The sequence below is a fragment of the Lampris incognitus genome, chromosome 1 (genome assembly GCF_029633865.1).
Source record: "Lampris incognitus isolate fLamInc1 chromosome 1, fLamInc1.hap2, whole genome shotgun sequence".
Taxonomy (NCBI): Eukaryota; Metazoa; Chordata; class Actinopteri; order Lampriformes; family Lampridae; genus Lampris; species Lampris incognitus.
Genome location: NC_079211.1, coordinates 21,657,135 through 21,718,082, shown reverse-complemented (window position 1 = coordinate 21,718,082; position 60,948 = coordinate 21,657,135). Strand labels below are relative to the sequence as shown.

General features: G+C 43.7%; 3 protein-coding genes across 3 annotated transcripts; all 3 read left to right on the top strand.

Annotated features, from left to right (window-relative positions):
- Nucleotides 1-2,386: 2,386 nt before the first annotated feature.
- Nucleotides 2,387-18,595, top strand: zgc:66447 (SLAIN motif-containing protein-like). Its single transcript, XM_056282383.1, has 9 exons — nucleotides 2,387-2,866; nucleotides 3,076-3,746; nucleotides 8,212-8,348; nucleotides 9,428-9,553; nucleotides 10,389-10,529; nucleotides 12,555-12,884; nucleotides 13,570-13,713; nucleotides 14,251-14,548; nucleotides 17,611-18,595. Exons 2-9 carry the CDS (start codon nucleotides 3,088-3,090, stop codon nucleotides 17,663-17,665), a joined length of 1,890 nt encoding a protein of 629 aa, XP_056138358.1. The 5' UTR covers nucleotides 2,387-2,866; nucleotides 3,076-3,087; the 3' UTR covers nucleotides 17,666-18,595.
- Nucleotides 18,596-19,060: 465 nt separating this feature from the next.
- On the top strand, nucleotides 19,061-27,293 carry znf711 (zinc finger protein 711). The gene is made up of 8 exons (XM_056284978.1): nucleotides 19,061-19,194; nucleotides 20,526-20,596; nucleotides 20,735-20,832; nucleotides 21,014-21,892; nucleotides 22,032-22,178; nucleotides 22,323-22,511; nucleotides 23,804-23,938; nucleotides 24,183-27,293. The coding sequence occupies exons 3-8, from the start codon at nucleotides 20,754-20,756 to the stop codon at nucleotides 25,361-25,363; spliced, it is 2,610 nt and encodes an 869-aa protein (XP_056140953.1). The 5' UTR covers nucleotides 19,061-19,194; nucleotides 20,526-20,596; nucleotides 20,735-20,753; the 3' UTR covers nucleotides 25,364-27,293.
- A 3,173-nt stretch (nucleotides 27,294-30,466) lies between these two features.
- Nucleotides 30,467-34,181, top strand: kctd12b (potassium channel tetramerisation domain containing 12b). Its single transcript, XM_056284317.1, has one exon. It carries the CDS (start codon nucleotides 31,190-31,192, stop codon nucleotides 32,039-32,041), a length of 852 nt encoding a protein of 283 aa, XP_056140292.1. The 5' UTR covers nucleotides 30,467-31,189; the 3' UTR covers nucleotides 32,042-34,181.
- The last annotated feature ends 26,767 nt before the right edge of the window (nucleotides 34,182-60,948 follow it).

Sequence of the window (60,948 nt, the reverse complement as noted above, 5' to 3'; positions counted from 1 at the left end):
TTCAGTTACTGCTACACATTTTTATTTCAAACTTCATTTCAAGGGCAATGTTATTTACTTGGTTTAAACTGCATGGGCAACAATAAAAAAAAATACTTGCCTTGAAAGACTCTTACATAAGAGAGGTATGTTCATAGGTGGAGGTCAACTGTGCCTTGTCTGAACATGAGCTTGTAAGGGGTGTGTGTGTGGTTCATGTGTTGCAAGCCAGCATGGAGAGAAGTCCTCTCAGGTTTTATGGCAGGTTTGGACCTGTTCAAAAGCAGAGGCGAACCAGCCACAGGTGTTACACATACCAAGTTGAAGCAATCAACACGTTAGAGAGAAGAGTTAAAATGAAACCTATTTCAATGAAAGCCATGATTTTATTTTTTTCTATGAATCATATAATTTGCATAGGTATGTGGGCTTTTCAATCTCATGCCATTGCAGAATGCTTTTTATCTGAGAATCTTGCACAGATAAAAGTGAAAGGAATCTTTGAGGATTTTTTGTTTGTGTGAGTGTGTGTTTGTGTGTGTTTCCCCTTTACAATAAGTGTGCCAATTTATGAACACAACGTGAATGTGTTTTTCCACCAGGGGCCTGTTGGAACATGCTTGTATTGCAGTCGGGTCATATTTGACAAGGGTATAATTTTCCTCAAAACACAATCTGGAGTTTTGGTGCTTAGAGAGTGGTTTTGATTGTTAAGGTCTCTATACGATTAGATACCTTTCCAAATTTCCTTTATATTGATGTATTGCCATAAGGAATACAATTTGGTACTGTATATATGTGAAAAATGGTTTCGTGCAGCCTTAAGAAAGGCAGATGGGTTAGGACTGTATTCACAATGTGAATGCATGTCAGGGATTTCAGCTCAAGACAAAACCAAGTTCTGCAAGGGACAGAAAAGCCTCGTATCAGATTAAATGCCTCCATACCAGAGAGTCTCACCAGGCATGGGGTAATGTCACAAGAAAAAATAAAAAAATAAAAATTCAACTTTCCCCAAATGGTACAGCAGGATGTTGTTGTCAGTCTACAGCTCCAGTGGAAGTCCCAGTTGTTGTTCTAATTGCAATTTGCACGACATTGGATTGTCTTTGTGCATTTACTGTCTCTTTGCTGTCAGGTGTTGTTAATCCATGTGATGTGCCTCAGTAAATATTGGGTCAGGGCACAGCATTATCTCACTCAAAACTGGTTTTACTGGTACTTTTTTGTTTCATCACTGTTTTCTTGTGTGTTCCTTGCATGCTTGAGCAGAGATAGGAGGACATCTATGTATGTCAAACAGCAGTCTACATTGTGTGTTCTCCCAATCTCCATCCAGTCCACATGCTGCTCAGGATAAAGACCAATATGTCAAGGAAGACTTAAGACTTTATGTTAGCACTCTTTCCTGACTATCCTGATCACAGCTGCTGACTTGTACACATGACCGCAGTGAAAATGTGCTTCTAGAGATAGAGGGATCCTGTGTAAGACCCAACGCATGTATATATGTTCATGCTTCCATGTGGTCATGGGAGAATGCAAATTTCCACCATATCCCCGGCTAAGTTTAATATGCTCCCCGAGAGCAACACTGTGTAATTGATATTCCAGGTTGAATCTAAAAAAAAACTATAATGATCTACACTTTATGGCAGTCCAGAGAGGACTCATCACAATAGTGTTCGTTGTTGTAATATTTAAATAACAATAACTTGTTATTGTCATGTTTTCCTGTCACTCAAACTTAATTTCCCTGGTATCACACCAAAACAAACGTTTCCTTATCATAACGACATATTTTACCACACAAATTATCCTGCCTGTTAAGTTAGCTAAATATTATTATACCAGAAAGCTAAATATAGATATCAAATATCATGCTAGAACACTAGAAAGTAAAGGAATATGACTGGTGCAAATTTATTAACTGTATGCTTTCTCTGGGAAATTGTTTTTATGTTGAGAACGCTTATGATTAGACATGGCATTTATCGCAACATAAAGAAAGTGTGTGCTTGTGTTAAGTCTCTGGGCTGCTGTAATTAATACTTGCATTGGCATGAATTTCTGATTCTGTAGGAATGAGACTTTTGAGTATACTAGACAAATGTGTGTGTGTGTGTGTGTGTGTGTGTTTTATTTATATATATTTAGGTTTTTTGTTTTTTTTGGACGTTCACTCATCTGTGCGGAACCGCCGCCAGGAATAAGGCACTGAGCAGTGACACCAAATGCCTCAAATAAGAAGCGCAGCAGTCGTTCTATGCCGTGTTTAAGTGTATCCCAAGGGGGGCGCCAAACAACGAGGAAACCCTGAAAGGGGGCGGGGCTAGTACTACTGGGGGTCTGCTGATTGGGCTAACTAGTCTATCGCAAGCTAGTTAGCAAAATAGTGATGGGAAGGGTGTCTTGTGGCTATAATAATTAGGCGCCATGGGTTATTCCGTTGGCCATTCGGTTAATTAGCAATTCGGTTATTTCTTTCCACGAGCACCGGTTGTAACCGACTACTTGATTGATGCAATCGCTCGTGCACAGAGGACCCTGAGCGCTTACAAGCTCCATCACCTCTCGACGGTAACACGGCTCACTCGCCGGTAGGTTTGTTTGGCTGCTAACAAGCCCAGCTTGCCAGCTAAGCTAACAAAACTGCTGGAATATAAACAATTAAGGTGATATACTTTAATTGTAAACAGGTTCTGGCTGCACAGGTTGGTAGCCATATGCTGTGCGGTTGTTTCACTTGTGAGAACTGGATAAGAGTCGATCAGCCCAACGTGATGATTGACTGCTAGCCCGTGTTAGCTAGTTAGCGTATCGATGGCGGAAACATGGACGAGATCCAGCGGCACGTTGTGATACGAATTCAGCGATTTATTCTAAGGTAGAGGATTTTTGTTCTAAGCTTCTCCTATTTTAACGCCTATGATGCTCCCAATTGCACGGGGTTGAGTTGCTCCTTCATTGTTTACACTATCGATGTTCTGAGTAATAAATAAGAATTGTCCGTTCTTATTAAGTATACTTATTGGCTGGAATGTAAGCATCAATGTTGATGCCGTACTCATTCCGTGAGTCCTCTGTCCTTTCCAGCAGAGTGCCAGTATGGTAGTTCCAGACAGCACCACTGTGGTCCACCAGCCTGACAACGGCAGCTCCAGTGGCCTCATGGAGATCCCACAACCGGGGTATGAGGAGGAGGAGGAGCAGGACTTGACTGGGGTGGAGCTGGAGGAGGTGCGCAAGCTGCAGGAGCTTGTTCGTCGACTGGAAGTCCAGAACCAGACACTCCGTAACAGAGGAAGCAAGAACATTCTCCATGGAGGAGCCAGCAGCAACAGCAACCTTACAGCTGGCACCAATATCAATGAGAGGCTCTCTTGTGAAGGGGTGAGTCACTCCCACCACAGGTTGGAGCAACGTGTGGAGCCAGGCAGCAGAGACTTTGAGTTGTCTCCTCCACAGGACAGTAGCAGCAGTGGTGAAGATATGTCTCCTCTCCCTGTGGCCAACAGACTAGAGGAGGAAGAGGAGGAGGCAGCTGGAGATGGGGGGCCATGTGGGGGCTTTCTGACCTTGCCTTGCGGTAAAGGATCGGGACAGGCTCAGGGGCAAAGCCAGACACCAGAGAGCCCCTCTCAGGACAGTTATGAGTCAGAGACCCTTGCAGAGAGTGACTCGGGGGTGGACCAGACTGCGCTGGACGAGGTGGATGTCCTAGATCTTGAAGATGAGTGTGCAGAGGTGGATGACGAAGGCAGTTGGTATGTATCATCATTTGTGCAGGTCTCCAATCTCCAGCTGTTCTCTCATAGCCTTCCCTTATCCCCTTGCTTTATTTGTCTGTCAGGCCTGAGTAGATAATGTAAAATAGGTGGAACACATGACATTAGCTGCAATGGACAGAGATGCTGATCAATGGCCAAACATGCCACACTGATGTCACTCCCAGGGTTGCCTGTCACATTTTCATGTTCATACAAAGCTGATGCAGTTAGATGACTCACTTATGGATGCTCAGTTTAACCCCCATTTTTTAAAGTTAATAATTAGCCCCCCCCCCAAGAGATTGTGGATCTAAATTGTAATTTATAAGTAGTATGCTCGGTAATTAGAAAAAGCATGGGAATGTAGATACATATTATAAATATCACAAAGTGGAATCAGTTCATCTGGACACAATTTTTATTGAGAGAGAAACATTTCATCGCTCATCTAAGTGACCTCTTCAACTGACTGCAGGTATCCCCACGCTTATAAACAAAACAGTGGCGTAATGACCGAAGACAGTCAGTTTCATATGCAAATTGTGCTTAGCATTAACTAGAGTTAACTAGTTGAGCATTAATTAGACATTAACTGACTGATCTTTTTCAGTCATTATGCCACTGTATTGTTTATAAGGTTGGGGATACCTGCAGTCAGTTGAGACTGAAGAGGTCACTTAGATGAGTGATGAGACGTTTCTCTTTCAATGAAGATTGTGTCCAGATGAACTGATTAAACCTTCTGTGATTTTCTTGCCTGGATTATTGAACATGCATAAAGACACTTTATAAATACATTTTTAATTTTCTCATTTTGCTCCACATTCTCATTTTTGTGTGTTAAGCTCTGCCTGTCAGTGGCAAGTACTTTGATCACCGACTATGAATGTGTGACAACAGAAGTGGTTAGTGATGGAGAAGGGGAAAAGTGAGATGCTGAAGGGGGGTGCGCACAGCAAAGAAGAGCGTGTTTCTGTTGATGCTTAGAGTAACCAAATAGCTAGTGTGATTTGGTTAGAGAGCTTTGTACATCACTGCTGTGTTGACATGTAAAAACTAGAGTGGGAGTGGGAGGAGCCTCAGTGCCCCCTTCAAGCAAGGCTTGGCACCTACTGACTACAGTAGCTCTTACATTGTGTGATCAACAAACAAAACCTACTACTTGCCTTATAGATTTTAACCATACACACAGTGACAGTCTTATATTCCTGTTGAGCTAAATCTAAACGGAGAATGTGAAAAAGGCATTGGTTGCACTTCCACAGACCAGAAGAAAGAACGCAGTTTAGATTTCAAGCTTCCTTAATAGATTTCCATCAGATTGGTGTGAAATTTCTTTACCATGCCAAGACCTATGTTTTCAAATGTTTGTCCCGTAGCTTCTACAGTTACTGGTTAGCAGTCTGGTCATCTTGTTTTAGGATAAAAGGAGCTTGGCTCATTTGCTGGAATTGAATTAGCTGGATTAAATCTAGTATCTCTCAAAAGGGTCAGTAATAGAAGTTTGCTAATTACACATAATCCATCTTAATTTCATCCCGGCAGCGTCCCAGATCAGCCCGCACGTGTTTGAATTGGTGTATTGTTTACCCTGTTTTTTTTGCATTGCCTGAAACAGGTAGAATATTGTTTTCTTGGTAGCTGCTTTACAGCTTAGCCACTGGGCTTAACGGTCAAACTAGTCATGGTTTATACTCGGTTTCACATCATTAGCTATACCATATGCGCTTCGTCAGGTTATCATAACCGCAACATCGAGTAATCCGCACAGAGGCATAATCTGATCTGCTCAGGGCTGGATACTGCCACATGGCTAAACTGCTTCAGTTGGAATTTAACAGCATGTGATCAGGGGCCCCTCTGTGACCATGGCTGTGATGGTGACGGAAACATTGGCACTGAGAGGAACTTGAGGAAGATGCATGCCACTAGGGCTTAAGTTAAGCAGGACCCCATCTGTCCAAAAGAAGAATGAAACTCAAATGACACACCAAGAACTAGGGATGGGTACCGAAACCTGGTTTTAAACAGGCACAGGTGTTTAATTGTTAAAGACCGTAGTGTTGCTAAACTCCCGACAGTATTGCTGTCAGTATTGGAGAAATTAAGAAAATAAATTTCCTATTTATTTATGCTACATAAATGTTGTCTTGCACCTTTTATCTCACCAACTCCATTTCTAATTCGCAATAAGATTAGGACATTTCTCTATGATGCATTTTCGTTATTCTCAATCCAGAAGAGAGATCTCACTCTTGGAACCTGTTGTATGTGCGAGCCAAGGGGCAGGGCCAGCTCTCTCTGCCTCTCTCCCAGGTGTGTGTGTGTGTGTGTGTGTGTGTGTGTGTGTGTGTGTGTGTGTGTGTGTGTGTGTGTGTGTGTGTGTGTGTGTGTGTGTGTGTGTGTGTGTGTGTGTGTGCGCGTGCGCGCGCTGCTCTTAGTGACAATGGTGGAGAGAGAACTAAACAGTCAAAAGTGGTTATACTTCACTAGAATCAATGCTGACAATGCTCATTGCCATAAGTGCAACAAGCCTTTTGCATTTAAGGGAGGAAACGCAAGCAATCTTTTGAAACATCTAGCGAAACTGCATCAAATACAGGCGGAGAAATGCAGTTTTCGACTGCCTAGCTCATAGTTCATCTCTGGTTGCCCCATCCACCTCGGGTATGTTATATATGCTAGCAGCCTAGAGCCCACACAGAGTTAAGTAAATTATACAAACATGGATTGAAAGTAACACTCTGTCCAGACATGAGAAAATAAAGCAATGTTAATTCTGTTCTTAATTTTTGTTTTTCGCTTAAAAAAATAACAAAAAGAACCAATAAGAGTATCGTTAAAGTACTGGATCCATAAGCGGTCTCAGTAAGAGTAGTAGAAGCATTTAAATCTTAACGATACCCATCCCTACCAAGAACACCATGAGTGTTAATGAGTCGATGACTGATCTCTTAGGCTGCGATTTGTATTTTTTGTTTAGCTTCCTAGTTATCTGAGGTAAGTGATATACTTTCCTCTCTTTAATATATAACAACTTTGTGGAGCAAAAACTGTAAACTTCAAGTTGTCTTCAACCTATTCGATTCCACAAGTTTCCTCACAAGAAAAAACCTTTACTAAACTGACTTTATTTGACTTTTAAAAGTGTCTCTGACTCCCTCCATAGAGTCTGTGCTTGCCAACAGGCTGTGTGACCTGGATATTGCTGCCTCCATTGTTGCTTGTCCCAGTGGGAGATGAATCTTTTTGTGTTTGCCCAATGGGAAGATGAGCACAAGTTGATAAGTCCAAAACCAATCAATACAGATCTTTTTGTGTCCAACTCAAAAGATCAGCCCCTGTGACTATTGTGTGAAAGATTCAAATTAACCAATGTCTGTTTTCTTTCCTTTGGAGCCATATTCTAGCATGGGACAACACAAGACACATCTCCAGAGAAAGAGCTCTCAGATGCAAAGAAAAGCAGAAATCACAAAGATTTCTGCTTTTCACATAGCACTCTGCACCACAGTTATGCATATTGGTTTGATCATTGCATATGGAGGCTGCATAAAAGGCCACCTCAGTGGATGACCCTTAACAGATGTGCTGTCCCTGTTTTTTAAGTCCTGTTACGGCAGTCTGTCATGTTTAAGTGATAGTGGAGCCAAGTGAGAACACTTCTGACTCATGGACCATCCAGAAGATAGAACATAGCCTCACTGCTTCTCCCACTGAGTACATCCTAACCCAGCTCTTACCTGGCTTAGGATGTAATGGAAGCATGATAGAAAACGAAAAGACACGGTAAAGTGGGTCCCATCATAAGGTTAACCTAACTCTCCTTGACTTCCAGAGTCAAATGTGGGAAAATAGATGCTCTTTGGCTGTGATAGGAAGAAGAGCATGTAGGGCGGGATGAACAAAGGGTGGGGTGTTTACTCATCCATTGTTTACTCTATCATTCACGCACCCCAGACTAGACATTTATGAACCTCGGTGTTGGTTTGATGTATTAATTTTACTACTGCACATTTTGTGTTTTTTTTGTGATAATTTTACTGGTGATTCTGCAGTGGATTAAGTGGTGCCGAAGGATAAAGGGTTTCTAGTGTTTCTGACTGATTAGCCTGGTCCTGCTCAATCATTCCTAACTTCAGCAGACCTTCTCACACACTTCATGTTATCAAGCGCATACCTTCTGGGCCAATAAAAAAACAACAACGCCTAATCCTGTCTAGCTTGCTCTTATTTAAATGTTCAGCTCGACTCTTAGTAAAATGTAAATTAGGTTTAAGCTACTTTTCTCTCTCTGCCGCTAATTTCTGTGGCCTCATTCCTGTGCTCATTCATGCTCTTTTCTCTCTCCTCACTTTCAGCTCTTGCTATAACTCTATCTCAACATACAGATTTATTTGTTCTTTTTTCTTCCCTCTGTCCCTATCCTCTTCCTTTCCCTCCATCCCTCCCCTGTTTTCAGGTTGTATGTGTCTCCTAAAAAGCAAGTTGCAGAACCGGGTCCAGACTCTCCACTGAAGTGGTGCCGGAAGGTTCTTGACCATCCCAGCCCAGAGACAGAAGTGGCATGTCGGACATTGATCAGTCGTTTGGACCAGAGTATGCATCCTGACCACATTAACACTGCTCTGTTGTAATCTTTTAAATAAGAATAACCCTACTTTTCTTAACTTTTTACAACAAAAATGCACTCAACATTTGTTGTGCTCTTTATCTTTGCAGGCATAACGCCATTATTTATGCAAACCTTTAACGAACAGCTTTCCCAAAACCTTTCTACTGAGTTTAAAAGATTTCCATGTCTAAATGTCCTCGGTCCCATTTGTTAACACACTGAGAAATACCTAACCTATCTTAAATCACAATCAAGTTCGGATTCGGTGCATTCACTTCAGAGAAACTGTCCACCCTCCTCTGTGGATTTACTGTAGTGTTTATTTACTGCTCACCTCAACAGGGATTGTGTGCATTCATATGAGTCTGTGTTTGTCAATTAACAATGCCTCAGATGGCTTACAGTGAGTGTGTGCGTATCTCTTTGTGTCGACAGAAGTTGTGTTTGATCCAACACACCCTATTCATTATTTATCCTGCTCACGGCTCATACTTCCTGCATGCTGCACAACTGGAACAACAAAGCTATTCACACCAGGGCTGAATAACCAGATGAAGTCATGGGTTGGGTTGGATTACCCTCCCCTGGGTCAGCTCTCCTGTTAAAATGGCACAACACAGCGCAGGTGGAAGACCATGAAACTACCCTATGGCAAAGAGCAAGCTTTAGCCAGACTGAGCAAGCCCCATGTCTGGCCTTATTGCAGATCGAACAGAACAGATATAAATAACATAGGCGTTGATTAAAACTCTATATTTTGTGTTCACTTGTACAAGCAAAACAGAGATCGGGAGAGGCCCAAAATTCTGGTTGTCTGAAATGACTTACTTAAATGTGCAGCTAACCAAAGTTCATCCCCAACTTCTCACTAACACAAGATGAAGTACGGAAGAGCTTATCTACTTATCGCACTGTATGTCACACTGTTTTATTGGTGGTATTGAAGTTATTTGCCATGTTAAACTTTGTCTTTGCTCTTTCCAATTGTGTGTGACCTGTTGAGTTATATATTATTCCAGATGCAATATCTAAAATCTCTTGTCTCCCCTGCTCTCCTTTGCAGCCTCTCGATGGAGAAACATGTACAGCAGTCCCAGCTTGGCAGAGGCTGGCCCAGCAGGCTCTGGCCTGATCTCTCCTGGGTACCACAAATCGACTAACAAATCCCTACTAACCTGTGGCAGCTCAGGTATGGCATGACATTAACACAATGTGCTCTTCAGTTTCTGCTCAGCCCGACTCTTGTATTCGCTGGAGGTATTGTAATGTAGCAGGCAAAGTTCATATATCTGTAATGCAATATGCACTAATCTATCAATATGTCTTCTTAAAGGATCTGAAGAGTACCAATAACAGGTTGGAGGTGACAGTAAAGATACTACGTGACCTTATGTTGTGTGTGTATTACCTAGTTCCTTGAAATGTATTGCATTAATGACATTGGTGTCGTGGTGGTGTGGCGTTGGTTACCACAACTTTGCATCCTTATTACTCAATGCAGTGTGTGGCACTACACTGTGCAACCCAACAAGGCTCATGTTATTGTGCAAACACTGTAAATAACAAATCTTTGCATGAACTTGTAAATGCTTGGCTTGTGGGTGGGTGACCCTTTCTAATCCTGGACCTTTTACATAACCAAAGGCCTCTGGATGTTGCTGTCAGCACCACTTTGACTCAGTCTGAGTGTTGAGCTTGTGTGATAGGCAGACAGGCCTGGCAAGGGGGCTTTACATATAGCTTTTCCTCTGCATAATCAGCAGACAGGTCTTGTATGACTAACGCTGCCTAGACAAAGCTGGGGTGAAGTGAGGATGTCTGGTGTGGAGGAGCATGTCCATCTAAACACAAACTACATCTGAATGTCAGACACTGTCATAGCTAAATCACAGACTCTATTCACATTCATGATTCTCCCTACCTTAATGAGATGGATATAGCTTCTGTGACTAATTAAGTGTGGTCCACATTTGGTTGCTTTTGAGGTGTGTTGTTATTCAGATTTATGCTGTTGCATTTTTCAGGCCTTGCGAGCATGCAGTCGGCTCTGAGCTCCCAGTCTTCCATTGATAGTGAGCTCAGCACATCTGATGACTCCATCTCCATGGGTTACAAGTTGCAGGACCTTACAGATGTTCAAATCATGGCTCGTCTACAGGAAGAGAGTGAGTCAGGGGCCTTATATAGATGGGAGTTCTTTACAGCAGTCAAAATGTCTTTCTAGTGTTAACAGTACAGTAATGTACATGGTAACTAGCTGATAAAGACTCAAACATAATTGGCCTTTAAGTTAACATTTGCTTAAGCCCCAGATAGAATCTGAATAATTTTTACAATATTAAGTGTGACTTTTATCAGGTTCTCTATGTGCTTGCGCATGAATGTGTAAAAGTGTGCATGCAAACATTTACATGCCTCCCTGTGTGTGTCTGTGTGTGTGTGTGTGGGGGGGGTAGAGGGTTTTTTTTTAAAACATGTATGTGTGTAATATATATATATACACTACCGTTCAAAAGTTTGGGATCACCCAAACAATTTTGTGTTTTCCATGAAAGGTCACACTTATTCACCACCATATGTTGTGAAATGAATAGAAAATAGAGTCAAGACATTGACAAGGTTAGAAATAATGATTTGTATTTGAAATAAGATTTTTTTTACATCAAACTTTGCTTTCGTCAAAGAATCCTCCATTTGCAGCAATTACAGCATTGCAGACCTTTGGCATTCTAGCTGTTAATTTGTTGAGGTAATCTGGAGAAATTGCACCCCACGCTTCCAGAAGCAGCTCCCACAAGTTGGATTGGTTGGATGGGCACTTCTTGCGTACCATACGGTCAAGCTGCTCCCACAACAGCTCAATGGGGTTCAGATCTGGTGACTGCGCTGGCCACTCCATTACCGATAGAATACCAGCTGCCTGCTTCTGCTCTAAATAGTTCTTGCACAATTTGGAGGTGTGTTTAGGGTCATTGTCCTGTTGTAGGATGAAATTGGCTCCAATCAAGCGCTGTCCACTGGGTATGGCATGGCATTGCAAAATGGAGTGATAGCCTTCCTTATTCAGAATCCCTTTTACCCTGTACAAATCTCCCACCTTACCAGCACCAAAGCAACCCCAGACCATCACATTACCTCCACCATGCTTAACAGATGGCGTCAGGCATTCTTCCAGCATCTTTTCATTTGTTCTGCGTCTCACAAACGTTCTTCTTTGTGATCCAAACACCTCAAACTTGGATTCATCCGTCCACAACACTTTTTTCCAGTCTTCCTCTGTCCAATGTCTGTGTTCTTTTGCCCATCTTAATCTTTTTCTTTTATTGGTCAGTCTCAGATATGGCTTTTTCTTTGCCACTCTGCCCTGAAGCCCAGAATCCCGCAGCCGCCTCTTCACTGTAGATGTTGACACTGGTGTTTTGCGGGTACTATTTAATGAAGATGCCAGTTGGGGACCTGTGAGGCGTCTGTTTCTCAAACTAGAGACTCTAATGTACTTATCTTCTTGCTCAGTTGTGCAACGCGGCCTCCCACTTCTTTTTCTACTCTGGTTAGAGCCTGTTTGTGCTGTCCTCTGAAGGGAGTAGTACACACCGGTGTAGGAAATCTTCAATTTCTTAGCAATTTCTCGCATGGAATAGCCTTCATTTCTAAGAACAAGAATAGACCGTCGAGTTTCAGATGAAAGTTCTCTTTTTCTGGCAATTTTGAGCGTTTAATTGACCCCACAAATGTGATGCTCCAGAAACTCAATCTGCTCAAAGGAAGGTCAGTTTTGTAGCTTCTGTAACGAGCTAAACTGTTTTCAGATGTGTGAACATGATTGCACAAGGGTTTTCTAATCATCAATTAGCCTTCTGAGCCAATGAGCAAACACATTGTACCATTAGAACACTGGAGTGATAGTTGCTTGAAATGGGCCTCTATACACCTATGTAGATATTGCACCAAAAACCAGACATTTGCAGCTAGAATAGTCATTTACCACATTAGCAATGTATAGAGTGTATTTCTTTAAAGTTAAGACTAGTTTAAAGTTATCTTCATTGAACAGTACAGTGCTTTTCCTTCAAAAATATGGACATTTCAATGTGATCCCAAACTTTTGAACGGTAGTGTGTATATATATATATATATATATATATATAAAACACATGTAAATTTAACTCAATTTATGTGTTTGGTCTCAGGCCTGAGGCAGGACTATGCCTCTAGCTCAGCCTCTGTGTCACGGCGGAGCTCTACAGCCTCTTTACAGTCCCTGCGCAGGGGTGGCACTTACAGTGACCAGGAGTTTGACAGTTACAGTCTTGAGGATGAAGAAGATGAATGCTGCTCCCTGCCCTACCGCCGCCATCGCTTCACCCCCTCCCCTCTTGGTTCACCTCGATGCCTTTCTCCCTCCACCTCCAACCACGGGCAGGAATACAGCAGCCGACTAGGTGCCCCACGCACAAGAACGCCCCGGCGCTCTCTCCAGGGCCCTAGCCCAGAGCTGCTCAAGTTTGCCAAGAGTGAGGGTAAGCATTTAATATTATTCATATTGTGTTGGAACACAAGAGCCATCAGTTTCAACAACTGAGATTACCTTTGCACCAAAACCTTGAAGTTACAATCCTGAAGATTTGCATACAAAAGTATCCTTATTTAACCTTTCTATTGTCAGTATATCTAAACAGTAGCTCATCTAGGAATATCTACATGTTGAATACTTCTCATTTTAATGGTAACTGTTGGGTAAGACTTTCACAGGGATAATAGTATGACTTGTAGTGTTTTATGTGTTCACCTTAGCAGCAAATTGGAAAAAGCAGCAGCGAGTTTGAAGAAGAAACAAAGTTGTGGCTAGCAAGCCAGTATGGCGGTTCAAGCTTGTAGAGAACACTTACCACCAGATACTATAACATCAATATCTAAAACTCCGGTTCAGTGACAGCAGGGAGAGTGCTGACACAAGAGTGCTGGTGAATGTTTCATTTCGAATGGATCTCTGGAATTTGGAGTGGTCATAAACTAGTACTATTAGCAGTATCACTATACGTCAAGTTTATTTGTGTAGCCCAAAATCAGAAAGTTCTCCCAAAGGGCTTTACATCCAGTGCAATATATGAAAATATACATGTCAGTAAATGATTGCTCTTTTGGATTGTAGCTTTAATGATGTTTATTTTTGTACCTGGACTTGGGGTGTATGTGCGGTTCCAGAGGAGTTGAGGCACAGCATGCCTAATCTGGCCCCTCGCACCAGCCTGCGTTCCCTGGAGGCAGTCAGAAACAGCCGCAGCATGGAGGCTAACCTCCAGAGCTCTGGCAATCGCATGTCCCGCCTGACCCACTCCCTCTCCACAGGTAACTCCACCCTCCTCACCTGTCTTTCACCTCATCAGTGCCACGGGTATCATACCATGGTACCTTTACTTTCCTTCAGATAGCCCACGACTACTTCCCCACACCTACCTCACCCACCCATATTTTCTACTGCACTCACAAAAGTCACATCTTTGTGATGTAACCCTGTCATTGGCCCATCTTTTCTCCTGACTAATCATTCTCCCTGTCATACCCCAGACAATGTGAAGGTACACCTTACTGGTCAGATACCCATTTTTGCACCTGCCACATGGATCTCCTTTTACTCTGCTCTATACCTCCCCCTAGTAATCCAATACACCTTTCCCTACCATATATTGGTTTGCCTACAACTCCTTGGTGCCATGAAATAGGTTTTGACCATGAGTACATCAGTAATTCACGATGTTTTTCTAATGTATGTATGTATGTATGTATGTTGGACGTTTTTCATGCTATTATTTTCCCTCCAAATATTTAAAATTTTAAAAGCTTGCTAATATCTTATTCTACCACCATGCCTTTCATGGCTTCAAGGTATGGGTTGCAGTAGGTTGCGTAGCAATGGCCAGTCTCCTCTCTCCCTCCGGGCTCCAGTGAAAGCCACAAGCCCCGTGGGTTCAATGGCAGCAGCTCGACAGCCAACCAGAGGACTGCCTGTTGTCCAAGCAGCGCCATCTGGGGGGGTCCGCAGGGTCCAGTCCCCAGGACCTGGAAACGGGGGAGCGTACCTACCTGGAAGAGCTTCGACTGGGGCAGGGAGGCAGGCAGTGGGCCGAGGACAGGCTACACCAACAGCATCCACCAGGAGTAGGCTGTCACAACCCTCCAGAAGGTGAGTGCTTAAAATTGATGCCATTAAGAGATGTAGGGAAATTGTGCGACATATTGCATATATCCTGTTACCAACAGTTTGTGGCTGTATTGCTTCATGGATCACTTTATAGCAACATGATGGTGCTGTTGAGATAATATCAAATGAGTACGACCCAGAGATTGACTTTAATCGCCTTCATTGGTACGTCACAGAAGGTTGAATCAGTTCATCTGGACACAATGTTTATTGAGAGAAACCTCTTTATGTATGCTCAATAATCCAGGTAAGAAAATCAGAAGTTGGTTCACCCCAGGGGTCGGGTCCCCTAGCACAAACGGAGCAATATAGTGTTCACTGTTAAGTGCCAGGAGGATTGCCGTGACTTTTACATCGGGGAAAGTAAACAGACACTGGCCAAGAGAATGGCACAACACAGGAAAGCTAACATGTCAGGCCAGGACTACGCAGTCTATACCCATCTACAGGCCAGTGGCCACTCTTTCAAGGATGAGGATGTGCACATCCTTGATAGTGAGGAACACTGGTTTGAACAGGGAGTCATAGAGGCCGTCTATGTGAAGAGGGAACGACCATCCCTGAACCAAAGAGTACATCTGTCACCATCTTACAGTGCTGTGATTGCAACCATTCCCCAGTCCTCTGTGAATAGTACACATGGCCATTGTAACATTAGTTAATATCATCTTTGATGATATTGAAAGAAACTCAAAGAAAGTTGAATTGGTTCGTCTGGATACAATTTTTATTGACAGATAAATTTCATCACTCATCTAAGTGACCTCTTCAGTCTAAACTGACTGCAGGTATCCCCACCCTTATAAACAATACCGTTGCATAATGACCAAAACAAACGATAATTTTCATATGTAAATTGATCATTAACTAGAGTTTCAATGGCCATATGTACTATTCACAGAGGATTGGGAATAGTTGCAATCACAGCACTGTAAAATGGTGACAGGCGTACTCTTAGGCACCCCCCTCAGTTCAGGGATGGTTGTTCCCTCTTCACATAGAGGGGCTCTTTGACTTCCCGTTCAAACCAGCGTTCCTCCCTATCAAGGAGGTGCACATCCTCATCCTTGTAAGAGTGGCCGCTGGCCTGAAGATGGATGTAGACTGCAGAGTCCTGGCCAGGCACATTGGCTCTTCTGCGTTATGCCATCCTCTTGGCCAGCGTCTGTTTGGTTTCCCCAATGTACAAGTCACGGCAATCCACCCGGCACTTAACACCGTACACTATATTGCTCTGTTTGTGCCAGGGGACCTGATCTTTGCAGTGAACCAACTTCTTATTTTCTTACCTGGATTATTGAGCATGCATAAAGATGTTTCTCTCAAAAAACATTGTGTCAAGATGAACTGATTCAACCTTCTGTGACATACCAATGAAGGCGAAGCGTGTTTGGGGGTTTGAAAGCAGCTGAGATGCTTAACCAGGGCCTGTTTAATGTGGGCTTTCTCCCCTTCCCCGGCCGCTGTGTCAGTGGGAACATTGTCAGCTCGGTCATACAGTGCCTGATGACTCCTAGTTTGTGCTCCAGTAGAGGACGAGAGTCAAACTTTGAATACTGATCAGTATACATTGGTTTACGGTAAACATCAATACTCAAATGTCCCCCATCACCAATTATAATTGCAGTCTGAGAAGGCTAACCTGTAATTTTTCACATCCTCCCTGTTGAACTTGATGTGATTGTCCACAGAGTTAATGTGGTCGGTGAAATGTGGTGTGTCCTGGGATTTAAAATGTCTTTATGCATACTCAATAATCCAGGTAAGAAAATCAGAGAAATGTGAATCAGTTCATCTGGACACGAGAGAAATGTTTCATCACTCATCTAAGTGACCTCTTCAGTATCAATTGACTGCAGGTATCCCCACCCTTATACACAATACAGTGGCATAACGACCAAAAACAAAAGCAGTTTCATATGCAAATTGCCAAGACCATTAACTAGAGTTCCAATGGCAATGTGTACTATTCACAGAGAATTTGGGAATGGTTGCAATTTTACAACGCTGTGATTGCAACCATTCCCCAACCGTTTCCCTCTGAAACATTTCTCTTTCAATAAATGTTGTGTCCAGATGAACTGATTCAACTTTCTCCGAGGTCCTGAGATTTTTATTTTTTTTGGGGGGGGGGGGGGGGGGATTTTCTCCCCAATTGTACCCGGCCAATTACCCCTCTCTTCCGAGCTGTCCTGGGAGCTGCTCCACCCCCTCGGCCAATCCAGGGAGGGCTGCAGACTTCCACGTTTCTTCCGATACATGTGGAGTCGCCAGCCGCTTCTTTTCACCTGACAGCGAGGAGTTTCGCCAGGGGGACGTAGCGCGTGGGAGGATCACACTATTCCCCCCAGTTCCCCCTCCCTGAACAGACAGACCAGAGGAGGTGCTAGTGCAGCGTCCAGGACACATACCCACATCCAGCTTCCCACCTGCAGACATGGTCAATTATGTCTGTAGAGATGCCTGACCAAGCTGGAGGTAACACCGAACCCCGTGTTGGTTGGTTTTGCAATTTAATACGAACTACCCCACTGCTTCATCAACAGGAACGCATGTGACGAGAGACATATCATTGTAAGAGACCATTGTTTTCATCTGGTTTGAACGGAGAGTCAAAGAGGCCATCTGTGTGAAGAGGGAACGACCATCCCTGAACCGGCTAAGAGTACATCTGTCGCCATCTTACACTGCTGTGATTGCAACTATTCCCCAGTCATTTGTGAATAGTACACATGACCATTGTAACTCTAGGTGATGGTCATGGTAATGTGCATATGAAACCGATCGTTTTCGGTCATTATGCCACTGTATTGTTTATTAGGGTGGGGATACCTGCAGTCAGTTGAGAATGAAGAGGTCACTTAGATGATTGGTGAAACGTTTCTCTCAATAAACGTTGTGTCCAGATGAACTGATTCAACTTTCTGTGATTTCTTTACCTTGATTACTGAGCATGCATAAAGTCTTCGTTGGTACAGCTACTCGTAACTATATAAACAAACATCACCTTATTTTAATTCTTGCACCTTCTTATATATTGGCAGGTCACTGGGCATGACGAAAATTACAGATGAATCTTGGAAAGATGGCTGTTACTAAGTCTTGATGGTGCTGGAGGATATCAATGCTGAAACCATCACCTCTCTCCTTTTACCTCACATAGTACAAAGACCACAACCATGGTTCTCAAATTTACTGTACTGCCTCTCAATCTTTCCCTTGTGAGTGGAGCACTGGGCTGCGCTGAACCTGTAGATAAGAAGAATCGCTTACCCTAGCATGAAAACACTCTCATCTTACAGACACAAAAAGAGAGGGACTTGAGGACAGACAAAAAGGCACACGTACATGCCCCACTTGCTGTATGGACCAATTCAGAGCTTCCATATTTGTTTGTGTCAGTTTTTTTATTGTAATTACAAGAGACTGCTGATAGAATAAGGATTGCAATTGGTTGTCAATGTAGTTGAAATTAAGATTTGATTTGTTTGTTCTTTTTTTCTGTGAATTCCTACTAGATGGAGATATGAGTGTTGCATGCTTGGTTTCCTTCCTCTTCTCTATGCTCCTGTATAGTGTTTTAAATAAGATGTAATGCAATCTGTTGTATCTTCCAAACCTCCCACGTTGATCTATGGGTGAATTTATGAACATTTCAGTGGTTTGCTAATTTCTCTCAAAATTGGTGTTGTACTTGTCACGCTGTTTGCTGACACAGCAATGCAACTTCTTTAGACAACACTGCCCTTAAAAATACAAGAAACATGTTGGAGGGTGGGGGGATTATTTGTGCCAATGTGCATTTCAGCTGCAGCACTCTTTTTAATTCCAGGAGAATTTTACTGTAAGGTACTGAATTTTTACTTCATATCTATAACAGGATTTGAGTGTTTGCTTTTGGGTACCACTGTTATAAAGACAATGTTTATGCACGAAGGCCTTGTGCCTTACAGACTGCTATGCACACTCTTGCAGAGTGCCTCTGAGAATTAGGAGCCGTTTAAAAATTTAATAAAGTCTACCCATAACCAGTAATTATGTCTTAATTGCTTTTCATTCAGAGTATATAGGGCTAACCTTTATTTGCATCACAGATTAGTGACGCCATTCACTGGTGTAATCTATTCCAGGGTAATTTAAACGGCAAAGGGAGCAGTCTCATTGAAAATGTTTCCGGTTTGATAATCTAAACCCCATTTGCTCAAAGCTGTTTACAGTTACCATTTGTATCAAAATGGCCTGCAGGCCCCATTTGTGCATACCTGCTTTGGATGAATGGATAGTTACCAAATGAAAAGTTTTAAACAATCTAAGTAGCATTTTTGAACTGAAAGCATCCCTTGTATAAATTCTCATCAACAGAATGGCTGCATTAATGTAACTCTGCTCTCCTATGCATGACGCAAATACTAAGGGATCAGCGGTAAACGAGGCCACGCATTGTCTGCCCCCCGCCCTCCCTTTGGTTGTCAGGAAGCAACCTGATTGGCCGAGGCCTAGCAAAGAGTGCCCGGGGATCCAAAACTGCAGGCCGCACTTAGCTTACCGTCAAAAATAAACCAAAACAATAACAGACAAAACTGAGAACGGGAAGAAACGCCGATACACACGGAAGACTTCGTTATCAGGTAAAATATTTTGAATCGATCGGGAATGTCTATTGAACACAGCATAAGGGCCCAGTCGGCCGTAGCGGGCCTCTTTCAGCCCTCTGAAAACAACATGGTAGATAATGCGGCATAAGCTGCGGTGGCTAGGCTAGCCAGCTAGCTAGCCAGCCAGACGGTTATTGTCGCATAAAAGCAAATGCACTGAAAACCGATTGACGAGACATATTATGTATTGTTTCTTATTGCGTTTATTTTATGAGGCACTGCGTACAGTTGGTTGTTATCTGTAAATACTATTAAAGTGCTGATTATCGAATTTCACATATTAGCCATTAGGCTAAACAAAATGGCGATAAGGGGAACAGCCCTAGCCTGCTTGCTAGTTAGCAGTGGTGGGTGGAGGGCGGTAGCCGCCCTGTTATAACTACATTGCATAACGCAGTGCTGTCATTGGCGGCCATGAACTCGGAGCATGTGTGGTTTGTTGCAAAGAGTCCTGGGTACGGGAGTTGATCAATACTACATTATATTGGTAACAGCCTGGTAGACAGAATTGTTCGGGTGTTATTTGACAGAGGTTCGTTCTAACAAGTGGTGTCCATTGTAAAGAGAATAAAGACATACTTCTAAAAAAAATTTTAAAAAAACATCGCCAGCGAAACGCTGGACTGTCATGCGACAAACTATGCATTTTACCCAACAAACTCACACCGTCTATCCACTTTCTTAAGAGACCAACACCGACATTAGTCTAGTTGCCCTCCTGCTCCAGTCAGCCATACACTTGATTAAGACTAGGAGCCCCTCGGTTGCAGTGGTCTGCAGTTAACGAGCTCATCAATGTTCTGGTGTATGTGCACCGTTTGGAGCTTTCTGTTTGTGCCTTCAGTAGGCAATGGGCTGAACCAACGGGCATAAACATAATAACCTCACTTCTCGTTCTCCCTTTGCTGGCACTTAGTTTGGACCGAGGTTAATATTTGTTTTTGCACCAGTGAACCCCAGACCTAAAAGCGTTGTCATAATTACCCAGATTGCATATTCAATCAATGGTTCTCTGATAATTTGAAATGCTGTGGGACCACTATATCAAAATATTAGATGAAAAATAAAGAATACCAAATGTATGCTGGCACTTAATGTTGACATATGTTTGCATCTTTTAGAACAAGTGATAAATCATAGATATACCTAATGATCATACTAATCCACCATGTATTCATAACATGTCCCAGTTCAATGATCAGAGCTGCAGTGCATCTAGTCATCAATGTGACGTTGTGCCAACTTCACCTCCCTATGCCAACCTCACCTCCCTAATAATATTTGGTGTTTTCCCTTGTATGTAGGTCTCCTTCTACTGATGGAAGGAAGCACCAACCCATTAGTTTTATTCTAGAGTCTTGCATCAAATGTAAAGGTATGTGTGTTAGACTGACTGTATTGGCATTGTTGATTTATCAGCCTTCAAATTCAATTTCACCTTGAGAATTGCAAATGAGTGCATGTATAGTTCATGGCCACCAACACTTACTACACTAAATGCTGTATTTTCCAGGACTTAACTTAGTCAAGACATGGACCAAGGTGGAGGGGTGCTGGAATTACACACTCAGGAGCTGAAGATGCCCCATACTATGATCATGCAGGACTTCGGTAGGTTAACTAGTATTGTAGAGATGGCTGCAATTTTAATGTAAATAGCACTTTATGTTATAAATGCAATCATAATTTGGCTTGATAGAATAATTGTATTGTTTCAGTTTTCATTACCTTATCTAAAGCTTTTTGTCATGCATTTTCTTCTCCCTGCTCCCTTGATGTTTGGTATTTGCAGTGGCAGGAATGGGAGGCTTGGCTCATATTGATGGGGAGCACATTGTGGTGTCAGTGCCCGAGGGCATGCTTCTGTCTGATGTGATGACAGATGAGGGCATCCTGCTGGAGCACGGCCTTGAGGTGGAAGGCCTGGAGACGCAGGTTGTGGAAGGCCTGGAGACGGAGGTAGTAGAAGGCTTAGAGACAGAGGTAGTGGAGAGCCTAGAGACAGATGTGGAGGGCCTAGAGGCAGAAGTGGTGGATGGCCTACAGACCCAAGTGGTAGAGCTGGAGGCTCAGGTGGTTGAGGGCCTGGAGGGGGAAGTGGAAGTTGAGGGTCTAGAGGCACACGTGGTGGAGGGCCTTGAGACTGAAGTAGACGTTGAGGGTTTGGAAGCCCATGTTGTGCAGGGCTTGGAGGAGGAGGTGGAGGTGGAAGGCCTTGAATCCGAAGTTGTCGAAGGTCTCGAAGTAGATGTGGGAGACCTACAGCCTGAAACAGTGGAGAGTCATGAAATCAGAAATGAAGACATGGTTCCCTCAGAACATAATGTGATCTTGCCTGAGAACATTCTGGGGACAGAGGTTGCTATTGAAGAAGCTCTCGACCCTCACCACCACCACCACCACCACCACCACCACGTCCTGACTTCTGACCTCATCCAGGACTCGGACCATCAACATGATGACATGCCTGACCAGGTGTTTGTGGCAGAGCTTCTATCTGAGCATCAGGACAATACCCTGGACCAGCAGCTTGTGTCCGAAGGTGTGATGGTAGCAGAGGCCGATTCTGAAACCATTATCCATGAGCAGCTGCCAACAGAGGCTGTCACCCTGCAGACAGACGAGGATGATGATGGCAGAAGCAGCTCTGAGGATTACCTCATGATCTCCTGTGAGGGTGACAGTAGGATTGCCCTACAACAATAACACATTTTTGATTATCACTGCTCCTTTGAAATTTAATTTCATTAAATACTGACATACCATAAAAACAAGGCTATTAAAAGTAAACTGTTTTTGCATTTTTGCAGTGGATGAGGTTGGGGAGAAGCTGGACATCGGAGACACACCTCTGGAAATCAGCACAGAGGTGATGGAAGACAAGGAATCTAAAGAAGAGGATGGATCTGAGGTCATCAAAGTCTATATTTTCAAAGCTGAAGCAGATGATGATTTGGGCAAGTGGCATTTAAAAATTACAGTTTCACAATTTTCAGACAGAATATCACAGTACTTTTGATATCTGTAAATATCTTGAGCGCTGGTCTCTATAGAAGTGTCCAAGAAACACAGCTATGATAGATTCTCTATTTTGCTTGTAGGAGGGACAGAGGTGATAACGGAGGATGATTACCAAAATGGTCATCCTGATCTGGAAGCTGCATCTTCAGGCAGACTAGGAGTTGGCCGTGACAAGATGGTCTACATGGCAGTCAAGAATCATCCTAAAGAAGAAGAGGATGAGGATGAGGAGGAGGATGACGACAGCGACGATGATGATGATGACATCAGTAAGTACTCAATGTGAAATAGTCCACTGACAGTTGATACTCAGTCACTCAACACCTGTTCCTGTCAGGCATTAAAGAGAATGTCTCTATGAGAAAGACTTGAATGAACAGGTGTATCCAGAGGCGGTAGTAGATCTGGAAAAGGAATCAAAAGAAGGTTCAGTTCATCTGGACGCAACGTTTATTGACGGATATGTTTCATCGCTCAACTAAGTGACATCTTCAGTCAAACTGATTGCAGGTATCCCCACCCCTTATAAACAATACAGTTGCATAATGACTGAAATCAACAAACCATTTTCATATGCAAATATGAGTGTGACCATTAACTAGAGTTTCATTGGCCGTGTGTACTATTTACAGAGAATTTGGATTTTAGTTTAGTCACACCCATATTTGCATTGGTTTCGGTCGTTATGCAACTGTATTGTTTATAAGGGGCAGGGATACCTGCAGTCAGTTTAGACTGAAGATGTCACTTAGTTGAGTGACGAAACGTATCTGTCAAAAAGCGTTGCATCCAGATGAACTGATTCAACCTTGTTTGATTGTGTTACCTGGATTATTGAGCATGCACCAAGACATCTGGAAAAGGAGGCTACAGTGGAGCAAACCCTGCTTGATGACTCCCTAAAAAACAAGATGTTTGTGCCTGCGTTCTGGGCAAATTCTTACGGTAAAAGTTTTGGCTCAGATTTAAGTCCCTTTTGTGGTATGAAAAAATAAAAGAATAAGCTTTAATTTTCAGGATGAGAGAAGTCTTAAGGAACCACTCATCCTGCAACCTGCGCAGGATTAAATCTGCTATGCAGTTGATTGTGAACTAATGCGTACAAGGGATGGGTCAGAATAGTCGACTCGTTGACCAAAAGGTGAAGTTGACTAGTTGACTACTGTGTCAATTTTCTTAATCTTCTAGATTAAAGTAATTAGATCAGCCAAATATATGTAGATTAGTGTTACATCATTTTGACAACATCACTTTTTTTGAGATGGAAACGCATGTGGTTGTTAAGCGACATGTTACTTCCCATGACACATTATGGTGTAACTAGAATTATGATACAACAAATTTGATTAATGATATACCACTTTCTATACATGCATCTCTTTATTGTGAATGTGTGTAGGCCCAGATAACTATCATAGGTCTTAACTGAAGCAAATGGGTCCAGGAAAAGTGGAGCTTAATTAATAGGGCTCCCTTCAGACTTGTCAACTGTTCATTCAAACAACCTCTTGACTAGCTGACTTGGTAAAACTGACTTTTGCTATCCCTAATGTGTACAAAGGTAACAGCATTGACCCTGTAAAGAATGGAGCAGCCACATCTTTTCTGCAAATCAGAGAGGGACTGGGTACCAACCGTGCCCTCAAACCCAAGACGAAGAAAAAGAAGAAGGGGGAAACACGGCAGTGTCAGACTGGTATGTTGAACACATTGCTGAACACATTGAACCGGTATAACAACTAGCATTGTTAAAGGATGGCAGTTGCTTCAAAGACAGCATTTTTATGTTAAGAACAGAGAAAAACTGTACACACTAATTGATAGCATTTGCATTTTCTGTTGTATTTTGATAACTTAGTTGATTTCACAATCAAAAAATACAGTATTTAAAAATGTGACTTGTAATGCTCATGGAAGTAAAAACCCTCTCTCTTTCTCAGCTGTTATCATTGGCCCAGATGGCATGCCTCTGACCGTCTACCCTTGCCATATCTGTGGAAAGAAGTTCCGCACACGAGGCTTCCTTAAGTGCCATATGAAGAACCACCCAGACCACCTGCTAAAGAAAAAGTACCAGTGTACAGACTGCGACTTCACCACCAACAAGAAAGTGAATTTCCACAACCACCTGGAGAGCCACAAGCTGCTGAGCCACCACACTGAGCGGTCTCCAGAATACACAGAGTACACACGCCGCTACCACGAGTCCAGCCCCCTGGGCTCCGACAAGCTCATCGTCAAGGACCGGGAGCCCAAACTGCACCACTGCAAGTACTGTGATTATGAGACAGCCGAGCAGGGCCTGCTCAACCGCCACCTGCTGGCCGTGCACAGTAAGAACTTCGCTCATGTGTGCGTGGAGTGCGCCAAAGGCTTCCGTCACCCCTCGGAGCTCAAGAAACACATGCGGACCCACACGGGTGAGAAGCCCTACCACTGCCCACACTGCGAGTTCCGCTGCGCTGATCAGTCCAACCTAAAGACTCACATCAAGAGTAAGCATGGCGCAGACCTGCCCTTCAAGTGCAGCCACTGCCCACAGGCCTATGCTGATGCTCGGGAGCTCCAGCGTCATATAGAGATGGTGCAAGGCCACAAGACCCACCAGTGCCCACACTGTGAGCACAAAAGCACCAACTCCAGTGACCTAAAGCGTCACATCATCTCTGTGCACACCAAGGACTTCCCTCACCAATGTGATGTGTGCGAGAAGGGCTTCCATAGGCCTTCAGAGCTGAAGAAACATGCGGAGACACACAAGGGCAACAAGGTGCACCAGTGCAGGCATTGTAACTTCAATGCTCCAGACACCTTCACCCTGAGTCGCCACATCCTGTCCTTGCATACAAAGGACCTCCCGTTTAAGTGCAAGCGCTGCCGGCGAGGCTTCCGGCAGCCTGCAGAGCTGAAGAAGCATATGAAGACGCACAGCGGGAGAAAGGTTTACCAGTGCCAGTATTGCGAATACAACAGTACGGACGCTTCTGGCTTCAAACGCCATGTCATCTCCATCCACACCAAGGACTACCCCCACCGCTGTGACTACTGCACCAAGGGCTTTAGGAGGCCTTCAGAGAAAAGCCAGCACATAGCCAGGCATCACAAAGACATGTTAATGTAATGTCATCATCACATAGCACACACAGAAATAAACACACCCACACCTCTTTCGCTAGAAAATCTGTCACACACCCAGAGATAATCTTGTCAATTAACAGAGGAATGATGGGTATAGACTGTTTGATGATTATGACATCATTCTAACTGATGACCATTCTGTGTTTTGTGGTGAAATGGGTCTAGTCCCCCAACCCCCCTACACCCCACCCCACCTCCCAAAAAAAAAAAAAAGAAATGTAACACAAGAAATTAATTTTAGGTTGGGGGCAAAGTTAACAAAGTGTATAAATATAGTAGGACCGCTGTATCTTTTGTCTTGTTTGTTGCAGAGGATTCACATATGAACATATATTCAGGGGTTTCAAATTTCTATATTTTTATACCCACTCGGCTAAAATGCTGCAATATGACGACTGTGTCCTGTAATATAGAAAGTGGTGCTTTGTGAACGTCATGCCAGTTCTTCAGATGATATGAAATGTGTATAGGAGAAATTTGGCTCCATAGTACTTCCCCCTTACTAACCAGCTTTTACCCTGACATTTTATTTTTATTTTTTTCAAATGCCATCTCAACATTAACTTGAGGGCCAGGGCTATTTGCAAGATCAAAAAAAAATTGACCATGTTTACTTACATAATGCACCTTAAAAGAATATTCCATAAATCAAACAGTCCCTCAATTTTGTATTGCTGTGGTTTCCCTCTCAAACCTGCGCACTAAAATAGTGCCAATAAATTAACCATGTATATTGTGTGTACTGTTCTAGAGAATTTAACCTGTTCATGTGGATTTTAAGAATGGGTGGAGCAGTAGTGTCTAGAAAAGAAATGGGTTCAGTTGAGCAATCAGTGGAATATTCTTTTGTTGCTAACAAACATAAAAAAAAAACCCATACATAACCCAAAACATAGCATAAAATCAACCCATTTCTGGAACAGCTTTCTTTTCCCCTGATGGCACAGATTACTAATCACTGTATCGATGTTTTGTGAGCTTGGCAGATGTTTAAGTGCAGAATGTTGGATGAACCTCTGATGTATTTTTTTTCTTTTTTCTCCCTGACTGCCTCTGTAAGAAGTGTATGTGTGATATTACCAGTGACACAGATGTGCTCTCTCTGCTAACCATTTGATTGCAACCATGCCTTACATCTGTTGGTATTTATTCCTCAAGCACTGAACACGACTGATCAAAAAAGACAAGTGATTTTTTTATTGTCTCAGACATGCTTTATGAATACCATTCACCGAGAGATTGCGTATGTTCGAGTTGGTAGAAAGCACTTTAATTACCTTTTTTTTTGTAAATTACATGTGCGGGGAGTATGTATGTAATCCCTGGAAAATAGACAATTACTGAGCTTCGTGAGTGGATAAAGACTTTTTGAGTGTTGTTGCCTCACAGGTGAGAAAGTATCATCTGCCATCAATGATCTGTCAACTAAAGTGAAACCATCTGTTGTTCTGTTCTATGGATAAGTGAATGGGTTTTGTGTTTCTGTCTGTGTTCACTAACTCCATTTCCCAGACCGTACAAGTTCGTAAGTGAATCCCAAGCATGGGATGTCACCTTCAAATGTAATGGACATATTGGCATTAGTCTTAAAAGTATGCACATATGCTGTCTCATAAAATTAATTGTATGTGTGTGTGTGTGTCTATATATATAGACACACACACACACATATACACACACATATACATGTGTATATATATATATATATGTACACATGTATGTGTATATGCGTGTGTGTATATATATATAATTATACACGTGTATATATTATATACATATATATATATACACACATACATATATACACACACACACACATATTAAAGATCCATGCATTTTGTGTACCTTTAGTCTAATTTTCTTTCAGTCTGATTGTGGATAAACTACTGGTGGGGAGGAACCAAAATAAACAATTATCTTTTTATGCCTGTTGGTCTTTTTTCTTTTTTTTGCCATACAGCTTGATGCCTGCAGATAAAAGTCTTTCTGTTTTATATGTTCTTAGTATTTCACCACACTGAAGTCGCTCAAAACAGCTTACGGTATTTCATACTTGATCGTCTTAATCGTAACAAATCCATGGCCTTAATCCATTAGATTTGTGGCCCTATCAAGGGAGCATCATGCAATAAAGTAATAGTTTAAGACTGCCTCCAGGATAAACTCCTAAGCAATTCAGCGCTCATATTTTGCTGCACGTCACCAGTGACTCTCGGCTAGACACTCAGAAATGATGCAGCCTAGCTGCTCAAATTGAGATTACCTCAGGGTCTTTGGACTATTGGCTAAAAAGAAACCTTGGAAAGCTTTGCAGCAGGAAGCTCCAGCAGAGGGCTCTCTATTTTGAGATTTATGATAATTGTGTCTTTTATATAAAACCAATTATGGGTGAAGGTGACCAAGTTGGCCTCGACATGTTTGATGAAACATGCTGTGCTTTGTATTCCGTTACCTGTCACTGAATATTTATGCAGCAGTTTGCTGAGAAATGGAGCTGTGCAGATGGGTTCATATTGGCACTGCAAACACCTGAAAAAGTTGTAACACTATGCCCTTAGTTTCTTGTTCCCACAGAGTATTTTACATAAGTCCCTTGTGCCTCTTTCCCCAAAAGCACCGAAGACAGACGGATCAGTTGGGAGACAAATCAATAAAATACTCCCATTAGTGGAGTAAGTGAGGTGACGTTTTCTGCATGCATGCAAATTTACCTATTGCAAGAGCACAATACAAGTAAACTCTTTTTTTTTAATATAAACTTGTATCTTCTAATATAACTTCCAATGGGTTTCAATCTTAGTCAGTTCTGTAAGTAATCAGTAGAGCATGAAGCATCCACACATCTGCAGACAGACAGACACGCGTACACAAACAAAATCACACACACACACACACACACACACACACACACACATACACACACACACACACACACACACACACACTATACACTTAATAGCCCCTGAAGACCCATCAGGGTGATGAGAATTGACAGTCATACATAGATAATCCTGCCTTTGCAGAAGGTCAAACTAATTTACTTGATGTGCTCATTTTTATCCATATTTCTGAGGAGCAATGGGCTGTGGTGGGGATGTGATTAGAATTATGGATCTGCCTTCAAAAATACAGGGTCAGATTCTGATGTTCCACAAGTCTGGCCAGGATTTAGAGGTTGCCAGCAGTCATTGCGTGAAAAACGAAAATGATCCAAACACAAACTGTAAGTCTAAGTGAAAGAAAGTACTAGCTGGAAACAACCATTCAGTGACTTGCCAGGGCTGCCAAATATGATCCAGTTTTAGAGCACCTACCTTTTAAGGGATTTGAATTAGGACGGTTTGCTATTCTGGCGTTTGAGAACATCTTGCTCTCCGGTAAAGGGGGAATAATAAACAGAGCCGAGACTGTGTAATCAACTCATTTCTCTGGCAGACACACTTCAATCCTCCAGATCTTGTGGTGACCCACATAGTCAAGGGCCAGGCTGTCGGTGACAGGGCTGGTGCTGGAGCCCACAGAAGACCGCGGGCCCCTCAGGGAAGTCTAAACCAGGTTGCTTGGAGCCAGAATGGGCCTGCAGATGTCTGTGTTGTCAAGTATACAGACACAGAGCTGTATACTTGACAACTGAGAGCTGAGGGAGAGATGCGACGTGAGGGAGAGAGTGCGTAAACAGCCTGTCTATGTGAGAGTAGCCTGTGTGTGTGTGTGTGTGTGTGTGGGGGGGGGGTAGGCTCAGTCGCTCAACCTACCCCCAAAAACAAAAGGTCCAAAAATTTCAACTAGTGTTTTCAGTGAGACCACATGAAAAAAAAAAAAGCTTATAGTCACAGCCACGTGATGTTTTTAACCCATTATTTGGCGATCTTTCCTCTAAATCAAAAGCTACGATATATTATAAAGTATAATATATTTGTAGCCATAGTAGGTCAAAGTCCAGCTTGCATGAGGTACCCTGTGCTTGAAATAAAAAGGTCCACTTCTGAGGAAAAAAAACAAAACAAACCAATTTAAACAGGCCCACTGTGTGATGTTCATGTTGTTTGATATTTTTGTATTCTGGCATTGGGCAGTATCACTTACCTTCTTGTTATGGACTGTACCTCTGTTGCAAAACTGCATTCAAGATGCAATCTTTTGATTCAAGATTTGAAGGCCTAAGACCAGAGGCACATAAAGATAGAGCTGTAATATGTATAAATGAAATGCAAAGCTAGTTCTTGTTATAAATGGAACGATGCCACGTCATTTTCTATCCACATGAGAGGGCATTGACCTCTCTGTCTCGGTCTTTGTTCTCAACTGGATCTCATTTTCAAGTATGCACTAGGTGTCAGTGTTAATCCATCATACACAGAGACCCCGGCTAAGGCACCGCTCCCTCTCCAGGGTTTTGCAATATTGATAGATATTAGTTCACATGACATCTACTTTGAAAACTACTGCTCATTTTATGGGTCATTGACTTCTTAAAATTTAATCGGCTCGATTGCCTATTCCATGCTAATTGGCTCTAAATCAGATGTGGGCCAAAAACACATCAGACTTAAAGGGTATTTTCCCCCTCCCCTTTATTGCAACAACTTATTTACAACATTCAGTCGCATCGTTCATTTGGCAATAAAAATGTTTTAAAAAAACATCATAATATATTCATGAAAAAATAAATAAAAGAGGAGACTATCCCTATGATCCCTTATCCCCTGTTTCATATAAACAAGTCAGTACATTTGTATTCACTAAGATGCTTTTTTTTGTCTTTATCAGTCTACAAAACTTGAATTCAATCAGAAACAGATGAAAGGATAGAATGAAGAAGCAGGGTACTTTTCCCCCTTATGGATATGACATTTTCTCCATAAAAACCAGCAAATTGCTTAATGCGCATAAATTGTTGTAGCTACACTCAAAATAATCAGTTTGATCTTTTGTGATAGCCACGTGTTGTGCCGTACAGTCAATAGCATAAACGCTCCGGTTTGTGTTATGGCGCTCATTGTTGCGAGCCAGCCAGTACGTCATCGGCAGGTGGGTGTGGTCAGCCGTGATAATAAATAACAGGCCGTCGCTTGCGTTACGGGCTCACACGAGACAGGAGCGGAGACGAGGACGACGGGACGGCCAGGAATGGAAAACCTGGAGGTCTTTCTATTCACCTTTCTTGTCACTCACTACCTTGGGAACATCCTAATAATCTCTTGGCTCTTCGTTTACGGGACGGCCATTGATAACACCAACTATGGGTTGCCTAATTGAGGTCGGACCACCCCCCGATCCCGATTGCTCCAAGAGACAAGAACAAATGTAGACAAAAGTCGTTATGGACGCCACTTGTGCTGCGTCGCGTTTCGATCCGGCAGAGCTGAGAACCGTCTGCTGTCGTTTTCTAAGCGTCGCGCATGTTGACGCGTAAAGGACATGGAGAAATAACGTTTCATCCTCTGCGATATGCTTTAAGAAGATACGAGCCAATTCTGTAGTTAGGATAGGTGATATCGATGCTTGATATAAGTGCATGATAGATGATACTGAATCTACACGTCAGAATGCATAAAAAGCTTTGATGTGAGCCGGTTGGATAGCTTTTACGCGTATAGAAATAGCGCGCTGCAGCTTAGACGTTGTTTCCAGTCAGTGTCACTGCATCAGGACCTGCGCTCTCAATCTGCAAGCTGACTTATAGGCCTCATTCTGAGAAATGCTGTTCTGCTTCATATTGTTGTAAGACGTGATATTCGAACTAAAATAAACCTAACAACAACCAAGCTGCTTGCGTCTAACTCCACCAGCTTGTCAGGACTCAGCCATGGCATTACCAGATAGTGGCATAGCTGGGGAAGAAGTAACCTTCCCAGAGATAATAGAGCTCAATGTTGGCGGTCAGGTGTACATTACCCGCTATTCCACCCTCACAAGTGTGCCGGACTCCCTGCTATGGGAGATGTTCAGTCGAAAGTCCACAAAAGGACTGGCCAGGGACACCAAAGGACGATTCTTTGTGGACCGTGATGGCTTCCTGTTTCGTTACATCCTGGACTACATGCGTGACCAGCACCTGGTTCTTCCAGATCACTTCCCCGAACGTGGCCGCCTGCAACGGGAGGCTGAATTCTTCAACCTGCCTGAGCTTGTGAAACTACTGGCGCCCAAAATCAGCAAGCAGAACTCTCTGGGTGATGAGGGGTGCCAGAGTGATCCAGAGGACTCCTCACCCGGCACTGACACAGCCCGAAACCTCAGCTCACTTGGCACCACTGCTGCTGCCTGTGCCAGTCTGGTGCCCGGTGCCGTGGATGGCAAGCGGTCTGGGTTTATCACAATTGGCTACCGAGGCTCATATACCTTGGGCCGTGACAGCCAGACCGATGCCAAATTCAGGCGAGTGGCACGCATCATGGTGTGTGGAAAGACCTCCTTGGCCAAAGAGGTGTTTGGCGAAACACTGAATGAGAGCCGCGACCCAGACCGCCCACCTGAACGCTACACATCCCGCTACTATCTCAAGTTCACCTTCCTTGAGCAGGCATTTGACAAGCTGGCCGATGCAGGCTTTCACATGGTGGCCTGCAACTCTACAGGAACCTGCGCCTTCGCCCATGAGCAGACAGATGACAAGATCTGGACCAGCTACACTGAATATGTGTTCTACCGTGAGTGAGACCATCAGCTTTGTTCTCCTGGTCCCTTCCTGCCTCCAAGTGCTCCCCCCAGCCTCCAGCTGTCCTCTCTCTTTCTCTCTCCAATGACTCCTGTTCCAGTAGATGTACCATAGATGCTCCATCCCTCCATCTCTCTCTCCAGCCCTTATCCTATATGAACAATTCCCACCAGCTGCTCTGACTTTCCTTACTCTGCAGTTTGAACCTGCAGCTCCCCACTTTCCCCCAGATCCATGTACCTATCCTCAGGTCCAGCACCCCTCAGCCAACCTAAGCCCCACTTTCCATCTAGTTGTAGACCATGGCCTGGACCCAACTCTAGCCCTGGCCCTACACCTAATGCCAGGGTCCCTGACCATAGTGTTGCAACATCATTTCGTACAGAGACTGATTACTTTAATGTACGAACTCTTCTTTGTATGTATTGCATCTGCCTTGGTGAAGCACAGTGCTGTATCTAAGAGCACATCTTGTCAAATTGAGCCCCCGTGAGTCTCTTTGACTTTAGAGGCAGTCACAAGCGCCTAATGGAAAGGGCTTCAAACAGCGCCTATGACGTGCAGTACTGTTCTTTGCCTCTGCTTACTCCAGCAGATCAGACGCTCTCTTGCTCCTCTGAACTAAATTACCAAATAATTGGACATCTTATCAGCCTTGAGGGATGTGAGCAGCTCAGCACAAGAGTGAAGTGTTACATGAAAATCTAATTTCCTCCAGTTTTTATGAAATGTGTGCAGTGCCATGTGGTTGGGAACGAGCCATAGTTTTACTGTTCAGTGATTAATGTTGTCTTGAACAATCGTTTTCATAAGGCTTTTGCTCATAAAACCACATGGATGAAAAAGCACATTCAAGTATTTCTTTTGATTTTTGTTTTTTTTTCCCCCATGGAAGGAAAAGACTGTACTAGGGACTGCCTTTTACTCTACTGTGTTGTTGTAAGACAATCCAGACATAGGTGGAAGGAACTTCCTGTTCAGAAATATATGTTGGCCTATGCTAACAAACAGCTGGCTTTAAGAGGAGCAAAGCATGCTCAAACATCAAGTGGTCTAGTTGACTCAAATAATGAAAAAAATAAATAGTTGCAAGAGATATTGATTGTGCAGTGGAGCATAAAGTATTGTAATCGCCCACACTGATAGGGCAGAGGAGATGTAAGGCGTTAGACAATTCATGGCACGTTGCTCTCCTCTTCTCTACGTTTCCTTTTGTAATTGCACGCATTTGAAATTTTTAACTGTGGAGCTTTTTTTTTTTTTTTTGCAAAAGCCTACGGCATGTCTCTGCGGCTCATGCCCTTTCAAAAACCTGTGGTTGCGATGTTGGGGTATCATCTTCCTCATTGCCGGGTGTTTTATAAACAATGATGCTATTCATGACACGCAGTTCAGTGTTAAAGTTCAAGCTGTTGCATAATTGATGCATACTGTAAGCGAATACCCATGAGAAAGGGTAGAATTACACTGCAGCCAGCCAAAACGCAATGTTTTCTCACAGATGTAGCAAGTATGTTAAGAAGAAGGTTTGTGGTGGCAGAGTATAACACCATATATAAAGCACATATGCGGTTAAGTAGAGAATTGGGGTGTAGGGTTTTTTTTTCAGGTGTAGCCTCAGGACAGGTATGCACATCATATACCTCAAACTGAAACTCACAATCATCTGAAAGCACTGAAGTCCAACAGGTGGCATTGCATCCAACTGATGTATGAAGGAAAAAAAACAAAAACGCACAGCTACGGAAAATTCACAAATCTCTAGATTCTGCAAAATTTTAAGGAAACAGAATATAGATTTGATATAAAGTTGACTTTTAATCATGAGTTTTCCAGTGAGGCTATACAGTTAAGGATTTCATTTGAGCTAAGGTGTCAGGTCATAGCTTTTGGGAGACCATCTGACAGCGAAGATAAATGTGCTTTTTAATATCTAGAGTCGGGCTGCATACAGTTCCAGCGTGATGGAGCATTGTTGACATTTGCGTCAATGCAATAGGCCTACTGTAGTGTCTTGCTTGCTGCAGACATAGGTTGAAATTAGGACGTGTTCAATAAAAAGTAAAGTTGATTTGTCAAATGAAAGGTGTCTTCTTCCTTCCATGTTTGTATTTTATATTCATGCAACCTGTCTGTCAATATGGTGTAGCATTTAGTGCTAAGTGAATAAAAAAAGGTGTGCGGCCCCTTGATAATTGCTCTAATTTATCGTGTCAAATTAACAGCAGTTATAAAAGTCATAAGTAAGCCCATTCAGATCGTCATGGTCCCGTTTACCTTTGGGGAAGATCCATAAAAGGAAATGTCCTTGAACGTAAACTGCACTTCATACAAAATGATCCAGACTACCCTTAGGCACCATCCATCTCTCGCCAGTCCTCCCATCTGCTTTTCCAACTCTTTCATAGTTGTCTCCTATTTCTCCCCGGCTGTATCTTGTGTCGAACAGTTGACCAGAGAACAGATACGAGGACACATAGTATATAGATAACAGGCTCTGTCAAAGCAGATTACAAAACCTTTGTGTGGTAGCCAATAATCTCGCTAATTAGTGTTACGAGCAAAAATCGAGTTGCAGATTGGGTAAAATATTAAGGACTGTGAAGCAGTTATTTTAAGGCCTATTTCTAGTTTGCCTGCTTTCAAATACACTCAAAAAAATAAAGGGAACACCTAAAAACACAATATAGACCTCGATGAATGAAATATTTCAGCTGAAAATCTTTATGTATTAGACAGAGGAATGTGTTTAGAGCAAAATAACCTAAGAATGATCAATGGAAATCAAAATCATTAGCCCATTAAGGTCTGGATTCAGAATCATACTCAAAATCAAAGTGGAAAATGAGAACATAGGCTGATCCAACTTCTGTGGAAATTCTTCAAGACGATTCGAAATGAGGCTCAGTAGTGTGTGTGGCCTCCACGTGCCTGTATGCACTCCCTACAACGTCTGGGCATGCTCCTGATGAGACGACGGATGGTCTCCTGAGGGATCTCCTCCCAGACCTGGATCAGGGCATCAGTCAACTCCTGGACAGTCTGTGGTGCGACATCGCGTTGGCGGATGGTACGAGACATGATTTCCCAGAGGTGCTCGATTGGATTCAGGTCTGGGGAACGTGCAGGCAAGTCCATAGCATCAATGCCCTCGACATACAGGAACTGCTGACACACTCTGGCCACATGAGGACGAGCATTGTCATGCATGAGCAGGAACCCAGGGCCCACTGCACCAGCATATGGTCTGACAATGGGTCTGAGGATCTCATCCCGGTACCTAATGGCAGTCATGGTACCTCTGGCTAGCACGTAGAGGTCTGTGCGGCCCTCCAAGGATATGCCTCCCCAGACTATCACTGACCCACCGCCAAACCGGTCATGCTGGAGGATGTTGCAGGCAGCAGAACGTTCTCCACAGCGTCTCCAGACTCTCTCACGTCTGTCACATGTGTTCAGTGTGAACCTGCTCTCATCTGTGAAGAGCACAGGGCGCCAATGGCGAATCTGCCAACCAAGATGTTCTCTGGCAAAGGTCAATCGGGCTGCACGGTGTTGGGCTGTGAGCACAGGCCCCAATTGTGGACGTCGGGCCCTCATACCATCCTCATGCATTCTGTTTCTCACTGTTTGAGCAGAAACCTGCACATTAGTGGCCTGTTGAAGGTCGTTTTGTAGGGCTCCGGCAGTGCTCCTCCTTTTCCTCCTTGCACAAAGGACCAGATAGCGGTCCTGCTGCGGGGTTGTTGTCCTCCTGCGGCCCCCTCCACATCTCCTGGTGTACTGGCCTGTCTCCTGGTACCTCCTCCATGCTCTGGACACTGTGCTGGGAGACACATCAAATCTTCTTGCCACAGCACGCATTGATGTGCCATCCTGGATGAGCTGCACTACCTGAGCAACTTCTGTAGGTTGCAGATACCGCCTCATGCCACCTCTAGTGGTGAGGGCACTAGCAAAATGAAAAACTAACCAAAGATCGGCCAGAAAAGATGAGGACAGGCAAATGGTCTGTGGCCACCACCTGCAAATCCATTCCTGTTATAGGGGTTGTCTTGCAAATTGTCTAATTTCCACCTGGTGGAAATTAGACAATTTACCAACAGGTGAAATTGAGTCACAAATCAGTGTTGCTTCCTAACTGGACAGGTTGATATCTCAAAAGTGTGATTGACTTGGCGCTACATTGCATTGCTTATGTGTTCCCTTTATTTTTTTGAGCAGTATATTTAGAAATGGCTGTCTTCAAGGATCATGCCACAGTTCCCAGAATGTGGATTATTCACTCCTATGAGCACTCAGTTCCATTATTTAAACAATTAAATTCTGTGCCATTTTAAAACAATATCATCCAAGATCAGCTATGTTTTTGTTTGGTTTTTGGTTGTTTTGCACAATACATACCAGTTAGATAGCACTGGTTAAAAAGTATAATTTCTAAGCTTGCTGAAGTCTGTATATCTCCCTTCACTTTAAACAGTCTCTCACAAATTGATATTTTCATTTGGATAATTATGTGTTGGTTTAAATTGATGGAGTTGATTTGACCCCAAACATAAACAGGCGGGTTAAAATGGGTTATTTTTGTTGTTGTCTGGAATGAAAAACAATTCTCCAGGGAACAGGCATGCACTGGGCCTTTCGTTTCTCTCCATCCCATCCCGACACAGTGCGAACAGGGGGCTCGTCCACAGGGTTCCTCCTACATCTCATGTCAGTATCCACCAACACAGACAGCAACGCTGGAGCGTTCAGGCCGGCCATTAGCACTGACATGACAAGACACACCTTGAGTGTTGAATTTCAGACACTGGTGTCCATACTGCTCTAACTCCATACCTCCGAGGAATGCCTTGAGACTCCACATTCAACACCAGATGTGTGAATATGTGTCTAAACACCCATAGGAGACATGGTATTGGGAGGGTGGTAGGCCAGATTTTGATCAAGCACCACTTGCAGGGTTGTAAGACTTGTGACTGAAAGGTGTATGTAACTTGACTGGTTATGTGCCATGTAGGGAGAAGCTTCCAATTGTGTTTTCATGGTGCTATGCCTGTTCCAACACAATACAATAAAGACATGTTACCATGAAGTCCGCTTTCCTTTTTCTTCAGACAAGGACAGATTGCATCAAAGGCACAACAGCTTGTGTGACTTTGTGGTGAACAGAAAGATACAGGTTTATTGTCTTAAATTTGTAGGCGCAGTATTGACTGCACATTTTCAACTGAGTAGATAATGCTGCATATTATTTGCATGATAATCTGATTGGACAATTAGTGGACATTGAACGTAGATCCTTTTGCACCGGTTCAATGGAGTTTAAGTTAGCTTGTCGGAATCATGTTGTTTTTTTTTGGGGGGGGGGGGGGGGTTGGAGGGATTTTCCCCTCCTTTTAATCCCCAATTGTATTCGGCAAATTACCACACTCTTCGGAGCCATCCCGGTCGCTGCTCCACCCCATCTGCCGATCCGGGGAGGGCTGCAGACTACCACATGCCTCCTCCGATACATGTGGAGTTGCCAGCCGCTTCTTTTCACCTGACAGTGAGGAGTTTCACCAGGGGAACGTAGCACATGGGAGGAGCACGCTATTCCCCCCAGTCCCGCCCGCCCCCCCCCCCCCGATCAGGCGCCCTGACAGAGCACAGGAGGCGCTAGTGCAGCGACCAGGACACGCCCACATCTGGCTTCCCACCCACAGACACGGCCAACTGGGTCTGTACGGACATCCGACCAAGCCGGAGGTGACATGGGGATTCGAACCAGCGATCCTCATGTTGGTAGGCAATGGAATAGACCGCCATGCCATGAATCATGTTTTTAGAGGGTCAATCCTATGTTCCCTCAGGGTTAGCTATCGAATAGGTTAGCTATCTGTTAAGGTTAGGTTAAGATAAGCGTTGGGTTAAGGTTAGGGTTAGGTAGAGGTTAAGTCAGATTAAGGCAGGTTAGGTTAAGTTTAGGTAAGTTGAATGAAATAGGGTTGAGGGAACATAGACACGCTCCTGTTTTTAGCTAACTGACAACCCAGAAAAGCAAGCTGACACATCAGAAACACTTCACAATTTTTATTGGGAGATTTGTTTTTTAGTATGTCAAAGGTGAAAGAGCCCATGCATCTCTGTTGATGGTGTTTCTGTGAAATCATGCCTGGGATAAAACCGCATGGGAGAGAATAGTGATGGGGATGCAGAAAAAAATATATTGTTAGTTTTCTTGCCAATAAAGATTACAGCATGGATTATGAATAACAAACATTGATTCGTGATCTATCTAGATGGTACAGCTTATCATGGGACAACATTTCCTTTTGTGAGTGAGTGAGCTAGATGCAGATTCATGATGAGGTGCTTTGCATCTCAAAAACCTGGACTAGATTAGATTTCTGAATGGCTCATAAACTGCGAGTGCTCCAAATACATACAGATAAAGATCATGTTTTTCCCCCTGTGAAAGAGATATAAATAATACTATTCACTCCTTTCATGTTGTTTCTTCACCATTTCTTCATTCTATATAATATGTAAGACTTTGGCTTCTATCTCTGCTCAGAGGTTGATATCGATTTCCCTTGGGTTTTTCCAATTCGTTAAATAACCGTTCCCAAAAAAAGCTTGGGGCGGAAAGAAATCTGGGGTCTCCTGAGAATACATCGCCCGGATTGTTCTACCTTAAGATGGTGATCTGAAACAGCTTTCTGGCTGTGGTTCCAGTGCAACAGTAGGCTACTCTATATGGCAACATATACCTTGGCTCCTCAGCCTCCTTTTCTTAAAGCGATCCCCTTGTCTCCAAGCCAGCTAGGTCAGTGTTTCCTCTATTAGGGAGAGGGAGGACGAGAGGAGAGAAAGAATTTACGTCATCAGAAAGGAGATTGGAAAACAAGTAGGGGGCAAGCACTTGGAGATAAAGAGAGGCTGACAATGGACAGACGGCAGGCAGGTGTAGGGGGAGTGAGACAGGGACAATATTTGAAGCATGTTTTGGTGTTGAATCTCAACTCTTATCAGTGCCTCAGCGTGATACGCCCTGTGGTATTTGGTGAGATGCTGTATTGTCTTGAAGAGCAATATCCTCTGAAAGGCTATATCAGAATCAGAATCAGAATACTTTATTCATCCCCGAGGGTAAATTGGTATAGTGTGTGTGTGTGTGTGTGTGTGTGTGTGTGTGTGTGTGTGTGTGTGTGTGTGTGTGTGTGTGTGTGTGTGTGTGTGTGTGTGTGTGTGTGTGTGTGTCTTTATACTGCATTTCTTCCGGGCACAAACTTCATTGCTATGCCATACATGCATCTGCTGTATGACCACATCTCTGTAAGAAGCTTAACATGTACCTTAAAAAGGAACCGAACCATTGCAGATTTCCTTACAAAGTAATATCTCTGCTTTTATGAACAGACATCCATGGTATGAAAGTGACAGCAAGGCCCACCATCATAGATTTGTCCCCAATCAGGAGTTGTTTGGTGTCGGTTTGTACTTTTACCTCTTATGGTCTATCCCGAATATTTGGCCCCATCTACCCATCTATGCTGGTTGCAATACGATTCTGCATTCCTCTCTACGGCTACTGTGTTTAATGTATTGAGGTTTGCAATACACAGTATAGGCTCGTCTCCACCCATTACATATGTTTGAAAAATGCCTGTTTGGGGGATGGAGAGTGAGATGGAAGAAGGGATTGTGTCTCAAAAACTGAGGGAATGGAGACGCACCTCTGACAATTTGTGATCTTTTTTTTTTTATTTCAGCCCACTGACGTCAGACTGCCTTCAGAGGGGTGAAAATCTCATTTGAAAGATGGATGACTATAGCAGTTGGGTAGAGTTAGCTCAGCCATTGTTGAAATTATGTGCGGCATTGAAAAGTTTCAGCAGGTAGAAGGCATGCATGCATGCCTACAGCTTGAATAATGTGATTTAGGGTTTTAATTACATTTCAAGGAAACCCTGAGGTCAGCAGTAGGAATCTGTTTGGTATGAGGCCACAAAGGAGTAATGAACTGGGCACACTCCCAGGATTGCTCAGGAGCTGAGAAAATGGTTGCAGTCTGTACACATCCACACTCGTACCCACACTCATACCCAACACACACACACACACAGGGAGTAGTTGCAAGATTCTAAGCAACCTACTAGGGTACGGTCACACATGCGTGAAATTAACATCGGCGAATATTCGCCTCCCGTTCACTTCCATTCTTTGCCAGTTAAGGGCGAATAAAACATTCACTTCCGATGGCAAAGGAAATTTGCATCTTCGCTTCACATGGAGTTCAACTTTGGCCGGCAAATACTCAGCCTCAAACAATAGCAAAGAAGCGTGTATGTGGTTGATCCCCACTTGGCTGTAAGTGGCTGTAGTTTTCTTAGTGAGCCGGGATGGAGAAGACTTTGAATGTTGCTGTGTCTAACCAGCCTGTATTAAGTTTCCTTTATCAATACCCTTGAGGAAATTCATTTACTGCAAATTAACCCATCCTAGCTGTGATCTGAGCAGTGGGCTGCCGCCTTCATGCTGCACCTGAGGACCAACTCCAGGTCTTTTCCCATTGCCTTGGTCAGGGGCACAGACAGGAGTATAAACCCTAACATGCATGTTTCTTTTTTTGATGGTGGGGGAAACTGGAGCACCCGGAGAAAATCCACCGTACACACAGGGAGAACATGCAAACTCCACACAGAGGATGACCCCCCCCCCAAGGCTGGACAATCCCGGGGTTCGAACCCAGGACCTTCTTGCTGTGAGGCGACAGCGCTAACCACTGGGCCGCCTGCTGCCAATTGTATGTCATTGCCCTTGAAAGCTACAAACTGCCCCACAAGAGAGATACTGCCTGTGGCTGGCAGTGAGTCGGGAAACAGGCATTGAATGGCAATAAATGGAACATTTATTAATAACACCAATTCATATTTCACGGTAGTATTTGTTAGCTAGCTTAACTTGGCAAAGCTAACTAACATAACTTGTACGCCAACGTTCTTTCTCCGTATTTGTCCATGGAACTACGATAACGTGTACAAGTGAAACAATTAAGCAAGACAATTAAATTAAATTAATCATTTATTTATCTTTCTCTGGACTTCAGTGTACATTTTCCAGTCGCAAAACCAACCAGCGCTCATGTGTGACTGACAACCACCCAAATAGACTACAAACCAGCAAACGGATTTCCGTGTGCGTCACATCCTGCATTGCCCACACTCAGCACGACAAGATACGAATTTCGTCTTGGCAGGTGATGGTCATTCGCCTGCATTTGTGCATGCGTGACCACAGCCCTAGACTACGCTAAGTGGAACAGACCGAATGACCGGGGGCAAAATGTACACCCAGTGAGGCCCAGGGGTGTGAGGTTTTAAATCGAATTGAGTGGCTTTTGCTCTCTGGTCTTCGCAATCAGTTAGAATTACATTAGCAAACAAACAAGTCATTTGCTTCCGCCAACCTTTCCCTGAGAGCAATAAACAGGAGAAGTCTGTGCTAATAAAGAGAAACATGCCAGCTGCTGATTTTCTAGAAGCAGTGTCAGCCAACAGAGTGTGTATGGGGTGGAAAAGTGGAGGGAGGGGGAGCAGGGAGCAGCCTAAGGCCAGTGGGCCGGCTGAAAGGGCTGCTGCCGTTCCTGCTTTTTCCATCAATGTGCATCATGTGTGTGTATTTATTCCAGTGGGGTGGGGGTGTACGCAAGTATACATTCAGCATGCGCCCTCATGCTTTTACGTATATTTGCTCCATGTTGTACACTGCTGTGAGCGCGGATTCTGATGTGTGCTTAAGTGGTGGTCGTCTTTTCTATACACGAGGACAAAACACCTTCCACTCACGCTGAAATCCCAACCACATGTACAGCGTACAGTAGAGCTAGCCTGGGGCTCCTTTGTCGCATTGTGTGTTAAGTTATTTATAGTGAGGCGGGCACTGAGCCCAAATGTGCACTGCTATTGGACTGCTCTATCCTCCTGTATGGGTACACATGCTGCTGCTGCTGCTGCTGTTGCTCCTCACACACGTCTCCGGTGAGAGCAGCTGTCATGAAACATATTGGCCTGTGAACACCATGGGGACTCCGTCATGCAAGGTTAGAGAGTTGTTTGTGCCCAGTGGGGACAGGGGGAAGAGTTAATGCAAGACGATATCTAGTCCAAAGGGATAAGGTCACAGAGTTGTAAAGCAACTCACCCGTTCTCATCCACCTCCTGTTCTCCCTCTCCATCTCTCTCTCTCTCTCTCTAATTGATGTGCATTGATTAGGGCTGTGATTGACACATTCAAATAGGCCCTGATATCCATAAAAACTAACAGACCCGATAGCACTGAGAGAGATAGAGAAAAAAGAGAAAGAGAGGAAAGTGAGGATTGGCAGAGGAGGGGAGATGTTGGTTTAAGAAATGCAGAAAAAGAGGGATGGGAATGAGGGAGCAGTAAGCATGAAATTAGTCGACTGAAGTGTGTCAGAGTGGTTGAGAATGCTGTGTGGTGGAGGGAAATGGCACTAGAAAGTAAAATCGATTGGGCTAAATTCCTTGCAATGCCACCAGGAATGGCAAACAGGAAGGAGAAAGATGAAGAATGAGAAGAAGAGATGAGGGAAACAGGATAGGGACCGGAAAAAAGGAGACGGTAGGTTGGGGAAAGTTAAAGAAGGGGAAGGGGTCAGTCAGGGAGATAAGAGGAAAAAAAGGAAAGCCGTGTCTTTTTCTCCAATGTGGTTAAGCTTCTCCTGTTAGATTTAGTTGAAGGTGACATTACTTGGATGCAGAGCAGAACATCCATCCATCCATTGTCTTAACCGCTTATCCTGCTCTAAGGGTCGCGGGGAGGCTGGAGCGTATTCCAGCAGTCATTGGGCGGCAGGCGGGGAGACACCCTGGACAGGCCACCAGGCCATCACAGAGCAAAACATTTTGGGGAAAACATTCATCTCGAGAGGCTAACTGCATTATGTTGAAGAATAATTCAAGATTTATTACATTTTTATAACACACATCTGGCATGGAGGCCCAGTGGTTAGCACTATTGCCTCACAGCAAGAAGGTCCCGGGTTCGTACCCCAGGCCATCCCAGGTCCTTTCTGTGTGGAGTTTGCATGTTCTGCCCGTGTCTATATGGGTTTCCTCTGGGTGCTCTGGTTTCCTCCCACCATCAAAAGACATGCATGTTAGGGTTAATACTCCTGTCTGTGACCCTGAGCAAGGCAATGGGAAGAGGAACTGGGGTTGGTCCCCGAGTGCTGCAGCTGCCCACTGCTCCTATACAATAGGATGGATTAAATGCAGAGAACACATCCATAGTAAGAATACAATTCGTTTTAAGAATACAATGACAAAATAAAGTGGCTTTCTTTCTTCTTGGAACACATTTTGTAAGTAAAGGGCTAATGACAGGAAGCACCTTCTTTGATGCCTATTGGCCAATATTACTTTCATTTTGTGAGAACAGGCGTTATGCCCTCCAGATAATTATTATCTTATATCATAAGGAGGCTTTTCCATTGCGTGTAATTGCACCAGCCTAGTCATTACTATTAAATGCTTCACTCTTATAATAGTTTTTAACAGGCAGGGTGATGTTATGAAATAAGTGCAACTTGTAGTCTATAAAGCAGCTCCAATATAACTGTACATACCAACATGTGAATGCTCCCTGAACTATTATTGTGCCTCAGCTGAGTAGTGTGTTGTAAATAGTGTCTGTCTGAGCTGCAAGGCTGGGATTCACCTCCACCATCTGGAGAACAGGGCTTTAATCTCTCCCTCTAATTATCGATAATCTGGAGGGCCAGGCCCGCCCTCAGTATCCCGGCCCTGGGCGTTAGACTGATGAGACCATGGCTGGCACAGGGGAGAGGAAGAAGGGAGAGTCTGTTCGGGGGGGGGGGGGGCGCTGAACTATGGGGCAGGGGTCAGGGGAGGCTAGGATGGGTTGTTACGATGCTGAGGTAGGCTACCATGGCATGTGGCAGTCCATCCATGCTGTAAGGGGTTTATGAGAAGGGGCTGTGGGAGGAGGAGACAGAGGGAGGATGAGAAGCTTTGGAGCACTTAGATCAGGGCTATAGCTCCTAATGTGCAACTCAAGTCTGAGGACACTGATTTCAGAGAACAGTTCACGCCAAATGCAGTTGGAAAACTTTTGCTTATCTACAGGTTCATTACTGATTGTTTTTTGTTTTGTTGACGTTTTGCGTAATTTCTGTCCCTGACTTTCTCTTTTACTTGCAGTCATTTTTATTGATATCCTCCCCCCTTTCTCTCTCTCTCGCTCTCTGTCGCTCACAGTCATTACTTGACAGCAATTTTCCATTCATTTCTTGTTTACCGCCGCCATTCTCTCTACATTATAAGGATTGACAGATAATTACTCGGGATTGTCGGTGCACTCCAGTGAGTTTGCTGTGGGAGACATTGCTTGTGCCTCAGCATGTAAAATGACTCAGAAGGTCAATATTGTCACACCGAATTTCATTACACCCCCCCATATGTATTTGTTCTCACAGCTATCAAAGAGAAGAGACAGTGAATGTGGATGGGTAAACAGGCCCACTCAGCCATCAAGTGGAGCGCAAATGCGTTCAGAAAGCAGATGTTGGACATATGAGCTGAACGCTTGGTAATTAGATATAGGACCTAGTGTGATCGTCAGGTATATGTAGCGCTAACTCACTTAAGAATGGTAGGACAGAGCCATATGCTCTTTACATGTACCATATATCTTCACACGCCAGTTGAAAAGCTAGCCAATCTAAGAGGCATTACTACGCATCAGTGCTTGGTGCTCCACGCATAGATGCGGGGTTACCATGGATACTCTCCTCCAGCCTGCCAGGTCACAACACCTGCCGTGGGAAATGCCTTTGGTCAGTTTCTAAACAATGCCTGCTGTCTAAATGACATGATCATTTGTGCTGTAATTCACCTACATCTGATAAATGCATTCTCTAAATACACAGGTACGAATAGGACATGTCCTGTATTCATGTGCTAGGTTTAAATATTTGCACACAAAGCTGAATATTCTTTCACAAATATTTGGACTGTATGGAAACTATGAAAGCCAAATTATGGAACGTCTGCCAGTCCCCTTCAGATTTTTTTTTAATAAAATCAGCGCTTTGAGCAGTTGTACAATATGCATAGAAATGTAACTGTGTACATAATATGGATCAATGCAGGATGAAAACAACATGAAGTCACAGGAGGAGACATTTTGTCACAGAGTCATGATAAACCCTGGCAACAATGACCCATTAGAGTCGCTAATGGCAGTAATGATGGCAGCGGGGGGGGGTGTCACACTGAACAGATGGGAGACTCACAGAGAGAGAGAGAGAGAGAGAGAGAGAGAGAGAGAGAGAGCAGTGAGTGAGTGTATGAAAATTGTGTTTTGGATTTTTGTGCATATATCTGGAGAAAAGGGCGGGCGGAGGGCATTTGGTTGAGTGTTCCCTCGCTCCCCCTTCCTTCCCCTGGTTTTCCCTCCATTAGGCTTAAGGGGGTAATTTACTTACACTGAAAGAAAAATTGCATAAAAATCAAACCTGCTGCTAAACATGCTGCAAACAAATGTGCTTCGAATTGTTTGTTTACGGAGTGTGTGTGTGTGTGTGTGGGGGGGGGGGGTCACATGTAGATTAACACCATTTTGCTGTCTTTATAATCCTTTTGATTTTTATTGCAAAACACTGCACCCTAGATGATGATTAATTTGAAGTGCTCAGCAAGCCTGAGTGCCCTTCAGAGGCCAAAGCCAACAACACATTACTTTATTTTACATTTCCTTTGACTCATACAAACCTGTCAATTTTATTTTCCTCGGCAAGCATACTGCTGGTTGTAATGATAGTTAAAAGGATGGAGCCCATCCCCCAGTGGATAATTCCTCTGACAATCTAAGCCCACACACTCCATCCACACAGTCCTCAAACACATATATTCAATTTGGGGCACACACTGTATATTTTATACATTCATACAGTACTATATGCCTGCTGTGGTCTAGCTTTATACACACACACACACACACATATATATATATACTATATATATATATATATATATATATATAGTATATATATATATACACTGCTCAAAAAAATAAAGGGAACACCTAAAAACACAATATAGACCTCGATGAATGAAATATTTCAGCTGAAATCTTTATTTATTAGACAGAGGAATGTGTTTAGAGCAAAATAACCTAAGAATGATCAATGGAAATCAAAATCATTAGCCCATCAAGGCCTGGATTCAGAATCATACTCAAAATCAAAGTGGAAAATGAGAACATAGGCTGATCCAACTTCTGTGGAAATTCTTCAAGACGATTCAAAATGAGGCTCAGTAGTGTGTGTGGCCTCCACGTGCCTGTATGCACTCCCTACAACGTCTGGGCATGCTCCTGATGAGACGACGGATGGTCTCCTGAGGGATCTCCTCCCAGACCTGGATCAGGGCATCGGTCAACTCCTGGACAGTCTGTGGTGCGACATCGCGTTGGCGGATGGTACGAGACATGATGTCCCAGAGGTGCTCGATTGGATTCAGGTCTGGGGAACGTGCAGGCCAGTCCATAGCATCAATGCCCTCGACATACAGGAACTGCTGACACACTCTGGCCACATGAGGACGAGCATTGTCATGCATGAGCAGGAACCCAGGGCCCACTGCACCAGCATATGGTCTGACAATGGGTCTGAGGATCTCATCCCGGTACCTAATGGCAGTCATGGTACCTCTGGCTAGCACGTAGAGGTCTGTGCGGCCCTCCAAGGATATGCCTCCCCAGACTATCACTGACCCACCGCCAAACCGGTCATGCTGGAGGATGTTGCAGGCAGCAGAACGTTCTCCACAGCGTCTCCAGACTCTCTCACGTCTGTCACATGTGTTCAGTGTGAACCTGCTCTCATCTGTGAAGAGCACAGGGCGCCAATGGCGAATCTGCCAACCAAGATGTTCTCTGGCAAAGGTCAATCGGGCTGCACGGTGTTGGGCTGTGAGCACAGGCCCCAATTGTGGACGTCGGGCCCTCATACCATCCTCATGCATTCTGTTTCTCACTGTTTGAGCAGAAACCTGCACATTAGTGGCCTGTTGAAGGTCGTTTTGTAGGGCTCCGGCAGTGCTCCTCCTGTTCCTCCTTGCACAAACGACCAGATAGCGGTCCTGCTGCGGGGTTGTTGTCCTCCTGCGGCCCCCTCCACGTCTCCTGGTGTACTGGCCTGTCTCCTGATACCTCCTCCATGCTCTGGACACTGTGCTGGGAGACACATCAAATCTTCTTGCCACAGCACGCATTGATGTGCCATCCTGGATGAGCTGCACTACCTGAGCAACTTCTGTAGGTTGCAGATACCGCCTCATGCCACCTCTAGTGGCGAGGGCACTAGCAAAATGAAAAACTAACCAAAGATCGGCCAGAAAAGATGAGGACAGGCAAATGGTCTGTGGCCACCACCTGCAAATCCATTCCTTTTATAGGTGTTGTCTTGCAAATTGTCTAATTTCCACCTGGTGGAAATTAGACAATTTACCAACAGGTGAAATTGATTCACAAATCAGTGTTGCTTCCTAACTGGACAGGTTGATATCTCAAAAGTGTGATTGACTTGGAGCTACATTGCATTGCTTATGTGTTCCCTTTATTTTTTTGAGTAGTATATATATACACACACACACACACACATATATACACATATCTATATATAGATATGTATATAATACACACACACATATATTATATTATATATATTTACACTGTATATATACACACATGTAAACAATTGTGCGCTTACACATGCACAAACAAACACAAAAGCAACTCAGATCACACTCAAATTTGTGCACTCCCACACAAATGGACACACATTTAGTTATTCAGAGAGCCAAAGCAGTGAGAATATTCTGTGCCGCCTCCATTTGACGCAAGCAGCTTTTCCCATTATATAAGCTGGGTTACAGTACTGATGAGCCCTGCTTGAGTATTGAGGCTCTCTCTCTCTCTCTCTCTCTCTCTCTCTCTCTCTCTCTCTCTCTCTCTCTCTCTCTCTCTCTCTCTCTCTCTCTCTCTCTCTCTCTCTCTCTCTCTCTCTTTTTGCGCATGTGTTTGTGTGCGTTCACGTGGTGGCACATACTGCCTTGTTATTGTGCTTTCTCATACGTATATATCTTTGCATGACTGCATGTGAAGGGCTGGGAGAGAAAACGCCCTATATGTGTGCACTTAAGTGGAGAATCATACAAATGAGCTTTGATACAGCAGCTTGTTTGTGTCTGTTTAATGTGAGTACGAGCATGTGCTTGATTTCATTGTGTGTGACTGTGCAGCATACTGGGTTGTTCATGTAAGCATGCAGTCCTGTCACTACAGTATTTTACTTTAAACTATGACCTGCTGAACCAATCTCCTGGCTATATGCATTTGTCATTATTTGACCAATGCAAATTGGAGATATTGACAACTTGCACATTTGCAATTCCAGGTGGCTTCACCACAGCAAATGAACTGTGCATGAGATGAGATGAGATGTATGCTAGAGGCCTATGTAATGTGGGAAATGACCAGTATACCAACAATCTTCCCATCCCTCCATACGATTTCCATTTTCATACTATTTTTTATTCATTTTTATTATATTTTTTATATTTTGTTATTTATCATATTACATTATAATATTTATTTATTATATACTTTTATATACTTTTTTTAATTGGGGTCATGAGACCCCAATTGGCATAAGCAGCTTGCATAATGGAATTTTTTTGAATATTAATTATTTTTTTATTATATATATATACTAGAAGAACCCCGCTACAATGTAGCGGTTTGGTTATCCACCCGTCTAAATCTCCCTCCTCTTCATCCTGCCAGCTAACCGCCTTCCTCCTGCCCCTAAACACCCCCCACTCCAACTCCCTCCCCCCAAATGCTCAGAATCATCTGAAATGCAGAGAAAAGTGGTTTTTAGCCATTTTTAGAAAATGCATATTTTGCATAATCATGCATAATTATAATTATTTTAATTTTCTGCTACTTTTCTGGTCCTCTCTGGGACAATACCTACCACCTCCCAAAAAAATTAGGATCATAAGTGCATTTTTGCAAAAATGCATATAGTTTGCATAATGCCAGAACATTTCTAAGTCCCAGAATTTTTTTTTATATAGGTGAAAAAATCAAAGATGCTCAGAATCATCTGAAATGCCGAGAAAGGTGGGTTTTTTTAGCCATTTTTAGAAAAATGCATATTTTGCATATTTATGCATAATTATGCATAATTTTAATTTTCTGGGATTTTTCCCTTACTCTCTGGAACAATACCTACCACCTCCAAAAAGAATTAGGATCATAAGTGCTTTAGTTTTCGGTCCCGCTATCTACACTAACACCACACACACACATTACGAAAATATATGAGTAGATATATATAAAAATGTATGTTTCCATACTATTTCCATCTCTCCCTTCATCATAGCTTGTTCTTACCATCTACCCCTGGAGGGCAACAACAAGAAAAGTGTTTAAACAGGAAGAGGTGAAAGTGAGAATTGTGAAATTAAATAAAACACGGTTCTCCTTTCCTCCCTGTTAAGGCAAAGCTATTTTTCCATCTAATTTCTTCACTCAAACTGCCCCGAGGATCTCCTGTGCTTGGTTGTGTTTGCTGTGGTACCCCTGGCAACAAACCGTTTAACGCTCTGCGAGGTGGTTGTTTCTCTGCCCACCACATACCGCTGACACACTTTGATAAGACAAATAAAAAAGGCAGAATGGAATGACATTTTACCCTGCCAAGTTCCCTTGGATGGGTAGGACCTCTCTTTTACACACAGCAGATGGCTGAATGATTTCCTTTTCTCATTCTTTCTCTTATTATCCTTTTTGTTGCTTGTATTAATATGTCCTCTTTTTTTTTATACCATGATCTCCTAATTGTTGTGGACAATCAAAATAAGAAAATGCGTTCAATAGGTCAGATGTTGGAGATTGAACCGCATGTGTCATGTCTGGTTCTGCTTTCTTTGTTGCTGCAGGTGACCCATCGGTGCTTCCCATTACAGGGACCCCAGATCCCCCAGCCTCCACTCAACCACTGCTCTCGAAGCCACCTTTTTTAATGGACCCGCCCAGCGGCAGAACCCAAAGCCTCCCAGAAACCAACACCAGTGCAATACTGGATATAACAAATGCCCCACCTCTGCACTCTCCTCCTCTTCCAACACCTCCTCTTCCTACTCCCCCACTCCCGGGTCCATTTCAGGCTCTGGACAGCCCCAAACTCCCATCGCCGCCACCTGATGCATTGCCCCTGGCCCTGCCGCCATCCAAACTGCCATCCGCCTCCACTCCTCCTCCTCCATCTACACCACCACCACTTCCCCTTGAGAGCCCCCAGCGACCCTCCACCCTGAACCTGAAGACGCTGCCACGCCCCACTGCCAAGGAGAATGGTGGCCCACCAGCCGGGTTGGATGAGGATGAGGAAGAGAGGAAGATGCTGGAGGAGGATCTGAAGAAGTGCATTGAGGACTTCAGGAAGATCCGTGTGCCCAAAGTGTTCCCTGATCGCAAGAGGCACTGGCAGTCTGACTTGCTCAAGAAATACAATGCCTAGAAGAGCGTGACCTTAGGACTCTGGCAGCATTTTGTAATCGCCATACAGTACAACAAATCATCGACAGGGCCAGGCAGACTATGGAAGAATAAAGAGAAAATATTTCATCGAGTGGAGTTTAGCTCCACAAGATGCTGGGACTCCCACCAGAACTACGTTAAGACTGTCGGCAGGTGGCAAAAAAGTTTACAGCATGAGTGACTGAAGATTTAGTATGGCAAACGTGGTACTTTTTGCATGTCAACAAAATTGAAATTTGTTCATTAAATTTAGCCCTTGGAGGTCCAGTGATCACACCATGAGGACTAAACAACTGAGGAGAAACCAACTGTATTTCCCATTAGAGGAAACAAATTCTTTGTAGAAAATGTTAGTTTCATGCCCCTTTCCACAAAGCCGTTTAGTAATTCTGATAAGCATCATTTGCATCAACCATTTGTATGTGCTTGTCGTCCTATCCGAGAAAGAAAAAAAAACACCACGTTGTCATTAGTGAGACGTCGCTGATTTCTGTTCTATACATGGTGATCAAACAGCTGGCTAATGTAAGAGAAGTGTGACATTTTAGGCATTTCACCTCGCTGATGCAAAAATAAAAGAAACAAGTTAAATCTCTGCTTCTACTCATCGAGTAGTGTTTCAACTCATCAATATTCACAGAAAGACTTCAAAGCCATTCTCCTCCGGCCTCAACCGCCGATTCAAACGATCGTAAAGTGAATTAAACTTTAGAACGTGTTATTTCAAGTTGGCAATACAGAGAATTCTAAAGCAGAACATGTACTAGAAGACGAGGTGGGTCATTCATCAGGGGCCAGAATAAGGGGAAAAAAATTGACAAAAACAATCTTAGCCCAATACAAAATGCTGTTTATTTTATATCGGTTCTGCAGAAAATTATCATCCAACATCGCTAATATATTTTCAGATATATGTGTGTATACATATGCTTGCAGAGCCACTATTGCAGAGTACTAAAGGACAATTACAGCGAGGAGGTTATGGTAAACACAATTCTCTGGAGAAGGAGTTTTAATTATGGTGGCACAGCAGTGCCTTGCTCTAGTCTACATTCTGGAATAGTTTTGAATATTCACTCCATGCACATTCTTTTCAAGGGCAGAGTCACTGAATGCTGCTTTGATAGTATTTTGTTGATTTGTTCCGTCTCTTTTCATCTCCCTCCATCCCTCTCTGCATTTTTTTTCTCGCTATCTCTATTCAGGTCTTTCTTTTAATCACTCTCGCACACAAAATGACTTCAACTGAAGTCTACCCTGCTCTATCTTAAATCATGCAAAACCCATCAACCAGCTGGCAGAAATGTCTTTCAAGGGCACCCGGGTAATGTAGTGGTCTATTCCGTTGCCTACCAACATGGGGATCACCGGTTCGAATCCCCATGTTACCTCAGGCTTGATTGGGCGTTCCTACAGACACAATTGGCCGTGTCTGCGGGTGGGAAGCCGGATATGTGTATGTGTCCTGGATGCTGCACTAGTGCCTCCTCTGGTCGGTCGGGGCACCTGTTTGGGGAGAGGGGGAACTGGGGGGAATAGTGTGATCCTCCCACATGCTACATCCTCCCGGCAAAACTCCTCACTGTCAGGTGAAAAGAAGCAGCTGGCGACACCACATGTATCACAGGATGCATGTGGTAGTCTGCAGCCCTCCCCGAATTGGCAAGAGGAGGTGAAGCAGCAACCAGGACGGCTTGGGACAGGGGGGTAATTGGCTGGATACTTTTGGGGAGAAAAGGGGGGGGCGGTCTTTCAATGAGGACCCAATATGGTCATTCTCGTCAAACGGTCCCACTATTATATTGCATCTCTAATAGCGCATCATGCCATGAAGTTCTCCAATACCTTGCATTAATATTGTGGTCACTAGTCCTCAGTTTGAGACCATCAGGTATCAGCATCAGAAAAATAGAACACAACCCTTGTACACTGATAACCACTGAGGAGCAGTAGATATCCTCTTTGCTCTGAGTGGAGGATTAACGACAGATTAAGGGTTTGTCATGATCCTCAAGAAAATGTCCAGTGTCTGTACAGCAGGCTCTGCCTCTCACAAGCTATAGCGAAGCCCCAATTTCTCATGTCTCGGGCTGTCTCTATAAAATATTCCTCGACACCAACAACCAAGCCACCCGACTGGCCGGTCACAGATGAGAAATCCAATGAAAAGACTGTACCCAGCAACTCGTTCAAGTATCCTGCCTCATCAGCTCATTTTCTCACATTTGGCATTCGGGTCTGGCCTGTATGGAGACAGTGTGTTGGCCAGGATCCTGGGCTCGAAGCCATGTCATCAGAGTGCCTCTGAGTCAGTATACATGCTGAGGATGGCAACGGCAACTCCCACTGATTCGGTTATCCTGTTTACTGCTACAGAGCCTGCATCGTCTGCTTTGTTGCGTCATAACCAGTCCGAACAGAAAATCAAGCTTCTTAGATTTTCTTTCGGGGTTCCCTGATTTGCAACTGTACTTCCTTCCATTTGTTCATTTCTGAATTCTCTACAACCCTTTGCCATTAGTTACGCTTATGCTGGACCTCCCTCAGAAGCTGGCCTTAGGACATAATGTGGATGCATTCTGAGGGTTTGATCGTTGAGGTTTTGTGGCTCACCCTTCAGCGAAGGGAATACTCATCCTTTAAGATAGCGGAATGAGGAGTAAAAAGAAGTCTTTGGAGTTCTTGGATTTCCCCTCCTTTTCCCCCCCAGTTGTACCCGGCCAATTACCCCACTCTTCCGAGCCATCCCAGCTGCTCCTCCACCCCCTCTGCCGATCCGGGGAGGGCTGGAGACTACCACATCCCTCCTGATATTAAGTGGAGTCACTAGCTTCTTCTTTTCACCTGACAGTGAGGACTTTCGCCAGGGATCGGATGTAGCACGTGGGAGGATCACACTATTCCTCCCAGTCCCCCCCCCCCCCACGGACAGGTGGCCCAACCGACCAGAGGAGGCGCTAGTGCAGCGACCAGGACACATACCCGCATCCAGCTTCCCTCCCACAGACACAGCCAATTGTGTCTGTAGAGACGCCCGACGATGCTGGAGGTAATGTGGGGATTCAAACCAGAGATCCCCGTGTTGGTAGGCTATGGAATAGACCGTTAACGCTACCCGGACACCCACAGAAAAGCTTTCATAAACACCCAAGATCAAACTCATAAATTCTAGTAGTGGTGTTAAGATGTATTGTGGACAGATATGTGACTAACTCTGGAATCTATCAGTGATGTAATTTCCTGGACTTTCACTGATCTTGCACCGACTGTACAGGGGATGAGTACTTAACTGCACCCTATCCCCGTGCTTTCATAATGACATTAACACTACCAGAATCAGGTTTGTCATGCTGACCTCATATTCCTCTGTCCCCAAATATGCACAAATTTTCCTGTTAAAATTGAAGTCTGATTATAATTTTTTTTTTACCCCTAAACCGCAAAGTGGAGAGACATATCAAAAAATGTTTTATAATAATGAGGAGAAATTTGACTATTGAGCACTTCCAGTTACTCTGTGAGAAATGATCTGTTCCGGCTAAAGGAGAATGTCAGCTGGATCCTGTGCCACAAACACCTCTGGCAAAGTCTACCATCTTTATTCGCATGCATTTTTCTTTCTTTCTTCTCTTTGTGCTGACGCATGGGATGCCTTATGTTCGCATGATAGAGCACCGTGTATAGCCAGTTGGATCACCCAGCATTAGATTAGCATCTCATTTCTCTGGGACAAGAGTTATCTCATCCTTTTCAACTCTGTAGTCCGTCCTTCCTCAGACAATCAATGCTTAACAGAGTGACACAGTAAATACATTTTATTGTATTCATACAATTGGAAGTTTTGTGTCTAAAGATAAGCTTTAGTGTGCAAGTAGTATTATATTGACCCATCACTTCTGGAAGATGAAAGGAACTGAGGCAGGAAGTGATGTCACTGACTAAATGGAAGAAGAAACAGCCTGGGTTTAAATGTATTAGGACTATAGGGTTAAAATGGATGGCTGTCAAGATGTTTAGCTAACTTACGGTTTAATTCTATTGTGAGCAATTACCAGCCTGCACAGCTTCCTCCTCATTATCACCGATTCCAGTTTAAACAACCCACTCGGACCCGAACCTTCAAAATTATTCTGTGATCCGCCAACCCCTTGTTATAAGTGGGACTCACTAGGTATATTCGTCCCTGGATTTTCTTCCAATACAAAATTGTATTTGGTTGTGCATGCAAACATAAAGTCGACATGTCCATAGCCATGAAATTGCACACACACAACATGAGTCCACTTTTTCAGCAAACGGTGCAGTTGGTGCTTTAGCAAGTATGTGCCAACACACCAGCAATCTTAAGCAAATTTGTCATTTAATGGCGAACCCAATCTCTTGGCAAAGCTGGCTGTTGCCAGAGGCTTTCCATACCATCAGCGGGAGACACATGCTCAGAGATTCAGCGAGGGGGAGAGGAAGGGAAGAAAGAATGTATCAGGCTCCTTTCTCCGCTTTTCCATTTCCATCATTAAAACCTGGAGACTAATCCTGCAAGTACTTTAAACTCCCAATTCTGCACTCGTTTTTCACTCCACACTTTAATCTCAATTTCCTTCTCTCTCTCTCTCTCTCTCTCTCTCTCTCTCTCTCTCTCTCGCATTAGCTACTTCTATACTGATGTACTTCTAAAGTCACGTAGCATTATTACGGCCACTACAAAATCACTTTACAACGGATCCTGCTTTTACAACACTCATACATATATGTAAATGTGGGTGCCTCAGAGATTGACACACACCACGTGTTATAATGTACAGACACCCCCCCCCGCACACATTCATACAGAACAAACACGCGTACTTTTTGAATTTCAGTAAGGTCATTTTACCGCCTTTTAAAGTATTAATGTGATTAAGCAGCCAAGGATAAGAGTGTATGGAGCACTTTTGATGCCCATTTATACCCGTGTGATCCATGTAAACCCCTGGCTATCATTAATGGTATATAAGAGGATATATTGTCCTGCTGTATCACGTGTAATGTCATGGTGGGGAAGCAGGCATATGGAAATATGAAGTACCAAGAAGGAACCGGAAACATTAGATGGCTTTATTACTAGGCATCAAATAAGAGGAAATCAATGGGATGGCATGGCAGATGGCTTGATAGCCAGGACCGAGCCAGATGCCTGGGCTGCTACTTTTTTCTATGGAAAATATTACATTTTTTCTTTTTCTTTTTTTTAACACAAGACACATTGCCTAGTTGCTGTTTTGCAGAAAGTGTGCGGGGGACTGCCACGTGATTGGAACAGCCCCTGCTGCCCTGCGTGGAACTTACAATTATAACATGCCAAATATAGAAACACATAGGAAACGAAGAAGCTACTGTGGGCATGTAATATAATTACAAGTAGTCATAGCCATGGCATATTTGTGCAGTAGATATACAATATCCATAATAAAATGGCCTTTAAAGCTGAATTGATTAAAATTCAGCCATGTGATTCTCATAGTCATCCAAAGATGCTTTCCTGCCGTTTTTAATGCTTTTCTCGATACGTATCCTGGCACTGTGTTTTACTATGTCCTCACTGCTATTTGCAGATAGTCACATCTTTATGCATTAGCACGAGTCCCCTGCTGACACAAATCACTCTGCAAGCCATCTGCTGTCAAAAGGGAAGAGGAACGGGAAGGAGTGCCTGTCATGGGTTTAATCTGGGCCATCAGAGCCATCCATTTGGTTTACATTATCCCCGGTTGTCTAACTCCGGCTAACCCAACCACATTGCTGAAACACAGACTAGTAATGTTGTAGGAACATAGTGGGAAGGTGAATGGTACCAGTGTCAGAACCCATGTGTGGAAAAAGGAGGCAAGGGGGAGGCTTGCTAATCTTCTGATGCTATTTGATAGTGCATGATGGAAACAGAATGAAAAAAAAAATCCTCAGACACAAATGTCAAAAGAAGAGGATGTTCATACTTGGAAGTTAAAGTTGTTCCACTGGTACCGCCAAGAGTGTCTTCACACACCGGGGCTTGTCTACTTAAATGTTGCTAGTTGTATTTAAAACATATCTCTATGGAGGACGAGCAAGGGGAAATAATCTCAGGGCACAAAGAGGAAGCTGCTTATTAAACAGCAATTAGCCCTTAATCCTATTTAACATGACTTCATCTTTAATGGCATTTAAAAGATGGTTAAACCTCAACCTGCAAGTCCCCAAAGGCCAGGCTTTTCCACCCTGTTGCAGGCATGTTTATTTATGTAAATTTAACTCCTGTCCCTGTTCAATGTGCCAACATGTGACCATGTGAGGGTGCACTGAAAAAGATTCATGCAGGGAGTCTGGGTAGCATAGCGGCCTATTTCGTTGCCTACCAACACGGAGATCGCCGGTTTGAATCCCCGTGTTACCTCTGGCTTGCTCGGGTGTCCTTGCCGACACAATTGGCCGTGTCTGCAAGTGGGAAGCCAGATGTGGGTATGTGTCCTGGTCGCTGCACTAGCGCCTCCCCTGGTCGGTCGGGGCGCCTGTTCGGCGGGGGAGGGGAGGGGAGGGGAGGGGGAACTGGGGGAATAGTGTGATCCTCCCATGCGCTACGTCCCCCTGGCGAAATGCCTCACTGTCAGGTGAAAAGAGGCGGCTGGTGATTTCACATGTATGGGAGAAAGCACGTAGTAGTCTGCAGCCCTCCCCGGCTTGGCAGAAGGGGTGGCGCAGAGACTGGGATGGCTTGGAAGAGCAGGGTAATTGGCCAAGTACAATTGGGGAGAAAAGGGGGGGGGGATCTAAGAAGAAAAAACAAACTCATGCAAAAACCTTCAAGCCACATAGCAAAATAACGTAACTACCACGGATGTGTAGACTCGCTAGCCTTTGGGTCAGCCCCTTAAGATGACTGGTTAGCACAGTTGCTCGTGGTGCAGCGAACCCAGGTTCCATTCAAGGCTGCCCCCTGAATCCCTGCCACATTGGTGGCAATGGTGGGATTGCATATGCGCTCAGAGGCGTGAGGAAGCTGGTATGCTGAGGAGCGGGGTAGTGTAGCAGTGTAATGACCACGGATGTGGAGATTCGCTAGCGACTTGGCTAACGAGTCTACACATCCGTGGTCGTTATGCCGTTACAATAACAATAGTTTTCGGCACTACGGTGTGAAAGCCTTATCAATCAACTGATAATTATGTCAACTGGAAGTTAAATGGTTGAACAGAGGACAAAAAGGAGAGCAATCACACGCCCTGGTTACTGAGCCAAGTCAATTTTATTTTTATAGCCCAATATCACAAATTACAAATTTACTTTATTATTACTTTATTATTACTACCGTTTTATGCACTCCAATGCTCCAAGGGATACTCTTGAGGAATGCCACATCAAAGAAAAAGTGTGCTTATGAAATTTCAAAGAGCTGAAATTATGAAAGTTTTATCTAAACTCGAGAAGTCTCGTGAGATTTTTTTTTTTCCTTTGCAACTTCAAACTGACTTGAGATCACAACGTTGCGCCTTTTTATCTCTGTAAAACATGAAAGAGACTATGCTCTCACATACCTGTACTGAGGCTGGCCACACCGCAGCTGGATTCACAATTAGTCCACTTATTCTTACATTTTTGCCTTGATAACAGTGAATTAAAAAAAACCCTGCATCGTTGTATTGACATGCCCCCGCAATTGGCATATCAAGCACATGACACGGCATTAAAACTGCTGCTCCACTGCAGCTACCATTATCAGAAAATGAGGGTAAAAATCTACCCTAAAGGAAAATGTATGTCTTTTGCATACTTTCCTGGATAGTTACAGTCATTAGTTTTGGACATAATTGTGTCTGAAAGTGAGATAAGAAGAGAAAATGCTGCGATGTCTTCAAGTATTATAGCTGGCGACTGTTTAATTGTCAATATATTTTGAAAAATTCGTCTGAGGGAAATCTCCTGTGTATGTGGTGACGGTGAAATCAGTGAGGCAACCATGACATTAAAACGGGGACAGTTCCTGTTGGGAACAGGTGGAGTTATTAACTCTCCTCGCTGCATTTTCCTCTTCCACAAACTTGAGTCGCTGTGGCTCGTCCCAGTTCACTGCAAATTGTCTTATTCTGTTTTACTCCTGGCCGTGTGTAGAAGCTTTGGAAACCGGGTCTTGGTTCTGGCAGAATAGAAGATTGATAAATAGAGGAAATGGAATGGTGCATAGGGGAAAGGAGTAGCATCTTTGGCCCTACACACCCGCTGTGTCAGCCTGAGTCACTCTTCTCCCCTGGCATCATCTAATGCTGAGGAGGCTCCTCACAACAATACTGCTGTAAATCATCGTCGGCTTCCGCGCACGCGTGTGTGTGTGTGTGTGTGTCTAAGCATTTGCACATTGAGTATATATGTGTTTGTGTGCATTTGTGTGTGTCTATGCATTTGCACATTTAAGTGTGTTGTGTGTGTGCGCACACACACATTTGTGTATGTGTCTAAGCATTTGCACATTGTGTGTGTCTCTGCATTTACACATTTGAGTGTTGTGCTATGTGTGTGTGCATGCGTGGCTGTGTGTGTGTGTACGCATTTGCACATTTGAGTGCGTGTGTGTGCACTTGTGTGTGTGTCTGTGCATTTACACATTTGAGTGTGTTGTGCTATGTGTGTTTGTGTGTGCGCACGCATGTCTGTGCGTGTGTCTATGGATTTGCACATTTGAGAGCATGCGTGTGTTCATTGCCAGTCTCCCCCCGAGTCCACTTGAGCAGCAAACAAACACAGTGAGGCAAATGTAGCGCCTACTTTAAGCCCCCATTGTTTCCAAACAAACCCAGAAACAATGTTGTTCTCCTTTTCCTCTTCCTCAGACAGTATGAATTAGTGATGCCGTTCCTTCACTGGGAAGTTTCCAGTCACTTCACAGACCAGAAGTTCATGCCTCGAGAGATAGAGGAAAGCCAAATATACACGGAGAAATTGAAAATTTATGTAGAGCATTACTGAAATTCTAACTCTACTTTGAAATGTAAAATGACTGTAATTTTGTTCCCCTCTGAAACACCTGACAAAGGATCTTTATAAGCATTCAGTGAATACGCAAAAGACCTAAGGCCATGACAAATGACAACACATACTTAATCTAACCTGACTGCCATCCAGTGTAACAGCATGATTTCTTACCAAAGGAAACAGCATTTCCAAGGTGATCTCATGCCTTATTAAGACGCCTTCAGAATAATTACCCTTAAACTAGTTGCAAAGGAAGTACGGCAAACTTCAGGAGAAACTGTTCTTGTGTGATCCATTATGCAGGGGTAGAGCCTCTAGCAGCTTTGAGGTGAAGCAGAACAGGGACAGAATACTGAATTCTTTCCCCAAAGTCTTGTCATGTCTCTATTATGGCCTGTTCTTCTCCTGGATCACCACCTTGCCGTGGTGGAGAACCTTGCTCCAGCATAGCTCCTGATCCCAGGAGCTATGCTGTCCAGAGCTTGGCTCCTGGTAGGGTCACCCAAGGTGGATAGGTCAAGGGGGAGGTTCCAGATGAAGCGCGATCCAACAAAGACCTCAATGGCGGAACTGGCGGAAGATATCTCCAGGTCACAACTGCAGTGAAGGTGGATGAAGGCTGCAAGACAGGGTGGTCCCCAATCGTCTTGGTTCTCCATCTCATTGGACTCGGGCCACCCCCTGGCAAGGACCATGTGGTGGCTGCAGGCACATCAGCCTCTCCAGATAAAAAGCTGTCACGTGCAGGTGTCCTCCCATTATGTGGCTCCAGGATCGACCTCTACACCCACCTGAAGACCCTGAGGGAGAATGGTCATACTCAACAACGAGTGACCATCGATGATGATGATTATGGCCTGTGTTATTTACCTAAGCATGTCAAGTGACAAGTTGTTAATTCTCTCCTTCCGCTACAGCCAACCCAACAGAGACAGAGGTTAAAAACGCAATAGGAGGACAATGTTTACTGAAATTTAGTCTAACTCTGTCACACTTGGGCACTGTATACAAAAGCTACCGAGCCATGGAAGATCAGATTCAGAGACGTTTGCCAACTCTCATTTTTCTACTCTTGAAGTGGTTTTGCTAACTTTAGGCTCCATGCTATACTATTTCGTATTGTGTAGTAGACTTAAACAAAAGCTCAAAAGCGTGATTGTAAATACTAATTTGGATATTATACTGCTTTGTATGTGTGTTACTTTCTATGGGGTGGTGGGATTTGAGTTGTGTTTAGTCAAAGATTTTAGTTTAGTTTAAGTACAAACTTGTGAAAGTTATTTCAT

What these genes read in the sequence shown, in the direction of transcription:
- zgc:66447 (XM_056282383.1), top strand. Translation starts at nt 3,088, where the DNA reads ATGGTAGTTCCAGACAGCACCACTGTGGTCCACCAGCCTGACAACGGC. An exon ending in GGCTCGTCTACAGGAAGAGA is followed by an intron (nt 10,530 to 12,554) that starts GTGAGTCAGGGG and finishes GTTTGGTCTCAG; the next exon opens with GCCTGAGGCAGGACTATGCC. An exon ending in GACCCACTCCCTCTCCACAG is followed by an intron (nt 13,714 to 14,250) that starts GTAACTCCACCC and finishes CATGGCTTCAAG; the next exon opens with GTATGGGTTGCAGTAGGTTG.
- kctd12b (XM_056284317.1), top strand. Translation starts at nt 31,190, where the DNA reads ATGGCATTACCAGATAGTGGCATAGCTGGGGAAGAAGTAACCTTCCCA.
- znf711 (XM_056284978.1), top strand. Translation starts at nt 20,754, where the DNA reads ATGGACCAAGGTGGAGGGGTGCTGGAATTACACACTCAGGAGCTGAAG. An exon ending in GGATTACCTCATGATCTCCT is followed by an intron (nt 21,893 to 22,031) that starts GTGAGGGTGACA and finishes GCATTTTTGCAG; the next exon opens with TGGATGAGGTTGGGGAGAAG. An exon ending in CGATGATGATGATGACATCA is followed by an intron (nt 22,512 to 23,803) that starts GTAAGTACTCAA and finishes ATGTGTACAAAG; the next exon opens with GTAACAGCATTGACCCTGTA.